The sequence below is a fragment of the Glandiceps talaboti genome, chromosome 3, assembly GCF_964340395.1.
Source record: "Glandiceps talaboti chromosome 3, keGlaTala1.1, whole genome shotgun sequence".
Lineage (NCBI taxonomy): Eukaryota > Metazoa > Hemichordata > Enteropneusta > Spengelidae > Glandiceps > Glandiceps talaboti.
Genome location: NC_135551.1, coordinates 8569071 through 8641159, shown reverse-complemented (window position 1 = coordinate 8641159; position 72089 = coordinate 8569071). Strand labels below are relative to the sequence as shown.

The 72089-nt window shown below is 35.2% G+C and overlaps 2 protein-coding genes across 2 annotated transcripts; both read left to right on the top strand.

Annotated features, from left to right (window-relative positions):
* Positions 1 to 29652: 29652 nt before the first annotated feature.
* Positions 29653 to 43115, top strand: LOC144432997 (oncoprotein-induced transcript 3 protein-like). Its single transcript, XM_078121310.1, has 8 exons — positions 29653 to 29692; positions 30157 to 30285; positions 39462 to 39682; positions 39884 to 40017; positions 40406 to 40660; positions 41646 to 41835; positions 42449 to 42552; positions 43103 to 43115. Exons 1-8 carry the CDS (start codon positions 29653 to 29655, stop codon positions 43113 to 43115), a joined length of 1086 nt encoding a protein of 361 aa, XP_077977436.1.
* Positions 43116 to 50394: 7279 nt separating this feature from the next.
* Positions 50395 to 50742, top strand: LOC144432996 (uncharacterized). Its single transcript, XM_078121309.1, has one exon. The coding sequence runs from the start codon at positions 50395 to 50397 to the stop codon at positions 50740 to 50742; it is 348 nt and encodes a 115-aa protein (XP_077977435.1).
* The last annotated feature ends 21347 nt before the right edge of the window (positions 50743 to 72089 follow it).

Below are 72089 nucleotides of genomic sequence, written 5' to 3'. Positions count from 1 at the left end.
GTTTCTGTTCAGTGTGCATCACTTAAATACTCCCTGCCCCTGTCTGTGACATTTCCTGACTAGAAACAATTCTTTTCTTTCTGTGGCCTAGCGGAAATGTGCCAATAACTTATGAAAACTAACCACTACATCGATAATATTTTCAGGACAGGTGTGCTTTGGTATCACAAATTTATGTACCAAAATATATATTGAATTTGAAGCATGCACTCTTGAGATATAGCGTAATTACTGAAAACCATAAATTATGTACTAAATAAAAAGAACAGTAACTGCTATGAACAGTAGTCTGAGTAACATTTGTTGAGAATGTAAAAAAAAATCGCATCGTCGCACCACTTTAGACAACATTTCCAAACCAGAAACAATGTCTATGTGATCTCTGTGTCTTGAATACTAGATGCCAACCTAATTATGGTGCAATCTAAACGCAAGTTAAAGATACAGATTTTGCTTAGTTTATAAACAGGCCGATTTTGTCACCTTCGTAGATTTTATGACCGGTCAATTGCCGCAAGTGCAAATTTTAGAGAATAGATGGAATAATAGTCCCTTTGTGAGGACAATGATTACAAAATTGATTTACACCGCACAGTTTCTCTCTGAAGACAACATGTTCTGAATAACTCCATTGGATGAGTTTAAGGGCGAAATTGTTTTGATAATGATTCGTTTACGATTAAATATTTGTTTCATCCTGAGTTATGTTGAATTTATTTTATTATGTATAAACTTTTAATGATATGCAATATTTATATTGTGTTGGCTTGTACTACAGGTCGTGCTGGCGCGACTGACTGTTTCCCGACATATTCCCTGAGCTAGCTACCCAAGTAATAGTTACAAGTGAATTCGATGTAAATACTGCTTATTTTGGACAGTATAGTATCTTATTTATGACGTCATAATTTATCAGATTTGTATTCGGTTTGGTCCAAGTAAATGCTCACAATTTGCTCATATTAGAAGAATAAAGTTTCGCGGAGTGTTCACTCCAAATCACAAAAGCCATGACGTTCCAAACTGACGACATCAGTGGTTACATTGCTACTTTTCGTAGTGACAATAACGGTCTCCATGGTGACAATGACGATAACTCGATACCCTAGCCCCCTTCTAATTTGTCTATGGTTTATTAGAATATATGTACTTAACATGATGATTAGGAATGATGACCATTTGGACTACGACTACTGTATATGCATGTAGTTATGGAGAGATTTAGTTAATAGCTTATACTTAGTTTTGACAATTGGTTCCACACATGCATTTTTCACTTTTGAATATATACTCAATATTTAATCGATACTTACTCGATATATCCAATTATATGGCCTCAGAAAATATTTATTTAATCTTTTTTATTGTTTTTATTTTTGAAAAAAATATTGTTTCGACCAAAACCAAACAAGACGTTGTTAATAAAATATAAGAATTTCTTATATTTCTCTTTTAAATGTTTAAAAAAATGTTTAATGTCGACGGCTTAAACTAGGGTATGTCGAGTTATCGGAAACACAAATGTTTTTATTTAGTCTTATCTGAAAATGGTTTGCGTTGAAATTTGTGATAAGACCAGTTTGTCTGCATAATGTAGTAATTTATGTGACTGTGTTAAAATCTGTTAGTTTCTCTGTTTACAGTACTGTGTCTGAGTCTTTGCATACGCTATGATACAGTATAGTTTTGGTACCCGATAGACAGGATTGCAATCGACTATTCGCATAGACACATTCGGCGTGATTATTTCTGTTGGAAAACTGGACTAGATTTAAACTGAAAGTTTTGAGATTCACGTTCCTACAGACAATTGTTGGAATACAACAGAACATATGCAATAAGTTATTTTTTGTCATTGATTGTTGTTTGCCCCTTGCTGTAGCAATCTCCTGGCCAACCGGAACATGCAATGTGAAGCTTTATAGAACAATGTAGCGTAGCACTCACCGTAGAAATAGTTTCAAAGGCCAAAAAAGAGAGAATTGTTTCTGGTCAGTGTGCATCACTTAAATACTCCCTGCCCCTGTCTGTAACATTTCCTGACTAGAAACAATTCTTTTCTTTTTGTGGCCTAGCGGAAATGTGCCAATAACTTATGAAAACTAACCACTACATCGATAATATTTTCAGGACAGGTGTGCTTTGGTATCACAAATGTATGTACCAAAATATATATTGAATTTGAAGCATGCACTCTTGAGATATAGCGTAATTACTGAAAACCATAAATTATGTACTAAATAAAAAGAACAGTAACTGCTATGAACAGTAGTCTGAGTAACATTTGTTGAGAATGTAAAAAAAAAATCGCATCGTCGCACCACTTTAGACAACATTTCCAAACCAGAAACAATGTCTATGTGATCTCTGTGTCTTGAATACTAGATGCCAACCTAATTATGGTGCAATCTAAACGCAAGTTAAAGATACAGATTTTGCTTAGTTTATAAACAGGCCGATTTTGTCACCTTCGTAGATTTTATGACCGGTCAATTGCCGCAAGTGCAAATTTTAAAGAATAGATGGAATAATAGTCCCTTTGTGAGGACAATGATTACAAAATTGATTTACACCGCACAGTTTCTCTCTGAAGACAACATGTTCTGAATAACTCCATTGGATGAGTTTAAGGGCGAAATTGTTTTGATAATGATTCGTTTACGATTAAATATTTGTTTCATCCTGAGTTATGTTGAATTTATTTTATCATGTATAAACTTTTAATGATATGCAATATTTATATCGTGTTGGCTTGTACTACAGGTCGTGCTGGCGCGACTGACTGTTTCCCGACATATTCCCTGAGCTAGCTACCCAAGTAATAGTTACAAGTGAATTCGATGTAAATACTGCTTATTTTGGACAGTATAGTATCTTATTTATGACGTCATAATTTATCAGATTTGTATTCGGTTTGGTCCAAGTAAATGCTCACAATTTCCTCATATTAGAAGAATAAAGTTTCGCGAAGTGTTCACTCCAAATCACAAAAGCCATGACGTTCCAAACTGACGACATCAGTGGTTACATTGCTACTTTTCGTAGTGACAATAACGGTCTCCATGGTGACAATGACGATAACTCGATACCCTAGCCCCCTTCTAATTTGTCTATGGTTTATTAGAATATATGTACTAAACATGACGATTAGGAATGATGACCATTTGGACTACGACTACTGTATATGCATGTAGTTATGGAGAGATTTAGTTAATAGCTTATACTTAGTTTTGATAATTGGTTCCACACATGAATTTTTCACTTTTGAATATATACTCAATATTTAATCGATACTTACTCGATATATCCAATTATATGGCCTCAGAAAATATTTATTTAATCTTTATTATTGTTTTTATTTTTGAAAAAAATATTGTTTCGACCAAAACCAAACAAGACGTTGTTAATAAAATATAAGAATTTCCTATATTTCTCTTTTAAATGTTTAAAAAAATGTTTAATGTCGACGGCTTAAACTAGGGTATGTCGAGTTATCGGAAACACAAATGTTTTTATTTAGTCTTATCTGAAAATGGTTTGCGTTGAAATTTGTGATAAGACCAGTTTGTCTGCATAATGTAGTAATTTATGTGACTGTGTTAAAATCTGTTAGTTTCTCTGTTTACAGTACTGTGTCTGAGTCTTTGTATACGCTGTGATACAGTATAGTTTAGGTACCCGATAGACAGGATTGCAATCGACTATTCGCATAGACACATTCGGCGTGATTATTTCTGTTGGAAAACTGGACTAGATTTAAACTGAAAGTTTTGAGATTCACGTTCCTACAGACAATTGTTGGAATACAACAGAACATATGCAATAAGTTATTTTTTGTCATTGATTGCTGTTTGCCCCTTGCTGTAGCAATCTCCTGGCCAACCGGAACATGCAATGTGAAGCTTTATAGAACAATGTAGCGTAGCACTCACCGTAGAAATAGTTTCAAAGGCCAAAAAAGAGAGAATTGTTTCTGTTCAGTGTGCATCACTTAAATACTCCCTGCCCCTGTCTGTGACATTTCCTGACTAGAAACAATTCCTTTCTTTCTGTGGCCTAGCGGAAATGTGCCAATAACTTATGAAAACTAACCACTACATCGATAATATTTTCAGGACAGGTGTGCTTTGGTATCACAAATTTATGTACCAAAATATATATTGAATTTGAAGCATGCACTCTTGAGATATAGCGTAATTACTGAAAACCATAAATTATGTACTAAATAAAAAGAACAGTAACTGCTATGAACAGTAGTCTGAGTAACATTTGTTGAGAATGTAAAAAAAAAATCGCATCGTCGCACCACTTTAGACAACATTTCCAAACCAGAAACAATGTCTATGTGATCTCTGTGTCTTGAATACTAGATGCCAACCTAATTATGGTGCAATCTAAACGCAAGTTAAAGATACAGATTTTGCTTAGTTTATAAACAGGCCGATTTTGTCACCTTCGTAGATTTTATGACCGGTCAATTGCCGCAAGTGCAAATTTTAGAGAATAGATGGAATAATAGTCCCTTTGTGAGGACAATGATTACAAAATTGATTTACACCGCACAGTTTCTCTCTGAAGACAACATGTTCTGAATAACTCCATTGGATGAGTTTAAGGGCGAAATTGTTTTGATAATGATTCGTTTACGATTAAATATTTGTTTCATCCTGAGTTATGTTGAATTTATTTTATTATGTATAAACTTTTAATGATATGCAATATTTATATCGTGTTGGCTTGTACTACAGGTCGTGCTGGCGCGACTGACTGTTTCCCGACATATTCCCTGAGCTAGCTACCCAAGTAATAGTTACAAGTGAATTCGATGTAAATACTGCTTATTTTGGACAGTATAGTATCTTATTTATGACGTCATAATTTATCAGATTTGTATTCGGTTTGGTCCAAGTAAATGCTCACAATTTGCTCATATTAGAAGAATAAAGTTTCGCGGAGTGTTCACTCCAAATCACAAAAGCCATGACGTTCCAAACTGACGACATCAGTGGTTACATTGCTACTTTTCGTAGTGACAATAACGGTCTCCATGGTGACAATGACGATAACTCGATACCCTAGCCCCCTTCTAATTTGTCTATGGTTTATTAGAATATATGTACTTAACATGATGATTAGGAATGATGACCATTTGGACTACGACTACTGTATATGCATGTAGTTATGGAGAGATTTAGTTAATAGCTTATACTTAGTTTTGACAATTGGTTCCACACATGCATTTTTCACTTTTGAATATATACTCAATATTTAATCGATACTTACTCGATATATCCAATTATATGGCCTCAGAAAATATTTATTTTATCTTTTTTATTGTTTTTATTTTTGAAAAAAATATTGTTTCGACCAAAACCAAACAAGACGTTGTTAATAAAATATAAGAATTTCCTATATTTCTCTTTTAAATGTTTAAAAAAATGTTTAATGTCGACGGCTTAAACTAGGGTATGTCGAGTTATCGGAAACACAAATGTTTTTATTTAGTCTTATCTGAAAATGGTTTGCGTTGAAATTTGTGATAAGACCAGTTTGTCTGCATAATGTAGTAATTTATGTGACTGTGTTAAAATCTGTTAGTTTCTCTGTTTACAGTACTGTGTCTGAGTCTTTGCATACGCTATGATACAGTATAGTTTTGGTACCCGATAGACAGGATTGCAATCGACTATTCGCATAGACACATTCGGCGTGATTATTTCTGTTGGAAAACTGGACTAGATTTAAACTGAAAGTTTTGAGATTCACGTTCCTACAGACAATTGTTGGAATACAACAGAACATATGCAATAAGTTATTTTTTGTCATTGATTGCTGTTTGCCCCTTGCTGTAGCAATCTCCTGGCCAACCGGAACATGCAATGTGAAGCTTTATAGAACAATGTAGCGTAGCACTCACCGTAGAAATAGTTTCAAAGGCCAAAAAAGAGAGAATTGTTTCTGGTCAGTGTGCATCACTTAAATACTCCCTGCCCCTGTCTGTGACATTTCCTGACTAGAAACAATTCTTTTCTTTTTGTGGCCTAGCGGAAATGTGCCAATAACTTATGAAAACTAACCACTACATCGATACTATTTTCAGGACAGGTGTGCTTTGGTATCACAAATTTATGTACCAAAAGATATATTGAATTTGAAGCATGCACTCTTGAGATATAGCGTAATTACTGAAAACCATAAATTATGTACTAAATAAAAAGAACAGTAACTGCTATGAACAGTAGTCTGAGTAACATTTGTTGAGAATGTAAAAAAAAAATCGCATCGTCGCACCACTTTAGACAACATTTCCAAACCAGAAACAATGTCTATGTGATCTCTGTGTCTTGAATACTAGATGCCAACCTAATTATGGTGCAATCTAAACGCAAGTTAAAGATACAGATTTTGCTTAGTTTATAAACAGGCCGATTTTGTCACCTTCGTAGATTTTATGACCGGTCAATTGCCGCAAGTGCAAATTTTAGCGAATAGATGGAATAATAGTCCCTTTGTGAGGACAATGATTACAAAATTGATTTACACCGCACAGTTTCTCTCTGAAGACAACATGTTCTGAATAACTCCATTGGATGAGTTTAAGGGCGAAATTGTTTTGATAATGATTCGTTTACGATTAAATATTTGTTTCATCCTGAGTTATGTTGAATTTATTTTATCATGTATAAACTTTTAATGATATGCAATATTTCTATCGTGTTGGCTTGTACTACAGGTCGTGCTGGCGCGACTGACTGTTTCCCGACATATTCCCTGAGCTAGCTACCCAAGTAATAGTTACAAGTGAATTCGATGTAAATACTGCTTATTTTGGACAGTATAGTATCTTATTTATGACGTCATAATTTATCAGATTTGTATTCGGTTTGGTCCAAGTAAATGCTCACAATTTCCTCATATTAGAAGAATAAAGTTTCGCGAAGTGTTCACTCCAAATCACAAAAGCCATGACGTTCCAAACTGACGACATCAGTGGTTACATTGCTACTTTTCGTAGTGACAATAACGGTCTCCATGGTGACAATGACGATAACTCGATACCCTAGCCCCCTTCTAATTTGTCTATGGTTTATTAGAATATATGTACTTAACATGATGATTAGGAATGATGACCATTTGGACTACGACTACTGTATATGCATGTAGTTATGGAGAGATTTAGTTAATAGCTTATACTTAGTTTTGACAATTGGTTCCACACATGCATTTTTCACTTTTGAATATATACTCAATATTTAATCGATACTTACTCGATATATCCAATTATATGGCCTCAGAAAATATTTATTTTATCTTTTTTATTGTTTTTATTTTTGAAAAAAATATTGTTTCGACCAAAACCAAACAAGACGTTGTTAATAAAATATAAGAATTTCCTATATTTCTCTTTTAAATGTTTAAAAAAATGTTTAATGTCGACGGCTTAAACTAGGGTATGTCGAGTTATCGGAAACACAAATGTTTTTATTTAGTCTTATCTGAAAATGGTTTGCGTTGAAATTTGTGATAAGACCAGTTTGTCTGCATAATGTAGTAATTTATGTGACTGTGTTAAAATCTGTTAGTTTCTCTGTTTACAGTACTGTGTCTGAGTCTTTGCATACGCTATGATACAGTATAGTTTTGGTACCCGATAGACAGGATTGCAATCGACTATTCGCATAGACACATTCGGCGTGATTATTTCTGTTGGAAAACTGGACTAGATTTAAACTGAAAGTTTTGAGATTCACGTTCCTACAGACAATTGTTGGAATACAACAGAACATATGCAATAAGTTATTTTTTGTCATTGATTGCTGTTTGCCCCTTGCTGTAGCAATCTCCTGGCCAACCGGAACATGCAATGTGAAGCTTTATAGAACAATGTAGCGTAGCACTCACCGTAGAAATAGTTTCAAAGGCCAAAAAAGAGAGAATTGTTTCTGGTCAGTGTGCATCACTTAAATACTCCCTGCCCCTGTCTGTGACATTTCCTGACTAGAAACAATTCTTTTCTTTTTGTGGCCTAGCGGAAATGTGCCAATAACTTATGAAAACTAACCACTACATCGATACTATTTTCAGGACAGGTGTGCTTTGGTATCACAAATTTATGTACCAAAAGATATATTGAATTTGAAGCATGCACTCTTGAGATATAGCGTAATTACTGAAAACCATAAATTATGTACTAAATAAAAAGAACAGTAACTGCTATGAACAGTAGTCTGAGTAACATTTGTTGAGAATGTAAAAAAAAAATCGCATCGTCGCACCACTTTAGACAACATTTCCAAACCAGAAACAATGTCTATGTGATCTCTGTGTCTTGAATACTAGATGCCAACCTAATTATGGTGCAATCTAAACGCAAGTTAAAGATACAGATTTTGCTTAGTTTATAAACAGGCCGATTTTGTCACCTTCGTAGATTTTATGACCGGTCAATTGCCGCAAGTGCAAATTTTAGAGAATAGATGGAATAATAGTCCCTTTGTGAGGACAATGATTACAAAATTGATTTACACCGCACAGTTTCTCTCTGAAGACAACATGTTCTGAATAACTCCATTGGATGAGTTTAAGGGCGAAATTGTTTTGATAATGATTCGTTTACGATTAAATATTTGTTTCATCCTGAGTTATGTTGAATTTATTTTATCATGTATAAACTTTTAATGATATGCAATATTTCTATCGTGTTGGCTTGTACTACAGGTCGTGCTGGCGCGACTGACTGTTTCCCGACATATTCCCTGAGCTAGCTACCCAAGTAATAGTTACAAGTGAATTCGATGTAAATACTGCTTATTTTGGACAGTATAGTATCTTATTTATGACGTCATAATTTATCAGATTTGTATTCGGTTTGGTCCAAGTAAATGCTCACAATTTCCTCATATTAGAAGAATAAAGTTTCGCGAAGTGTTCACTCCAAATCACAAAAGCCATGACGTTCCAAACTGACGACATCAGTGGTTACATTGCTACTTTTCGTAGTGACAATAACGGTCTCCATGGTGACAATGACGATAACTCGATACCCTAGCCCCCTTCTAATTTGTCTATGGTTTATTAGAATATATGTACTAAACATGACGATTAGGAATGATGACCATTTGGACTACGACTACTGTATATGCATGTAGTTATGGAGAGATTTAGTTAATAGCTTATACTTAGTTTTGACAATTGGTTCCACACATGAATTTTTCACTTTTGAATATATACTCAATATTTAATCGATACTTACTCGATATATCCAATTATATGGCCTCAGAAAATATTTATTTAATCTTTTTTATTGTTTTTATTTTTGAAAAAAATAGTGTTTCGACCAAAACCAAACAAGACGTTGTTAATAAAATATAAGAATTTCTTATATTTCTCTTTTAAATGTTTAAAAAAATGTTTAATGTCGACGGCTTAAACTAGGGTATGTCGAGTTATCGGAAACACAAATGTTTTTATTTAGTCTTATCTGAAAATGGTTTGCGTTGAAATTTGTGATAAGACCAGTTTGTCTGCATAATGTAGTAATTTATGTGACTGTGTTAAAATCTGTTAGTTTCTCTGTTTACAGTACTGTGTCTGAGTCTTTGCATACGCTATGATACAGTATAGTTTTGGTACCCGATAGACAGGATTGCAATCGACTATTCGCATAGACACATTCGGCGTGATTATTTCTGTTGGAAAACTGGACTAGATTTAAACTGAAAGTTTTGAGATTCACGTTCCTACAGACAATTGTTGGAATACAACAGAACATATGCAATAAGTTATTTTTTGTCATTGATTGCTGTTTGCCCCTTGCTGTAGCAATCTCCTGGCCAACCGGAACATGCAATGTGAAGCTTTATAGAACAATGTAGCGTAGCACTCACCGTAGAAATAGTTTCAAAGGCCAAAAAAGAGAGAATTGTTTCTGGTCAGTGTGCATCACTTAAATACTCCCTGCCCCTGTCTGTGACATTTCCTGACTAGAAACAATTCTTTTCTTTTTGTGGCCTAGCGGAAATGTGCCAATAACTTATGAAAACTAACCACTACATCGATACTATTTTCAGGACAGGTGTGCTTTGGTATCACAAATTTATGTACCAAAAGATATATTGAATTTGAAGCATGCACTCTTGAGATATAGCGTAATTACTGAAAACCATAAATTATGTACTAAATAAAAAGAACAGTAACTGCTATGAACAGTAGTCTGAGTAACATTTGTTGAGAATGTAAAAAAAAAATCGCATCGTCGCACCACTTTAGACAACATTTCCAAACCAGAAACAATGTCTATGTGATCTCTGTGTCTTGAATACTAGATGCCAACCTAATTATGGTGCAATCTAAACGCAAGTTAAAGATACAGATTTTGCTTAGTTTATAAACAGGCCGATTTTGTCACCTTCGTAGATTTTATGACCGGTCAATTGCCGCAAGTGCAAATTTTAGAGAATAGATGGAATAATAGTCCCTTTGTGAGGACAATGATTACAAAATTGATTTACACCGCACAGTTTCTCTCTGAAGACAACATGTTCTGAATAACTCCATTGGATGAGTTTAAGGGCGAAATTGTTTTGATAATGATTCGTTTACGATTAAATATTTGTTTCATCCTGAGTTATGTTGAATTTATTTTATCATGTATAAACTTTTAATGATATGCAATATTTCTATCGTGTTGGCTTGTACTACAGGTCGTGCTGGCGCGACTGACTGTTTCCCGACATATTCCCTGAGCTAGCTACCCAAGTAATAGTTACAAGTGAATTCGATGTAAATACTGCTTATTTTGGACAGTATAGTATCTTATTTATGACGTCATAATTTATCAGATTTGTATTCGGTTTGGTCCAAGTAAATGCTCACAATTTCCTCATATTAGAAGAATAAAGTTTCGCGAAGTGTTCACTCCAAATCACAAAAGCCATGACGTTCCAAACTGACGACATCAGTGGTTACATTGCTACTTTTCGTAGTGACAATAACGGTCTCCATGGTGACAATGACGATAACTCGATACCCTAGCCCCCTTCTAATTTGTCTATGGTTTATTAGAATATATGTACTAAACATGACGATTAGGAATGATGACCATTTGGACTACGACTACTGTATATGCATGTAGTTATGGAGAGATTTAGTTAATAGCTTATACTTAGTTTTGACAATTGGTTCCACACATGAATTTTTCACTTTTGAATATATACTCAATATTTAATCGATACTTACTCGATATATCCAATTATATGGCCTCAGAAAATATTTATTTAATCTTTTTTATTGTTTTTATTTTTGAAAAAAATATTGTTTCGACCAAAACCAAACAAGACGTTGTTAATAAAATATAAGAATTTCTTATATTTCTCTTTTAAATGTTTAAAAAAATGTTTAATGTCGACGGCTTAAACTAGGGTATGTCGAGTTATCGGAAACACAAATGTTTTTATTTAGTCTTATCTGAAAATGGTTTGCGTTGAAATTTGTGATAAGACCAGTTTGTCTGCATAATGTAGTAATTTATGTGACTGTGTTAAAATCTGTTAGTTTCTCTGTTTACAGTACTGTGTCTGAGTCTTTGCATACGCTATGATACAGTATAGTTTTGGTACCCGATAGACAGGATTGCAATCGACTATTCGCATAGACACATTCGGCGTGATTATTTCTGTTGGAAAACTGGACTAGATTTAAACTGAAAGTTTTGAGATTCACGTTCCTACAGACAATTGTTGGAATACAACAGAACATATGCAATAAGTTATTTTTTGTCATTGATTGTTGTTTGCCCCTTGCTGTAGCAATCTCCTGGCCAACCGGAACATGCAATGTGAAGCTTTATAGAACAATGTAGCGTAGCACTCACCGTAGAAATAGTTTCAAAGGCCAAAAAAGAGAGAATTGTTTCTGGTCAGTGTGCATCACTTAAATACTCCCTGCCCCTGTCTGTAACATTTCCTGACTAGAAACAATTCTTTTCTTTTTGTGGCCTAGCGGAAATGTGCCAATAACTTATGAAAACTAACCACTACATCGATAATATTTTCAGGACAGGTGTGCTTTGGTATCACAAATTTATGTACCAAAATATATATTGAATTTGAAGCATGCACTCTTGAGATATAGCGTAATTACTGAAAACCATAAATTATGTACTAAATAAAAAGAACAGTAACTGCTATGAACAGTAGTCTGAGTAACATTTGTTGAGAATGTAAAAAAAAAATCGCATCGTCGCACCACTTTAGACAACATTTCCAAACCAGAAACAATGTCTATGTGATCTCTGTGTCTTGAATACTAGATGCCAACCTAATTATGGTGCAATCTAAACGCAAGTTAAAGATACAGATTTTGCTTAGTTTATAAACAGGCCGATTTTGTCACCTTCGTAGATTTTATGACCGGTCAATTGCCGCAAGTGCAAATTTTAGAGAATAGATGGAATAATAGTCCCTTTGTGAGGACAATGATTACAAAATTGATTTACACCGCACAGTTTCTCTCTGAAGACAACATGTTCTGAATAACTCCATTGGATGAGTTTAAGGGCGAAATTGTTTTGATAATGATTCGTTTACGATTAAATATTTGTTTCATCCTGAGTTATGTTGAATTTATTTTATCATGTATAAACTTTTAATGATATGCAATATTTCTATCGTGTTGGCTTGTACTACAGGTCGTGCTGGCGCGACTGACTGTTTCCCGACATATTCCCTGAGCTAGCTACCCAAGTAATAGTTACAAGTGAATTCGATGTAAATACTGCTTATTTTGGACAGTATAGTATCTTATTTATGACGTCATAATTTATCAGATTTGTATTCGGTTTGGTCCAAGTAAATGCTCACAATTTCCTCATATTAGAAGAATAAAGTTTCGCGAAGTGTTCACTCCAAATCACAAAAGCCATGACGTTCCAAACTGACGACATCAGTGGTTACATTGCTACTTTTCGTAGTGACAATAACGGTCTCCATGGTGACAATGACGATAACTCGATACCCTAGCCCCCTTCTAATTTGTATATGGTTTATTAGAATATATGTACTAAACATGACGATTAGGAATGATGACCATTTGGACTACGACTACTGTATATGCATGTAGTTATGGAGAGATTTAGTTAATAGCTTATACTTAGTTTTGACAATTGGTTCCACACATGAATTTTTCACTTTTGAATATATACTCAATATTTAATCGATACTTACTCGATATATCCAATTATATGGCCTCAAAAAATATTTATTTAATCTTTATTATTGTTTTTATTTTTGAAAAAAATATTGTTTCGACCAAAACCAAACAAGACGTTGTTAATAAAATATAAGAATTTCCTATATTTCTCTTTTAAATGTTTAAAAAAATGTTTAATGTCGACGGCTTAAACTAGGGTATGTCGAGTTATCGGAAACACAAATGTTTTTATTTAGTCTTATCTGAAAATGGTTTGCGTTGAAATTTGTGATAAGACCAGTTTGTCTGCATAATGTAGTAATTTATGTGACTGTGTTAAAATCTGTTAGTTTCTCTGTTTACAGTACTGTGTCTGAGTCTTTGCATACGCTGTGATACAGTATAGTTTTGGTACCCGATAGACAGGATTGCAATCGACTATTCGCATAGACACATTCGGCGTGATTATTTCTGTTGGAAAACTGGACTAGATTTAAACTGAAAGTTTTGAGATTCACGTTCCTACAGACAATTGTTGGAATACAACAGAACATATGCAATAAGTTATTTTTTGTCATTGATTGCTGTTTGCCCCTTGCTGTAGCAATCTCCTGGCCAACCGGAACATGCAATGTGAAGCTTTATAGAACAATGTAGCGTAGCACTCACCGTAGAAATAGTTTCAAAGGCCAAAAAAGAGAGAATTGTTTCTGTTCAGTGTGCATCACTTAAATACTCCCTGCCCCTGACTGTGACATTTCCTGACTAGAAACAATTCTTTTCTTTTTGTGGCCTAGCGGAAATGTGCCAATAACTTATGAAAACTAACCACTACATCGATACTATTTTCAGGACAGGTGTGCTTTGGTATCACAAATTTATGTACCAAAATATATATTGAATTTGAAGCATGCACTCTTGAGATATAGCGTAATTACTGAAAACCATAAATTATGTACTAAATAAAAAGAACAGTAACTGCTATGAACAGTAGTCTGAGTAACATTTGTTGAGAATGTAAAAAAAAAAATCGCATCGTCGCACCACTTTAGACAACATTTCCAAACCAGAAACAATATTTTCCTTTTTGTGGTATACAGAAAATATGCCAATAACTTATTAAAATTAAATGCTACATCAATAATATTTTCAGACAAAGTGCACTTTGGTATCACAAATGTATGAATTCTAAAAGGGCACTTCAAAAACAGTAACTTTGAGTATCTTGTAAAATGGAAAGACTATTCCTCAATCCTCATCCCATTTTTAAATCAGTAGCGATTTTTAAATCGGTGACAATTTTTAAATCAGTAGAGCGATAATACAAACAGAAGAGTGATTTGTCGTTTTCGGCTACGGTATCTTCGGCCACGGTAATTTACAGTTGGATTCCAGCTTCAAATATTAATAGAGCTGCCCAAATCGGTTTACAATGTCACCCTGTTACAATTGTGGGTTCGTCAAGACACTAGCGTTTGCGTTCATAAACTATGCATGTCTCATTATCACCACATTCCTTTTCTTTGAGGTGGTCATATCAACTTTCTTATACTGTTAACAGGTATTGGTTGCGTTGTCAATCTTTTCGGTTAATTTCCTAGGGGAACTGTGTGCGATAAACAGGAACAAACTAGGGACCACATGTCTTCGTTATTGACTTATTAGATTTTACGTCTGTCTATGTGATCTCTGTGTCTTGAATACTAGATGCCAACCTAATTATGGTGCAATCTAAACGCAAGTTAAAGATACAGATTTTGCTTAGTTTATAAACAGGCCGATTTTGTCACCTTCGTAGATTTTATGACCGGTCAATTGCCGCAAGTGCAAATTTTAGAGAATAGATGGAATAATAGTCCCTTTGTGAGGACAATGATTTCAAAATTGATTTACACCGCACAGTTTCTCTCTGAAGACAACATGTTCTGAATAACTCCATTGGATGAGTTTAAGGGCGAAATTGTTTTGATAATGATTCGTTTACGATTAAATATTTGTTTCATCCTGAGTTATGTTGAATTTATTTTATTATGTATAAACTTTTAATGATATGCAATATTTATATCGTGTTGGCTTGTACTACAGGTCGTGCTGGCGCGACTGACTGTTTCCCGACATATTCCCTGAGCTAGCTACCCAAGTAATAGTTACAAGTGAATTCGATGTAAATACTGCTTATTTTGGACAGTATAGTATCTTATTTATGACGTCATAATTTATCAGATTTGTATTCGGTTTGGTCCAAGTAAATGCTCACAATTTGCTCATATTAGAAGAATAAAGTTTCGCGGAGTGTTCACGCCAAATCACAAAAGCCATGACGTTCCAAACTGACGACATCAGTGGTTACATTGCTACTTTTCGTAGTGACAATAACGGTCTCCATGGTGACAATGACGATAACTCGATACCCTAGCCCCCTTCTAATTTGTCTATGGTTTATTAGAATATATGTACTTAACATGATGATTAGGAATGATGACCATTTGGACTACGACTACTGTATATGCATGTAGTTATGGAGAGATTTAGTTAATAGCTTATACTTAGTTTTGACAATTGGTTCCACACATGCATTTTTCACTTTTGAATATATACTCAATATTTAATCGATACTTACTCGATATATCCAATTATATGGCCTCAGAAAATATTTATTTTAACTTTTTTATTGTTTTTATTTTTGAAAAAAATATTGTTTCGACCAAAACCAAACAAGACGTTGTTAATAAAATATAAGAATTTCCTATATTTCTCTTTTAAATGTTTAAAAAAATGTTTAATGTCGACGGCTTAAACTAGGGTATGTCGAGTTATCTGAAACACAAATGTTTTTATTTAGTCTTATCTGAAAATGGTTTGCGTTGAAATTTGTGATAAGACCAGTTTGTCTGCATAATGTAGTAATTTATGTGACTGTGTTAAAATCTGTTAGTTTCTCTGTTTACAGCACTGTGTCTGAGTCTTTGCATACGCTATGATACAGTATAGTTTAGGTACCCGATAGACAGGATTGCAATCGACTATTCGCATAGACACATTCGGCGTGATTATTTCTGTTGGAAAACTGGACTAGATTTAAACTGAAAGTTTTGAGATTCACGTTCCTACAGACAATTGTTGGAATACAACAGAACATATGCAATAAGTTATTTTTTGTCATTGATTGTTGTTTGCCCCTTGCTGTAGCAATCTCCTGGCCAACCGGAACATGCAATGTGAAGCTTTATAGAACAATGTAGCGTAGCACTCACCGTAGAAATAGTTTCAAAGGCCAAAAAAGAGAGAATTGTTTCTGGTCAGTGTGCATCACTTAAATACTCCCTGCCCCTGTCTGTGACATTTCCTGACTAGAAACAATTCTTTTCTTTTTGTGGCCTAGCAGAAATGTGCCAATAACTTATTAAAACTAACCACTACATCGATAATATTTTCAGGACAGGTGTGCTTTGGTATCACAAATGTATGTACCAAAATATATATTGAATTTGAAGCATGCACCCTTGAGATATAGCGTAATTACTGAAAACCATAAATTATGTACTAAATAAAAAGAACAGTAACTGCTATGAACAGTAGTCTGAGTAACATTTGTTGAGAATGTAAAAAAAAATCGTATCGTCGCACCACTTTAGACAACATTTCCAAACCAGAAACAATATTTTCCTTTTTGTGGTATACAGAAAATATGCCAATAACTTATTAAAATTTAATGCTACATAAATAATATTTTCAGAAAAAGTGCACTTTGGTATCACAAATGTATGAATTCTAAAAGGGCACTTCAAAAACAGTAACTTTGAGTATCTTGTAAAATGGAAAGACTATTCCTCAATCCTCATACCATTTTTAAATCAGTAGCGATTTTTAAATCGGTGGCAATTTTTAAATCAGTAGAGCGATAATACAAACAGAAGAGTGATTTGTCGTTTTCGGCTACAGTATCTTCGGCCACGGTAATTTACAGTTGGATTCCAGCTTCAAATATTAATAGAGCTGCCCAAATCGGTTTACAATGTCACCCTGTTACAATTGTGGGTTCGTCAAGACACTAGCGTTTGCGTTCGTAAACTATGTATGTCTCATTATCACCACATTCCTTTTCTTTGAGGTGGTCATATCAACTTTCTTATACTGTTAACAGGTATTGGATGCGTTGTCAATCTTTTCGTTTAATTTCCTAGGGAACTGTGTGCGATAAACAGGAACAAACTAGGGACCACATGTCTTCGTTATTCACTTATTAGATTTTACGTCTGTCTATGTGATCTCTGTGTCTTGAATACTAGATGCCAACCTAATTATGGTGCAATCTAAACGCAAGTTAAAGATACAGATTTTGCTTAGTTTATAAACAAGTCGATTTTGTCACCTTCGTAGATTTTATGACCGGTCAATTGCCGCAAGTGCAAATTTTAGAGAATAGATGGAATAATAGTCCCTTTAAGTGAGGACAATGATTTCAAAATTGATTTACACCGCACAGTTTCTCTCAGAAGACAACATGTTCTGAATAACTCCATTGGATGAGTTTAAGGGCGAAATTGTTTTGATAATGATTCGTTTACGATTAAATATTTGTTTCATCCTGAGTTATGTTGAATTTATTTTATCATGTATAAACTTTTAATGATATGCAATATTTTTATCGTGTTGGCTTGTACTACAGGTCGTGCTGGCGCGACTGAATGTTTCCCGACATATTCCCTGAGCTAGCTACCCAAGTAATAGTTACAAGTGAATTCGATGTAAATACTGCTTATTTTGGACAGTATAGTATCTTATGTATGACGTCATAATTTATCAGATTTGTATTCGGTTGGTCCAAGTAAATGCTCACAATTTGCTCATATTAGAAGAATAAAGTTTCGCGGAGTGTTCACTCCAAATCACAAAAGCCATGACGTTCCAAACTGACGACATCAGTGGTTACATTAGTACTTTTCGTAGTGACAATAACGGTCTCCATGGTGACAATGACGATAACTCGATACCCTAGCCCCCTTCTAATTTGTCTATGGTTTATTAGAATATATGTACTTAACATGATGATTAGGAATGATGACCATTTGGACTACGACTACTGTGTATGCATGTAGTTATGGAGAGATTTAGTTAATAGCTTATACTTAGTTTTGACAATTGGTTCCACACATGCATTTTTCACTTTTGAATATATACTCAATATTTAATCGATACTTACTCGATACAATCATTTATTCAGAATATATTTTAGATTGTAGTTCGTTAAAAACTTCGTTTACACTATTATTGGAAGGCGTAATAAAAAAATTGCGTGATTCCGATTACGCTCAATATTAGAAGTGGGGTAGATAGATTTTTTATTTTATTTTATTATATTTTTTTTCGTGTGTGAGTGTCTAGTTCAGGTTTTGCTTCGTTTTTCAAATGGTCTCTGTGTTATTTATTTCTTCCTATCAGATGTACAGCCATTACAGATTGGAAGAATAGTTTTATACTGTCTTTTTAAGTTGATGTCAGTTTCCGCATCCAATATTTCTCGCCAGACTTCAAAATTCGAATACGTAAAAAAAACGTTTAGGTTTGGCAGTGAAAAACTAGGTGTGGTCGGTTAACCGGAATCAAACAATTATTTTTTTAGGCCTAATCTTTTTAGTTACAGTTACTTTGAATCATTTGACATTATGCTCAGTTACACATCGGAATGTTCTACATATATTATGATAACCGGTATATAATCATAATTTCCCATTTATTCTCTTGTTTCCATAATGTATGTTAACTTTGCATTTTAAACAACAAAGACAATTATTTACTTTTTTTTCACTTTTGATTTCAAGAGCCATTTATTTATGACAATTTTATTGTACGTTTTTTCCTTATTACCAGTTACGTCATTTTGTTGCGAGTTTATTGACTGAAAGTTACAAGTTTTTTAATGAAATGTTTTATATGATGCTATATTGATGCCTCTACTGACTTAGGTGGAGGAAAGAAACACGAATGAATACAAGAATCCCGCCCTCTATCGCACCCACTGCTATTTTCTTTGTTTTTGAATTGTATACCAATCCATTGCAGTGTCTCCTGGTCGCTGTTACCCTCTATGGTACACATGTAAACAGTTTTCAAGTACAAAGTACTATAATTTCGCTTGTAATTTCTGTTTTGATTAGAATCAAAAAGGAAAAACGTATTTTTAACTAGAACTATTGATTTAATGGATTAAGAGATTTTCGACAGTTTCACTATTTTACTCTATACTCTTTATGTTTAATCAACATTTTCAATATATTACTAATTTGCTTGTAATCCTTATTGATATCTTCCCATATTTCATACATTTCTTCTATCTTATTTTTAGTTTAGTTGACTACTGGCGGAAAGAAAATTTGGTTTCGTCATACTCATTATGTCATCGCCTTCGATTTTCTTTTCTTTTCCTTTCCAAATTAACGTGATTTAACGTGATTGTCATGGTTGTAAATTAACCATGGCAAGACAGGGAAGAAAGCCTCAAAGGCTCATATAATCCCTTGTAGTGTTCATGTACTGGTCCAGTCTAATTTTAAAGTCCACAATATTTTAGCTTGGATGATGTGTTCTGGTAAATTGTTCCATTGAGAAGAAATATTTCCTAGTATCCAGCCTAACTGTAGATATAACAAGTTTTAGTGAGTGTTCTCTTGTCCTGCTGGTTTGGTGAAGCTTAAATAGTAGCTCATAGTCACTTTTATCAAATCCCTTGATTAAACGAAACACTTGAATCAAGTCGCCTCTCCGCATTCGTTCTTCCAAAGTGGTCATATTTAGTGTCCTTAGTCTATCTGCATAACTTAAATATCTCAGTTCAGGTATCAGCTTTGTAGCTCGCCTTTGTATTTTTTTTTTCGAGAAGGTCAATGTCTTTTTTTGTAGTGTGGGTTCCAAAACTGAACGGCATATTCGATGTGTGGTCTGACTAAGGAGTTGAACAACTTCATGATGACGAATTTTGATTTGTGTGAAATGTTCCGTTTTATGATACCAAGTGTCCTGTTTGCCCTTTTAGCTGCAGCTGCACAATGATGACTGGTTTTCAATGAGTTGTGAATCAATACACCCAAATCCTTTTCTTCAGTTACTGAATTCAATGGTTTATAATTCATGGTGTACTTGTGTGACTGGTTTGATGAACCAATGTGCATAATCTTACATTTGTCTACGTTAAAAGACATTTGCCAGTCTTCAGCCCATGTAGACAATCTGTTCAAATCATCTTGAAAATTGTCACAATCTGCCTGTGAATTAACAGTTTAACACAGCTTGGTATCATCTGCAAATTTAAGTATGAAAGATTGTACTACATCATCAATATCGTTAATGTAAATTAAAAATAAAATGGGTCCTAGCACAGATCCTTGGGGTACACCACTGGTGACGGCTGACCACTTAGATGCATTTCCATTTAATACTGTACGTTGTGATCTGTCGGTTAACCAGTTCTGAATCCAAACACTGATCTTCCTGGTTACTCCATGTGCTTGTAGCTTTGAAACTAGTCTTGCATGAGGAACCTTATCAAAGGCCTTACTAAAGTCAAGGTATGCTATGTCTATTGGGTTTCCTTCATCCACTGATTTTGTTACAATTTCAAAGAACACCAGCAAGTTTGACACATGATTTGCCTTTGGTGAAACCATACTGACTATCTCTGATGAGTGAGTGCTCCTCCAATTAGTTGCCGGAGGCAACTTCTTGAATGTCACAGACCAATATTTGAATATTTACTATTTCGGCAATTTCGTCCTCTTGTCTAAAAAATACATTAAATTAACTTCTCAAATTGAGCTCCCAGACAAATAGTGTTAACCCGGCACTTAAAGACCAGAGCGGATTTAGAGGGAAAAAATGCAACCATCTCGTTCGGAAGTAACAGGCGAACCATAAATCTATGTCTGTTGAGCTGTTCGACTTACTGTGTATGTGCTCGTGTGATCCCATACGAGTGGAACTTGATGTAGCGTGTAGCTAACTGAATATTTCCTACAACGTTTCATGTGAACTTCACAGATCGTGACAGAGGTATACTGAAAATGACTCATCAACACTAATTACATTGTATGTTTATGGACATAAGTTGTGTTGTACAAACTCAAATTGGAATTTTACAAACACAACCCGAAATTTTACAAACACAATTACTGAAATTTTACGCCCACAAATTGAAGTTTATCGACCATATATATACATTGTACTTGAATGGCAACACGCATTTGTACCCTATGCTGTGATGAATTAGATTAGTTACCCATATTACAAAGTATTTCAAAGTTTTTAAAACTTGAATGACTCCATGGGGTGACATCAATGGGGTAGATCTTGACAAACATAACAAATAATAGCAGATAGTATATATCACAGAGGTGTACTTACTTGTCAGTGTATATATTAACTCTAGGGCAGATTTACATAATTTGATATGCGAATCCAATCATAATACTTAGAGATTAATCATGTGATGCCGCGATCCAATAAGTACCATTTCAATTATCTAGGGATGTGTTAGAGATTCTTAATATGTGTAAATACGTGACACTGTGTATTCATGTGAAATGTTAGATTTGGATTTTAAGTTCATATGGAATATTAAATCAAGTCTCCTTCCAGTGAAGAGCAGGTGTGCTAGAATCTTTGCTGTATGCTGTGAGATCTTTCGCCCCTCCCTGTGTAACTGACTGTTCGTTAACTCTTGATAGTTTAGGATCCAGAGTAAAACAACTAACTACTTCAAACTTTATCACACATAGGATCTAACATATGGACATAGGGTACGGCAAGCAATTATATAACATTTGATAGAATATCTGTAATAGGACTTTTGTTTCTTTGTGTGTTTGTCCTAATACATCATTTGCCACTTTCCATATAATCACAATGTATTCTCTCTCTGCTTTTTTACATTAGAACTCACTAACTGAACTATGGACTAATACTGGTATGTTATACAATATAAATTTGATAATGATAAACACAGTCATCCATATATCATTCCAAATTTACCAAGGATCTTGTCATGAATTGTTTGTCACCAGATGTCTTTAGAGATATCCTGATCAAACATCAGTGCAACCGGCAGTTCATGTTCCAAATAATGTTTTGTGTTATTAAAAAAAGGTTAGGTTGTTGGTTCTTTGGTCAGTAATAGTCAAGGCACATATTGCTCTGCGTTTCATTCTATCAAATGGAGAGAGAACAAACTGCTACTATTAAGAATTGTACATATGTTCTGCTGTTCAAGACCATCGTACCACGGCCAGCGGCTGGTAGAACTCTCATTGGTCTTTCAGGATTAACGACATCACATAATTCACATGCATAATCCATTCATTATGATAATATATCGAAATCATTCCAGAAGAATATGCATGTACATTAGTATTTCTGAATCATTTAAAACTGAAACATACAACTAACATTATTTAATAATTTTGGACTAAGATTGTGTTTCTCTTTATCTTTGGACAGCATGCCCGCACTATTTATGTAGTAATTACAAATGTATTAGTTATAAACGACTTTGTAATACTAACGTTGACTGTGATGATGGAAGTGATGAAGACATTTGCGAAGGTACAATATTTAGATTTATTTATTTATTTATGTATCTGTCATGTGTCGTCTCTAATAATCGTTACAATGTAAAAGTTAAAGGTTAATGAGTATATATATCGCATAATATCATGTCTTGCCACTCCTTGTATTATATTCCTGTGATGTCACCACTAGAAGGTTTCCCATAGATCATTGCAGAAAACCCTCTCAATGACTAAACACATATCAAGTGCAGTAGGTGTATTTTTTTTTTAAGATTTCGAGGTTGAATAACTTACCGGGGTACTATTTTATCACCCAAAATCGTAGTAGTTGAAGTAATTATGCAATGTACACTAAAACCGCAAATAAATGTCTACCCGCGGACTTTTACTTTGAGAAGTAACAGCGTGACAATTGACCCTTTTTTGTTTGCTTCTAGATTGCACACATAAAGATCTATTCAAATGTAGCGACGGACAGTGTATTCCTGCTATCTATCGATGTGATATATATCCACACTGCAACGATGGAAGTGATGAACAGGATTGCACTTGTAAGTTTTCAATGTCCAAAGATAAAAAGATATTTACATTCAAGACATATTAACCCACTGAATATAGCGGATCTCCGGGTTCGATACGTTGTTCTGTGACAAAGCGCACTGAGTCAACGGACGGCATCGAATTCGATTGAAGTGTGGTGTTGTTTCTTCATCATTCAACTCCTATTGAAACAAAGATAAGAGGCACATCTTTTCATTCTGTAATATAGGTCTATACAATTTTCTAGCTTCATTAGAAATATAATATATCAGTTTTTCGTCATTGTTTGCTAAGTCCATGTGTCTAAAAGTGTCTTTAAATGTGAATAATGAGACAATGGAAATTTCACATACCATCATTTTACCTACGTATTTTTCATTGTCACTCTAGAAGCAAAATGAAAGGTTTAGAATTGTAATAAAAATAAGATAATCCCTGAACCTTACTATTTTCTGCTTGGACGAACTTTTTTGTGTACTATTTTTATCACAGTGACTATTATCATATTTTATAATTCTTTTGAATAAATAAAACCAAATCTAATAGTGAATATCAAAAGAAGGATGTCATATTGAACACATTGGCAATTGAATTTAAAATGTAGTTATGTGAAATGTTGAAATATCCCTATTCCTTCCTACCCTGCAAACACTTTTTAAATAAAATTTCAGTAATTTTCACTTCTGTAAATTAAATTAAATTAAATTAAATTAAATTAAATTAAATTAAATTAAATTAAATGCTATATTTGATCACACTTGCGAAAACTCATATCATACTTTTCAAGTCATTTACCAGTTTGTTGTCAACAAATAAAGCATAAATATATTTAACAGGCTTTCTATTAAGGCCATTTGTAGAAAATTTAAACATCAAGTCAAACCTATACAAGAACACATGGTACACCATTCCTGTAGTAGCAAGACAGAATTCCACCCCACACTTCAATACTGTTTTTAACTGAGGACGCTCCATCGCATAGCTACTATTTGAACTCGGAAACTGGCTATTGCACATTGAAACTGTGCTACCTGTTAACTGACTGGCTAAGTAGTGATAATCTTACTGTTTATCGATATACATCAACAAGGTTTTCGAATCAATTATTCATGATCAACTTATCCCTTTCCTGTAGGTTATAAGTACCCAATATGGTTCTTCAAAAGCACATAGCACCAAACTTGCTTTAGCTGATTTAGTTTCTGATTTTACAGACAAAACGGCTTCATTGACCTTAATAAGTCTTATCCACATTCTTATCGAAACTGTCCAATGGAATAGAGGTCTACTGTTCCGTTGGTTCCAATGCTATCTGGAAAATCACCAACAGGTTGTAAAACGCCCCCAAAATTCATTTGTATTGGCAACACGTACACACCCGTAGAGGGTGTGTTGTCTGCCATTTACCTAGACGTATCAATAGACTTTTCCCTGACCTGGAAGTCGATTCGAGGACAACTGCCCCCCGGACAATTGCCCCGAAGGACACCTGCCCCCCGGACAATTGCCCCCGAAGGACAACTGCCCCCGAACAAAAAAACAAGGTAGTATTACAGATGAACGGGTTTGTCATTCATTAAAATGTCACCGTCGGCAACTTACCGCCGCAATTTGCGTACATTATACTCACTACATTCACATGTTTTACTCTATTGTTATCTATGATAATTGTTACCTCATTCATAAAAGTCGGCATGATGATTTGCAGTTGTCCTTCGGGGGCAGTTGTCCGGGGGGCAATTGTCCAGGGGGCAGTTGTCCGGGGGGCAATTGTCCAGGGGCAGTTGTCCGCCGGGGACAATTGTCCAGGGGGCAGTTGTCCGCCGGGGGGGGGGGGGCTGTTGTCCGGTGGGGGGGGGGGGGCAATTGTCCGGGGGGGGGGGCAGTTGTTACCCTGGAAGTCCCATATTGAAAGTAAGAAATACTATTAGTCTAAAGGTTTGCATTATTTCACGCATTCGTCACTACATTCCAAAATCTGTCCTTACCCTTCTCTACAATTATCGAACTGCTCCTGATCCACTTTTCCATCTACAAAAGAAATGGCTCGACTTATAACTTTCTCTAACTGTCAAGTCCATTCCACCCCTCTCTTCAATCAATTCAATATCCTTGACATACATAAACTTTGTAAACTTAAAACTTGCATTTCCATCTTTGACATAAAACGTAAACGCTCGACAATTACATTTATACTAAAAAGTTGTCCCATAGCTATCGGACCAGACCTAAAATCAATGATAACCTTCCGATTCCAAAAGTAAACTCGTCAATTAGCCAACACAATTCCAAACGTGCAACCAGATTTAAACTGAATGCCTTCCGTAAGGGTAATATTGAGCTTTTTGTTCCCACACATAATAATTGCTGGAATGCAACAATCTTTGTTATAGTAGGCTATTAGTATATGATATACCCCTGAATTGGCAAAAAGGTGTGCCAAACTATAGAAATCTGAAAGTACATTGTGATATCAATCTATGTAAGTACATGTAGTGGAACAGATGTAATGGCTTTTAAAATTAAATTATTCAAATTTACAGGGATACACATACATCCGACATGCATACAGACATACGTACATTTACCCATGCATACAAAACAAATATATGGATTGCTTATTGGTTTGAACGTAATGGATTTTAGCTCTATATCTGTGATTTTTGAAGTCCCAGTGAAAGTTGGTTGTCGAAAAAGTTATTCAAATATCTGCTATCTATTCTCGATCTCAATACAGGAAAGCTTGACTCGACTTTGAACACTCCGACATTCGCGATCCCCTACATAATATACCCGGTTATGATGTACACTCGTTTCTACGGCAAATAATAAACACAATTCAAACCGTCCTAACATCGCTTGTATGCATCAGAAAGTTTACATACTTTATGGTAAGCACGATATTGCTCTATACTTTGATTCTCGTTTACGGCAATATACCAGGCTTTATGTAACACTCAGTTCAAGAATTTCGCAATGCACGCCACAATGAGGTGAATTTCCATTGCTCTCAAGTTCGTTTGGTTTCTCAAAATATCAAATTCAGATCTGGACAGAAACTTGTCGATATATATTTTGATATACGTACCTTTCAATACAAGCAACCCGAATACTTTGAATGGTCTAGAACAAAGCCAATCAATATCGGAAAATTGGGGGAAAATTGACCCAAATAATTAAACCACTTTGTACACATCCCAACATTGCAACACAGTAACAACATTTACTTTTCTCATTTGCATTGTTGTGATAATGTTATTTTTTTGGAATAAATGCACGCGTTCTGGCAGCAAGCTCACTTAGTATCGAAAGGTTTATATTAAAACAAAGAGAAAAGATTTTCAATTTTGATCGAAGAAAAGATCGTATGGATTTATCTTGGCGAATTCTCCAGCAAGAATTTTCGGTAGAAAGCTGGTGATTTCACCCGGATGTTGAAGCTGACCTGGTTTGACCGACGATCTCCCCATACATGATTTCAGACACAGAAACACGCGGGAGTGTCGAACGCAGAAAAACAAGATTTTTACCTCCCGTAAGGGTACGGGAGGTATTAAAAGGGGAATGTCTGTCTGTCTGTCTGTCCGTCCGTCTGTCTGTCTGTCTGTCTGTCTGTCCATGTGTGTGTCTGTGTCATCATTTTCTAAAAATCGGCTAGCTCAATTATAATGAAATTTGGAATATATAAATTTGAGTGAGATCTGTCAATGTTTAATTAGAGAAATTTGCATATTAATGAAATCAACTAATTACGCAATATCTTAAGACTGCATACTTTAATTGCAATATTTGTTAAACATAACAACATACATTTGTCCCATAAAATTCGTTGATGTACCTTACAGCGTTAATGAATAATTTGCATTATTAATTATTTTTGATAATTAGGCTATATCTCAAGTATAAAGACTTCAATTTCAATATAATTCACTACACACGTTTTCACAGTGATCTTCATAAGTTATTTCATGTCTTTATTTAGCATAAACAAGCAAAATGACGATTATTTGAGTGAAAAGGAACAAATCAATTATACAAATGCTTCTAGGTTGTCTCTGATAACTTGAGTTTCTTTTTTTCGAACAGCATGCCCATCAGGTTTTCTATGTGACAATAGACATTGTTTGGAAAGTTATTATCTTTGCAATGGTAACGACGACTGTGTTGATGGAAGTGATGAAAGCTATTGTCAAGGTATGAAATACCTGTTTTCATTCACCTATGCACCGCCCATGTCTTTTCTCTGTAAAAGAACAGATTCCTAGGTATACATAGCACAGCATAAAGACTATACCCACTCATTTTAAAGTGGCACAAGCTGAGTAGGAGTTTTATAAGCTTTTTACTCAGGTAAAAATACTAACGCGATTAAACTATTCCAGTGAAATGTTAATGTCAATGAATGTCTTCTATGACATTTCAGTTGTCTTCTGGCATTGTTAGAAAATGTGTTTGTATAGTAGAGATCTCACAAAATATACTCACCACTTCATTGCTAAATATACCAATTTATAGGACAAAACAAAACCAATGCAAAATTTGAAATAGTCGCTCTTCCTTGAGATATAATAGCTTAAAAGTCCGTGTTTTGTGTTTGGTCCTAGATTGCACAGATGAACGTTTGTTTAGTTGTGGGGACAGATGTATTATTTCCACTTTTCGATGTGATAGCTTTCAATATTGCGATGATGGAAGTGATGAACTGGACTGCAGTTGTGAGTTTTAGACTATCTTAACTCTCGATTTACAAGTAGCCTGTCTAGCTGTGACCGGATCCGTGACTTTGCTAGCTCTCATCTACTATACACTTGGAGTAGTATCAACGTAAACTCGTTAATGTAGCCACACCCTCATGGCTGTTTTTAGAATAACTGTTTGTACATATTTACATACTATTTGGCTATATGTAGATTACGTCAATTTTATACTCTTGTGTTCATGTAAGTAAAGAGTGTACATTTACATAATAACTTCGTTGTGATAATCATTTAGTCTGGGTTTATGCCGACACTAGAACAAGCAGATAGTAGACGAAAACTACTGTTATTGCAGCAACTATATAACTATATGAACAACTTCACCACAAACGTATGTATGAAAATTAAGAAGAAAGCTGTACTAGACAACACTTTGGTATAGCTCATAATAATCACTCGCCATCTCAGATATATTTCTATGAGAATAAAAGGAAAAAAATTAAAGTTGGACAAGCTGAATATATTAACTTTTAGTCGGGTGAAAATACTTAAATAAAACACCGATCTCTGTTAGTACAATGCTAATGGCAATGCAAGCCTGTGGCATTGTATTTTGTTTAGTTTGCTTAGTAAGAATTTCCAAATTTTTCGCACAACTGAACTGAGATGAGATTCATTAGTGCTATAGGCATGTTGAAGTGTGTGTGTGTGTGTGTGTGTGTGTGTGTGTGTGTGTACATGTGTGTGTCAGTCTGTGTGTCTGTCAATCTGTCTGTCTGTCTGTCTGTCTGTCTGTCTGTAAACGACCTAAAGTAAAAACAATGCCAGACTGATTGGCTTGGTATTTGGTGGGGACATTACTTCGGGCGTGTAGATGGTAAATTGTTCAGGTGAAAATGAATGATCGCATCATAGATTGGGTTAAACAAAACGTGATTTTCGGTCAAAAATTTAAACTCCCAACCTACTGGACAGATTGGCCTGAAATTTAGTGGAAATATTTTTTGGGGTGTTTAGTTTAAGAATTGTTCATGACACGATGATCCCATCAGTGATGTGCAAATTAAGGCTAAAAATGTGGTTTGTTGGGGTCAAGAGTCTCTAATTCCAAAAGTACTCTGTTGATGTGGCTGACATTTCACAGGGATGTCTCTGGTGGTGTACATATCATGTGATATTAATTAAATGATGACCCCAATATCGATATACAAATTAGGGCTAAACACCATATTGTTTGGTGAAATGTCCGTCAGTGAGGCCATAGGAGTGTACATAAATTATTGTTTTATTGATCTCATAAAACCATTAACATTTTATAGGCACTTAACATTATGTAACAAGTGTGTGAGGTGGCTTGGAGACATTGTCTACCTAACGGTAACACTGGTTCAATGTGTAATGTATGTATGTATGTATGTATGTATGTATGTATGTATGTATGTATGTATGTATTTATGTATGTATGTATGTATGTATGTATGTATACATGCGTGTAGTATTAATCAGTCAAGTCGTTCACTAGTTTTGTCCAGAAAACTCTCTTGTAGATCTTGCAAGTGATTTTGGACCTTTACTGTGATCTACACGGTAGACCATCAAATTTAAGCTATTACTTACATACTGCAGACACTTTATAGCAATTATGCGTGGCTAATATCTTTTATATCATGGATAGAGATAATACAGAACCAAATCAACATACACATGGTGCTCATATAACTTTTTACGTAATGACAGTCATATTTGTAGTGAACACTTATGATTTACCACATACCTCAAAAACGTTAATACATAGAGACGACATTGAAGTGTCTACCCCCTATTGCCAGGTTTGAACTCTCTTTACAGACATTGACGTTTGGCCTTGACTCTGATGTACAGGCACACCTATCGACATTCAGCAATTTCATGCATTATCAGACACTTTGTACTATTTATTTGTTGCTACAATTTCGTTTAAATCATGTATTTCATGGGCTGCGTCTTTGTTCATTCTATTACAGATGGCGCCATTTATGATTACATCACAATATGTTCTATTCACTAGTTCCAGTACATAGATTCAGTCATGTATAAGTAATAACGATAACGAGCAGAAACCATTCCATAACCATAATTATTCCTGACTAATATCCTTTTAATTTTGATTTTTGTCTAATTATTTTGAACAGCTTGTGATGGATTTTTGTGTGACAGTGGAAAATGTATTAGAATTTTCAAGGTTTGTGATGGTGGTACTGATGACTGTGGTTATCATGATACAGGTGATATTGATACGAGTGACGAAGATTCTTGTCAAGGTAACATATATATTTGTTTTTATTACATATATACCTGTCATGTATCCTCCCTATGTATTATAAATAATCAAATGTTTACTGTTGTATTTAACCCTCTAACATTATAATTACAACATCTATATTATCCCATGGAAACTATATATCTACTTAATATTAAGTTACTATATCACTAAATGATTTATTCAGATATTAGTCCCCTGTAGGGGGTTTGTTTTTCATCATTCAATCTAGGAAAATACTAGTGCCTATGGGGCCTCGGCATTTCGAATCAATACAAAGGTAATGACAGTAACGTCATGCACTAGCACTAGACGATGGACACTGAAGATATTACCAAATGATCGATACAATGAAGATCGAAATAAAAAGTTAGTACTCCCACTGCTGCTGACATTCCCTCGTAGTTGAACAACTCGATCGCTGTGCAGGCATAGTGTGTCCCTGAACAGTCGGCAGTTATGTCCCAGGGGTGCCGAAATATTTTGCCCATGATTTGAACCAAATTAAACCTCAGGAGCCGTCGTTTACAGAGTACATGAAAAAAATTCTCATGGCTTCGCTGCAATTACTTCTAAGACATATATTCAGTGGTGAGATAGATGAAAGCCATGCGAATACATTTGTGTAAGTGTATTTTTTCCTCTGTCTGTCTGTCTGTCTGTCTGTCTGTCTGTCTGTCTGTCTGTATGTATGTATGTATGTATGTATGTATGTATGTATGTATGTATGTATGTCCCATTCTCTCTCTCGTCTCCGTCTCTCTACGTCCCTGTGATTTCATTCTAAATAGTATATGGTCAATGAACTTTAGTTCGCGTTGAACTAGCGACCTACTTAAGACAATAGATAGCCAGGTGCAGGTGGTACATATCAACAAGCCAGTGTGCGTTCTTGATGTTCGCGAGCGGCATGCATGTCTTGCATATGTGAGACAACACCCACTGAAATTTATAATGGTGATTAATATAGGGGTGTCATAACAAGAAGTAACAGCCACGAATGGAAGCATAGACTTTTCATGGGGTGTCATTCTGATAGGAAGGTGTCTTTTTCGTAGAAAGACGTCTTTTACACAGGAACGTAGTCTTGCTGCCAGACTTCGTGACTATCGTCCCTCAGTCTTAATTCTGTAAGGTGCTGAGCATGTGCAGCGGCAAAGCCACAAGAAGCGAGTGACAAGAAAGTGACAAGAAGTGAGTCACTTAAGTCACTCACTTCTTGCGGCTTCACCGCTGCGCATGCTCAAATTTAGACTATGGGACGATGGTCACAAAGTCTGGCAGCGAGACTAATAGGAACGCATCTTTCACTGGAATGCATTTCAAAACAGATAGCTTACTGGTTCCAAAAGAAGGCCTCTAATGTATTCTTCTAGATTTCAACGGCAGATGCCTGTTTCGTAGGACGTAAATAATTATAGTAGTTGGCCACTATATCATGTACTAAGTCGATTAATTGGAATTCGCATGAGCATTTGTCTCTGACGCCACGTTGTAATCATTTCAGGCATGTTTCACCAAACTGCTGCATACAATATGTTCCATTATCTTAGAAACAGCACATGTGGGGCTAATGGGTCTGTAATTAGCACAAAGATATCTCTAGTCTTTTTTGTAGACATATGCTATGTTGGCATATCTTCAGTCCATGGGAACTCTCAAAGAGAGACTTATTGAATATGTGAGTGAAAGGACCTGCAATAACATAATCTGGTATTGAAACCATATTGTAATTGGTGGCATAGATGGAAACTTTGGTTCTTGGTATCTGGTATTGAAATCAGATTGTAATTAGTGATATAGATAGAAACTTTGGTCCTTGGTATCTGGCATTGCAATCAGATTGTAATTGTGGTATAGGTTGAAAATGTGGTCCTTTGTATCTGGTATTGAAATCAGATTGTAATCGGTGGTATACATGGAAACCTTCATCCTTGGTATCTGGTATTGAAATCATATTGTAATTGGTGGCATAGATGGAAACTTTGGTCCTTGTTATCTGGTATTGAAATCAGATTGTAATTGGGGGTACAGATGGAAACGTTGGTCCTTGGTATCTGGTATTGAAATCAGATCGTAATTGGAGGTATACATCTCAGCTTCACGCTTGCTCATCATGATTTAGACATCTTAATATTATGTGGATTCAGTGTACTTTAATAGGCAATCATTTATCAAAGGTGATAACCAGTGCTTATTTTTCAAATACTCCTCAAATTGATGTCATAAAAATCTCAGACCTGTCAGTAACAGGCGCCAAACACCAGACACTCCGAAACAACACTGCATATTACACATTCGTCTATGAAATGTTGGGAAAAAATATTTGCAATACCCCTTGCTGTTTTTAAGTCATCGATTATTTAAGCAACTTCGTGTAAATTAATGATGATTATTCCTCGTCGTTGGCAAAGTTATGTAAACAATAAGCTAGTGAGTTGGTTTCTATCATTGTCTATCTCACTTGTATGTGATGTTTGTACCGCATGCATACATACGAAAATGCAACGCACTGCATGATTCATGAAAAAAGCTACATTGTATTACATTCTAGTGATGTCATTCGCCTCGCGCGCACACAGTGTAGCAGTCGCCATATTTCTCGCACTGGACACCTCGCAAATCTCATGATGACAATATCTGGATAATTTATCAATATTCCTGTAACAATGGATGCTGCGGTGAGTGCCACATGTCCCAAATGACATGAATGATATCCAGTGTCTATTATCGCCTGAATTCGGGACCCAGAAATAAGTTGTGTAGATCGAATTCTCAAAGACTGCTGGTATTTTAGGTATTTTCAATTTATTCTGGTGATTTTAGAGTTTTATGTTGCATAACTTTGATACAGATAATTTCAAAAATCATGAAACATTGTTACAACAGATATCACCAACCCATACATTCCAACAGCAATAATGTTTTTCCTAAATTTTATTTTTTAAAAGTGTTGTATGTCGAATTTTTCAAAAATCCACATAATATGGTTATTTTGGTTACCATGGCAACTGTTGTTCATTAAATGACCACTTATTTTGAACTCAGCACTACAAACTACCCTTTCTAGTGTGGTCAATGTGCAAATAAAAAAATATTTATCAGATTTGTAATGTTATTTGTGACATGTATGTGTATATAACGAAAACACAATTTTCACGTCTCCCATACATTTCCATGGAAACGGCTGTCCAATTGTATACAATTTATGTTACACCAGGTAGCACTAACTCATAAATGCCAAAAAGAAAGAAATTTTCTCGCTAAATTTGATTTTTTAAAAATGTTTTATGTCAAATTTTAGAAAAATGATTAACATATAATGGTGATTTTGGTTACCATGGCAACATAAATTCATAAAAAGACCCCCTTTAATGAACTCAGCATAACAAACTACCCAGGGTAGGGTGGTTAAATTTCAAATAAACATGATTATTATTAAAATCATTAATACGATCTCCGTACGATTTGAGTCTCGTTCTGGGAACCTTGAGTGTTGTATGACTTGAGCGCAAAGATCTTGTAGGGTTGTTAACTACAATAGGTTAAGCAAAATATTGAGAGGCGAGACCATTTAATGATTTATAGGTGAGAAATATAATTTTATAGTGAATTCTGAAGGTTACCAGAAGCCAGGATTGGTGTGATGTGATCACGTTTCCTTAAATATGCGATAAGTCGGGTGGCTCAGTTCTGTGTTCTTTGCAAAAGACTGATGTGCACATGTGGTAGTCCGAACAAGAGGGCATTGGCATAGTCTAGTTGTGAGGAGATGATAGAGTATACAAGTGTTTTGCAGGTATCTTGAGAGGGGTATTTCCGAATGAAACCAATACGACGTACATGCAGATAAATATTCCTGCAGGTTCGAATAATGTGTTGCTTCAAATCATATGTGGTATCGAATGTACAGCCCTTCGTTAAGCATGGAAACCTGAGGATCAAAGGAAGCCATCGAATCTGTACTCCAGATACTGGACTCAATAAGTGTTTTAAACCTGCTATTGGTACCAATGCCATGGGGATCAAACAAAACTGGACTGTACTTTGGTCCATACAACGTTGGTATTACCTAGTTTTTCGAATGTTGAGTTACAGTTATGGATGTTTGGGCAATGAATATGGGTATCATGAATCGCACTGTTCACAGATAACACCAAGGCGTTTGTCACCCCAGTTCATAAAAGCCTTACAAGAAATACATATATGCATGGACGAATCAGAGTTGTTGAAACAGATATGCATTTTGCATTTTGAATGTCTTCGTCTTAACTGATGAGGATTGCATACACAGCACTATAGGTTCTGCAGTTTTGCAAAAAGGAAGATCATTTGCAATATCAACCATAGAATGTGATGTACATATATCAGCAAACAGGTGGCGATGTGACAGTGATTACTGCAGGGCGAAAATTCATTGAAGATGTTCTTTTTGACATTCTGAAGCAGACTTACGGGTTTTATCTCTTCAGGATGCTCAGAGATGTTCCTGGAGGAATAAGTGTCAATTCAGATTGTTCATCCCGAACATGAGAGGACTTTCATGGCTACAAAATGACATTTGTTGACAAGCTGCTTGTTTAGAGTGACGCACATGCCAGTTGTGTGCGTGATGTGTGTGACAGGCAGGAATTGGCTTGATTTTGACAATTGACCTTGGAGGTCATGGTCAATGTCAATGGTCAAGGGCGCCAAAGATAGATTGTGTATGATAATATGGGAGTAGACAACAGTGAATGGAGTGTCTGTGACTGTGTATTACAGTTTTTGAGTTGTGCCATAAATATTGATTTTTAACAACAAATATGGACGCGATTCGGTCATATTTGCAAATATCAAAAGACAAATTGTCGTGCATATGTCCAACAAGATATGTCACCTTTGCGTCATGTTTAAAATAAAGCGCATATTGCAGGTCTGAGAAACGTATTACGGACTGGCGGGTGCATGCATGCACGCACACAGGCCGACGGACGGATGGAGCCCACTTTGATACCCCCCTTCGGAGGGAGGGGGGCTAAAAAAAATATATGCAAATATAAATGGGGACTAGCTTTTACTTTAGTACATAATACCTTACTAAGCATTCTTTATTTTCTGTTTCCATCTTAGGTTGCACACTTGAATCTCTATTCAAATGTGACGACGGTAAATGCATATCTAGTTCTGGTACCATATGTAGTACGCTATATAGACCAACCTGCTCTGATGGAAGTGAGGATATGAATTGCAGTTGTAAGTTTTTACCTAGCACAAGCAAAGGTTGTGTTTTGGCAATTAGGCACTATCTTAAGAGTATGAGCTTTGAATTTCATACATTGACATGCAAAACAAATTTGTTGGTGTAGCTTTTGATTTTAATGATTTTAATTTACATAATGGTTCTCTGAAATGTATAGGTATTGTAGTAAGAATGCAAACAACAAACTTCATATAATTTTGTACAGAGTGTAAATAAACAAATACCAACAACTGCAAGCCAATGAACATGTAAATAAAGACGGTTTTCGCCGTTGTACTTATCTGTATACAACTGAAATGAATTAGGACAAAACACACCGTAAACGTCCAACCATGTTTTGAATAAAGTATGCTTCATCAGGGTCTTCAAGTGAATCATAGGTGTCCGTCAACTTTTTTTTATTTTCATCATCTTCTCCGAAAGTGACAGTCAGAATACTTTGATATTTGGTGTGCATGTTCCCTGGGGGAGGCTATCAGATTTGTTCATGCCCAGTTGATCCGTGCCATTTTCAATTTTTTACGATTTTTTTTCATCATCTCCTCACATACTACTTGTTAGATTGCTTTGATATCTGGTGTGTTGATGCGCAGAGGGTAGCTTACTCAGATTTGTTCATTTCAAGTCAGCACATCTTCTTTTGTATTGTTGATGATTTTTTTGTAATTTAACAGAAAAAAAAATAATGAGCATTGTGACCGACGCCATGTTGGAAATCAGTCCACGAGACTTTAAGTAAACTGCCACTTTTCAAAAGACACTATTGACGTCAAACAAGCAATGTAACATGAGCTATAGTCATAATTCTATGCATTGTGGGCCCAAATGACAGGTGTTTGTTCGAAACAGGGTTGTAAACTTCAAATCCAAATTCTGCACCCCTTCTACATAATCATCCAGTCCGCAATACCCTCATTTGCATACAATCTATCCTCCATCCAGATCGCGACCATTACACTGTGAATGGCTGCTCACAGGCCTTATTTTTGGGTATTTTCAACTCGAAAATAACTTTCACTAGAGTCCACCATTTTAGATACTGTAAACGTCTAAACCTCAACTGACATCTCTTCTTTCGTGCCAGCAAAATAAATTTTGGAATTACATTTAGGAATACCGATTTTCGTATTCGAATGAGGGACGCATACTTGAGGCCCTGAAATTTCGACCCGGTTTTTTGCTCATAGTTTCCTTAATACGTACCCGGAAAGTTTACAAATTTCACAAAAAGGTGGCTTTTTATGTGTTTTAAATAACCATGGCAAGTAAATTTAGTAGGATCGTTGTGTAATGGTCCGTTCAAAAATTTTCAGTAGAAAACGACTGATTTGACCCGGAATTTGAAGCTCACCTCCTTTGACCGGGCGATTTTCCACAGCAAGCAGCAACGCGCAGGAGTTCTTGGTACTCACTAAAATCACACTTCAGACCCACTATAAAAGTTTTATGTTTTCAGGTAACATGTAACTTGTGATTAATTCTATATTGTCGTGCAATTTAGAGTGACAGTGAACCAGAATAAAGACAACTCGCGGGCCTAGGCATGCGGTTGAAGTGTAAGAGCAGTAAGCTTACGTACTGTGAATCGCCCAAACTTTGTTTATTGGACGACAGTTTACATGTAAACATGTCTTGCCATTTCCAAAATGCAAATATTTGGCAGGTAAAAATAATTAAAATAAATACAACTTTAATTTGGCTTCAGACTTTGCATTATGTTTTGCGTATCTTTCCTCGTTTTACATGTAAATCCGAAAAAGGTTTTCTCTGGTCATGTCAGTGATCATACGAGGTGAGGCATGTTGAGGTATTTTGTTGAGAATTAAAAATATTGCAACATATCAAGTACAGGGTTTAAATACAATGAAATGATGAAAAAAAAAATTCTGAGTCTGCTGACAGGTGCCAGTCACAAGACACTCCTTAAATTAATATCAGACGATGTTATATGTCTACTACAAGTTGAATGTTGTTGACAATTATGTACAGGGTTTTTGGTAAATTTGTTAGAAAATTGAATTTCGAATTGCCTCAAAATTAGTTTACATCCCTAGTTTATTTCATTCATCATCATAAGACACTGGAATTATTTATAGCCAACCTCAAAAACCCGTTGTGTGTGTGTGTGTGTGTGTGTGTGTGTGTGTGTGTGTGTGTGTGTGTGTGTGTGTGTGTGTGTGTGTGTGTGTGTGTGCATTTCCCAGTCACTATTTTTCTGAGATTTTGTGTAATTTTCATAACAGTAGATATTTTTATAAAATGGTGACTATGGTATAAAAGTACAATATTTTACCAACTTTCTGTGTAAAATGTGTTTTATAGTGAGACATCATATGGAACAACTAACCACTTTAATACATCACTAAAACAAAACTGCATAGTGAAGAGCTGAACAACTGAACCACTTCTACATGTTACCAAAATTGAAAATAAAAAGAACAGCGGAGCTATTCTGACCGATAGGTCGCTTGTTGATCTTTATAAATTCAATAAAATAAACAATATAACATATTATATTGGCTAATTCTGAGAGGTACCTAGGAATTCAGATAACCCGAGCTGTTCATTTTCACTTCATTCAGCAGACGATGTGACCCATTTTAGTGACTCCCCAAATTGGCTCTAACATCTCCCTGCATATGCAGCGTTGGAGACCGTTTTGTCTTAGCTGAAACATGTTTGTAAAACTTAATATGAATAAATCGCAAATCACTGGTTTTAGACTGTCTAAACTATTTTTTGTTTTCGGTTTAACACTGGACAGCGTGTAATGTTGGACGTGGTATAGAGTCCCATTTATGTGAATCTGGACACTGCGTTACGTCTTGGGGTTTATGTTATAATGGAGATAAGTGTGCCGATGGGAATAATAATTATTGCCAAAGTACGTATGCAATATTTTTTTTTATTTGCTGATGTATCTGGCATGTATCATATAGCTAACACGATTCGAAGGTTTGTAAGTGTACATACCAACTAATTCCACCTAAACTCAATACAGTGGTGACGAATGTAGATGAAGACATCTCCCCACATCCATGTTTCCATTAACACGTACCGGTACTACACTATTCATTCTAAAGACATCCTACTAACATGCAGACCAATTTAGGAGAGAAAACACGACATATTCAAAATCTAATAAAATAGTACATTTTCTTCTAGCTTATGAAATAATGCATTAAATATTTACATTGTGGGTTACTTTTCCCTTAGATTGCACACACGAATCTGTTTTCCGATGTCAAGATGGGAGCGATTGCATTAGTTACAGCCTTCGGTGTAACGCTGCATATGATTGCCTTGATCAGAGTGATGAAATGAATTGTACCAGTCGTAAGTTTTAGGCTTTATTTTCTACTTAGATAACAATAGATAAATATATATTTAATTCCCCTTAGAAGTAACTCACTGCAACATTGAACACTGAAATTACCCTTCCTGTTTAAGTGGTTAATGGGAATTGTTATCTGTCGTAGCATGGATTCTCCAAAAACCCGGAATTTTACAACTTTAATCCGGAATCCGGAATTGTAATAGGGTGCATTATATTTATACTCACACAACGCCCACAACAGTATCATGTAATATTTGCTAAAATATAAAGCTTGTCATCATCAGTAACTCGAAAATAGCATGTCACCACTCTGGGTAATCATGAACAATAACTAGGTCACATCATGCTTTGTATAAAGTTTGAGGCAATGTTATACTTGAATAGCACTAATATTTTGAGATAGTGAGTACATGTGTTATTTAGTATGTGAGATACTCTTTCTCTGTAAATAAATTAACACTACAAAAAAAGGACGAGAAAAAAAATGTTTATCTTCTTTAGTGTAAACTTTAGTATTGAGACTTTTGGAACTTTAGATAGTAAACACCACATGCCTCATACTGACCAATTGTTTTTATTTTTACTTTTTATCGTAAAGCTGATATCATTCCAACTACAAAGGAACCCGCTGAGATTATCCAATGTGATACCAATCAAATGTCTGTAGTTATTACAAAGAATAAGTTGATGGATGCTTTAGATCTCACAGATGTAGATCCAACTGACTTTCATTTAGAAGAGGAAAGTTGCATTGGTAGTATGTCAGGTGACATGCTTGTATTTGCGACAATGCTTTACAGCTGTGGCACTACATCATTGGTAATATTTTAAAGTTTATCTTATAATTTTAATCATTCTAATTGCGTCAGAGTAACAAATCAGGAAATATAACACTGTATTCCACTCATCGAATAATAGTCAGAGCTATAAACCGAACCGATTGTTTACTATCGAGAAATATTGTTGCATACACTCTATCTGATCACATTATTGATATAATGTCTCTATTTTCTTCAATAGGTATTAACGAACAGCAACAACATCAGTTACACGAACATGGTTTACTCTAAGAGAGGCACAGAAGTAATTGAAATGACTTGTGTTTATCCACTGCAGTACGATCTTGAAGCCATTCACATCATCACCAACCCATGGTAAGTTACATTGAATCCATTCACGCCATCCCCAATCCATGGTGAGTGCAATATTGAAGCCACTTTTGTCTAGTAATACAGTCATGCAGATTACTCTTTAGTATGCAGCCTGACTAGGTTTCTTTCTGCCAAGAACATGTTATGAGGTCAACATACGTTTGTGTTCTTGATGTTGTTGTTGTTGTTGTTGTTGTTGTTGTCGTCGTCGATTTTAAATTAGGCGCCTTTAATTAAATACTTTATTTGCCGTACGTTGTTTGCAGATGTTTGTTGTATTGTTTGATTTGGTTTGTTTGTTTGTTTGTTTTTAGGTTAGTAAATTAGACTACTAAGTTGCGTTAATATGTGACGTGTTACAGATTTCCATATTTGTTTTATCCTCTTACAGTGATATCCTTATTCATTACATGGGATTTGGTACCTACAATACGTCAGCAACTCTCTACACCGATGCGACTTTTACTGCCACCCTTGAGCCAGCTACTGACTTCCCTGTTGAAATCTGCGATGGAACCTTGATATATTTTGGTATCACTGTTGACAACGACGAAGCCTTTCTGGAAATGCTTGTGAAAAACTGCTTCATCTCAATGAGTAACGATCCTGGGAATCCTTTACCTAAATATGATTACATCACTGATGGGTATGTATACTTCTTAAGTTACGTTGCGTTTTGGAAGTAGACTACATTTGAATATATATATATATATATATATATATATATATATATATATATATATATATATATATATGTATATGTGTGTGTGTGAAAGCATACAAAATGGTGATGATACTGAATGATACTTAACTATAGCAGAACATCATCTTCAAATATCAATTCAAATTATATTAGCTTAAAGCAAAATCGAATAGTTAACTTGAAAGTCAATTTTTGCAAAATAATGATCCTATATTAGTTACTTGAATTACCTAACATGACTGCATTCGCCTCATAGAATAAACTACATATGTCACAACCATCCAGACTAATCTATTAGGTATTGTCTCCCTTTGTGTAAGTTAAATTTACATCCACAATATTTACATCGTTCGAAATAACACACAAGTCTTGTATTTATACGTTGATATAGATTAAAACGTGACCAGCACTGGCTGCAACTTAGACTTTTGTTCATAAAGCAACCAAATCTTTATTCTCTAAAATTGTCGTGCCTTATAAAGAAAAAACTTGTACCCAAGGCTGTTAATTATACGTGATTTTATCCGTAGGTAGCGAAGTGACAGGTTTAATTTTTGTGGGAAAACTTGGTTTCGAATACGTTTACATGTTAGTTTGACTTGCCTCGATACAGTATTCAATATTTTTCGAGAGACAAGCTCGGTTTAATACACTTTCAGTCTCAGCAATCGTCAAGTATTCTGTAATGGTGTGTCTCGTTACCGATTACATTGTGTGTGCACGTTTTTTTTTATTTATTTGTTGAGAAAAATTGAGAAGTCAATATATTATTTAAAACTGTTTTTAAAAATAACAAGAGACCAATGTAGAATAGGAGAACGTTACTTATAAAAGTACTGATAATTTTATTTGATTGAGGGGTGATGTAACAGATTACAGACACAATTGTAACATAATGAATAATCCCAAGTCTGTAATTATCTTTCAGTTGCCTTGTACCTGACTATGTGTTTGAATACGACGTTTCACCCACTAATGAATTGGAGAAACATTATGGTATTGACGTCTACGATCTTGCTAATGGGGACAACATAACGGTTGACCAAGATATTGATCTGTACCTCCATTGTTCTGTTGTGTTGTGCAGGATAAATGATGTTGGAACACCATGTGATCTGGTATGTAGTCAGCTTACTGACAATCTCTCCAGCCACTCATATGCTAATTTGTGTATTAGTGAATTATGACTATCTTTTTGCCTCATTAATGGTATAACAACTTAAAACGTGATGTACAAAAAACGATATGTATGGATGTCTAGTTGGCCGCTTGCCAAGTTAAATGTGCCTTAGGATCAGACACATGGAAGTTATATTAAACAATAAATAATTTTCGGCAAGATATTCAACTGTCAGAAAAAGTATTACAGTAATATATATATATATATATATATATATATATATATATATATATATATATATATATATATATATATATATATATATATATATATATATACCAAAATAGTGACTAGAAGAGATGAAACAATTCAAAAGTCGGCCTTACTTCCAATCCCAAGATGTGAAGCGATGAGCAACGTTTCAATGTGACTTGCACACCTTCATAAGGCTCAGTTGTTACTATAACTATATAACCTAGAGTAACTGCGCATGTATGTTGTAAACAAAATATATATACACGTACTTTCTTGGCAATGCAATGTACATTTAAACAACATAATCATTCGAATTGAAATGTTTATACTGATATTGCATCAATTACTATCCACAGGGTTGTACCAACAGTCCACAACGAAAAGCATTGCTAGATAAAGTTGATGGATCTACTCAGACTCTCGTAACCCACGGGCCATTCACTTCTACTCCAGGAAAGGGGTAAGTTTTTATGTCAACTTTTACTTTCAACAATGATACTACCAGACCAGAGAGACTATATAGTTTTAGTGAGGCGACTTGCTGTTGTTTACATCTCACACACAGTTTCTTTGTTGCGAATTATGTAAACAAAATCCAGGCACTGATAGCGCGCACACACGCACATGCGAAATGTTACGTTTTATCGCACCGTGTTTTATCACACTGTGAACTCTATAGTCACTTTGGTTTTGTAGTATGTAGATGCCTGACGTTCACAATCTACATATATCATTCATGATACTTCAATCTTTATCATATCGTCGCTACTTGTTTTTGTCAATGCAAAAAATATCTTTTCAAAGATCCCAGTATAATACTATTATATAACTGAATCTGCATAAAGTCAAACGTAAATGGAATTCATTGATGAAATGATAATGACACTAAATATTTTTTGCATTAAATGATTCTACAACTCTCCATTCATGCATTTAAAATTTTACCGGAAATGTTATGTAAGTAATTAAAATCAAGAATTTCTCTTAACTTCATTTTAATTTCTTTACAGCTGCGACAACTGAACAAACCAATCATCTTAACACTGGCAACGTATACAAGACACCGTTAAACGACACAATTCAAGGAAAATCTTCGCGATACACAATATCACACTTCAACTCACAATGATAATACTCCATTTCATTGATTCAGTTATACATTCATAATATCGACCATTTGCCAAGTTAAAAACAGACTCTTTAGATTTTGGAACGAAATCATGTGAACCGTGGAGAATTTTTTTTTTCTCAATTAATAACATCAAATCTTTTCGTTTAAAGACAAGTTATTACTTTATCCTCAATCATGGCATTCAAATGTTATCATTTACTTTTGAAATAAGTTGTACAACTCATAGGACGTCTACGATGGATGTTGGCATAAAACAAATTCAGATGTTCCACTTAAAATCTGGCTGTGAGCATCATACATGGAGCCGACAGACCGTTGAAAATAGCAGCAGCAAAATGGCTTAGATTATTGTAAAGAGAAAGGTTCAATACACATGAATCAACTTAATTTTTACAGTCGAAATTAAAATAAACAGGTTTGATATTCATAACATTGTATTAAAGGACACATCCAGCGAGTATCATCAACAGAAATGAGTGGTTGGTATCCTTCCCTTCAACTATTCTAACTAATAAGCCACTATGTGTTTGGGACAATCAGATAAATGTAATCAACACTGAGTTTAAAATTCAACTAACCCAACATATGGATTATGTCAACTTCATTCATACACAAATGTGACACATTTTCAATGTCTCAGACTAGTTTTGTGTAGTTCATATTATGCTAACAAATGTTTGAAGGAAGGTTATCATTGTAACGAGTATTAATATATAAATTGGCTTACTGTGGCTTTTAATACATCATGCTTAACCATAAATAGCAAGACTTCATTTTACTTGTTTCAGATATTTAAAAACATTGTATTGGTGATGGTTTTATTTCATGTGTTCTTCATTTTGGTGTTGGTATCAATAAAAGCATTATAAATTCAACTATAGAACCACGTGGTTGTCTGTTTAGTTGATATGATTGTGTAATATGTTTATCATTACACAGTTTATTTTCATATTTACAAATCTCTCTTTTAATAAACTTGAAAACAAACGCCATACTTATCAAACAGAAATACAACTTTTGTTTACTGTAATTGCCATTAATTGGTGAAGCAATTTTCAATTGTTCTACATACTGGGAAATGTGCCTGTTCCAAGGTTTATTGAGTATGATAACAGAAGTTCTAATAAGCACTGTCTCCCTTTCTGCCTTGAAACTGCACCCTACGTGTTTATCAGTTCGGTGTATGCTTACAGCCAGCTATCTTTCATCCACATCATCAAGGCAGGCGAATTTCAAACTGATGTTCAATAGCAGATGGTCAACCTTACCTTACGTAACCTTACGTGGGGTATATTTGCTTTATAATAATATATAATGTCTTGTTCTTTCCAATGTCTATCTAGACGTGTTGAGAGTGGGTGCATTTATAATGGTTGCTGGTAAATTGTTCCAGATACTTAAAACTCTAGTTGGGAATGTTTGTTTCTTAAGTTCAACTTGCTGTGTTCTTGGTATAACTATTTGTTGTGGCCCCTGAGCCTGGTTCTCGTTGTGTAGTCTGCCTTGAGTTTTAGAACGTTTTCATATACTCCATGTAATATTTAAATAATTCAATCATATCACCGCGTATTCTCCTATATGTGAGAGTTGGTAAATTAAGTTTCTTCTTTAGTGGCTCTCCTTTGCACATTTTCAATAATTTCAATATATTTTTGTTTATAAGTGTTCCATACAGGACATGCGTAGGCAAAGTGATTTCTCACCATGGGTTTGTAGAGTGGTAAAAACGTCTCCTGGTCCAGATACATGTACGCTCGTCTAATTAGTGCGAAGATGCTAGTTGCTTTGTTTATTTTTTAATTTATGTGCTTGAATGTCGGATCAAACAGTACTCCAATGTCCTGTTCTGCATTGAAAGGTCTTTTCTTGCTCCATCAATTTCCAATGTGTAATTAACGCTTTCCTCTGTTGAGTATCCTATTCTCATGGACTTACATTTCTCTGGGTGAAAACGAAGAAGCCATTTATTTGACCATTTGATTAACCTGTCGAGGTCCTGTTGTGGTTAATTTCTGTCCTGAGGATTACTAATAGTTTGTGATGTTTTAGTGTCACCAGCAAATAAGTAGATGTCTGACAGCACAGAGTCTGGTAGATCATTGATATAGAGTACAAACAAAACAGGTCCAAGCAAACTTCCTTGTGAAATTCCACTTGTTACATGCATCCCATACTGGTGGATCGCCTTGTATAACTAATTGCTGTACTCTTCCACTAAGGAACTATCTTATCCATCCTAGTAAAGGAGTGGTATACTGTATGATGTTAATTTGCTATTGAGTCTTCTATGGGGCACATTGTCAAATGCTTTCATTAAGATTCCATACAGTGTTTCACATTCTATTTTGGGTGACAATAAAGCCTCGGTGGATCCCAGGTCAGAACTTCAACCTACTCAACGTCTGGTCTGTGTTGGCGTAACCCCAAGCTGGTACTAGGGATCGCAAGTTACGATGCAACTAACGAAATTTCAAAACCTCTGTGCTACATTTGATGAAAAGATTATAACTAATCACATGGATTTCTGACCAGGATGTGTGACCCTGATGTCAATATATTTGTACCAATCAACAGGTGGTTCTTTAATATCCATCAAATAAATACCAGGGTATATGATTACCCCTAAGGTAAAAATTTTGGTACCCATTACCAGGTATATACTAAGGTCAATATGTCGGTGCAAACCAATAGGTGGCTCTTTAAGAGTCGGGTTGATTTCGTCCTAACTGCTTTTAGTTAATGTCCAAATATTCCATCACCTCTACACTACATATCACATTTTTTCTAAAAAGGAAGTCTGGCTATACAAACAACGACGGTGCTCCATCAGTCATTCCCACTACACGACGTGCGGAAGTTTGAGGAACTTTCTGCATGGAGTAACATTTTCAGTAATATTGGGGCAATTAGTCGGATTTATCGAGTTTAGAAGAATCACACGTAGTATCGTCCATATCAGGGGGTTGTTTATAAATACGTGGTTAATCTTACTGCCGTTTTGAACTTCGATGATGAGCGTATTTTGTTAAAAGTAGGAGTACTTCATTGGTGAAGGTCATGGGTGATAACGACGTAGTATATGGTGGAACACACTCACTTTCGACCACAGCACTCACACACAACACACGGTGAATTAGGTAAGTCCGCGCAAAGTAACAACTTTGTTGACGTCAACACGCACCTTTTTTTGGCTGAAAAATGAAGAAAACAGACAAGTATGCAAACGGAGTCAAAACCTGACCAGTTGCCATTCTTTGATAAGTTTGTAAAATGCAGAGATATATTATTTTTTCCATAACTGTCGTAGCTTTCCTCCGCCGGACATTGTCCGTCACTAAACGTCATAACTAACTGTACAGTACACTCTTTCCATCAACTTCCGTAGCTTTCCGCCACTCGTCATGTCATTGTGGGTTACTAGCCATCATTGCCGTAAATACACTATTTCTAATTACGTCTATGGTTTGTAGGAGGCCAGTTATGTATATAGAGGCAAGTCAACTTGTGCCTCACCATATTCATGGTAAGCTTTGTTTAATGTGACCATATATGGATGAGGATTGGTATTTATTTTGGATTTTTAATATATAAAGCAATTTTATCATGGCTTCCTACTTGACGTGAAACAAGATATGCCATGTCCTTGTTTGTAATTCTATAAATTACAATAGATTAATATGTGTGTAAAATGTTTTGTTATTGTACGTACAATAACCTTAACATTTTACACATCTTTTAGCATTTTGTAATGTCATGAGTTACGAACACGGACTTTGTCAATGTTAGATTGATGTTTCAAGAAGGAAGCCTTGATAAAATTGTTTTATAAATTAAAAATCCCAAATAAATACCAAATCCTAATCCATATTGTCACTTTAATAGTTTTACTAGTATTTCGGGTGGGTGTCTTTGGATAACATGATGGTGAAATAAAGAAGTAAGCAGTGCAGTGAGAGAAATACTAGCGTATCGACTCTCAGAAGAGGAGAGTTTTGATGGATTGGTATGCATTTGAAGTCGATCAGCAAGACAATATTACGTATTTGCGTATCTCTAAAGGGGGGGGGGGGGGCTCGTATACACCAGTAATAAATGAATGGACTGCAATAGAATCGGTCCAATTCAAAAATACAGAAAGGTTGTTTGAAATGTTCGTATTTCATTAAAGTATTGGCTACTTTAAAAACAAAGACATCAAGTCCAGAAGTTTTCCACGTAATAAAATCAAAGCCATAACTTTCCGATACGTCAGTATGTACATGTACCTTGAATTGTGCTCAGTTAAAAGATTAACATGTAAACCTTTAAATTCGACCGCTTTATTCAGACAAGTTAAGCAAACGTATGCTCTCTAAAACCATACTCTTTAACTTCAAGTCAGTATTTATATTATGCTAATTTAGATCATCGTTTTGAGGCTGTCTTCCAAAGTACATTTGTCAATATCATTGTGTGTGTGTGTGTGTGTGTGTGTGTGTGTGTGTGTAACATTAACTATGCAGTGTGCTGTATTATGCTTTGAGAATAGAGTGTCTTTTACAAGTTTGAACAAAAAGTGTTTCTTGTCAACAGATGGGGGGAGGTCATTGTGTTTTTTTATTTGTCAGAGGGTGGAGTTGGATTGGCCCACCCCCGGCCGAAGAAACTGATGGCTCCCTTAACAGTGCATGAGGCGTGAATTGAAAGCAAATAGATTGTGTGGTATGATCATTATATTGACGTAATTATAAATGTGTTTGTGTATTAGTGAAAGATATCCAATTTAATGTTTTTTCTCTCATTTTTTCCACTCTATCATTTGTCGTAGGTGTATTCATTCTTTTAAAGAAACCACACAATACATTAGGAGAATAAACAGCTACAGTTGGTGATTGGAGATGGTCTATATATAATGTAGTGATACACTTGTGCCCAACACACACAAATTGTTCACAGAGTGAGTGCTTCAAGCTTAATCTGAGTTGTAACTCTCACATTTCAGTGCACTACTATTCTGCCAAACATCCATTAACAGAAGTATGTTATGATTGAGGTGATGGGGATATTGTAGAAGTCACGGAAGAAGTCTATCCTAAATACCAACTGTAAAGTCAATTGTGAAGGACATGATGTGAACGAACGTCACGATGTGAGGAAGAAGGAAAACAATGAAATTACTGACTGTAAGACAATTTCAGTGTGTCTGCATATTAAACCCCCGATTATAATCAAATACCATGTGACACATGACACACAAAAGCACTGCCAAAATCATTAACAATTTACTGAAGGAGCCCATTACTCGACCAGCCGTCCCACATGCAAGTTCTTGCAGGCCCGTGTTTAAGGTCTCACCGTTTGCAAGAGTTACTTGATAGTCCTGGTGATGTCTATGGAATTTAGAAGTGGCATCTTTGTGTAGCCAGTTAACGTTATTCTGTAACATTGAAATAGTAACATGCATCAAAGCGATATGTTTGGCTTCAGTTAGCAGGCGACGTTTTGGAGCATTTCTGGGAAGCCTTCCAATATTGCTGTTTGCCAACTTTTTCAGCCAAGTGGTTTTATACCATTAGCAGCGTTCATTGTCACATTCATCGCCAGCAAGTCCATAATAACTTCACGAACCTCATCTTTGTACTTCCCATCACAAGATCTCTCTATTTCATCTCCATCCAAGACATCACATAGTTGTCCATGTTCATAATTTGATCAACTATTCTAAGATGTAGTTGTTGTATTTTTATCAATTGCTAGACTCATCATTGTGCACGTGTCTTTGTATAGTAGTGTAGTCTACCTTTGTCTAACTTGAGTGAAAGGATTTTGATTCTGTATCTTTTAATTTACGGGTTGTTTGTGCGAGTTCGGTAGATGCATCCAATTCTTTTTCTGTACAAGATGTTTCTCAATGTTTTTGGTTTTTTTACTTTTTCATTAACTGTTTTACTCTTCTCTTTTAACTATTTGATTTTTGTATCTCCCTCTGAATCTTTCTGTGTGCCTGCGTGACAATTTCCCTTTCCTTTTTTTCTTGTAATTGCCGAGTTTTTTGAAGTTTCAGTGAGTACCCTTGATTTCTCTTCAAACCCCTCAACTGTACCGGAATTTTCGGAATACTGTGATAAACATATCGCATTGAGTATGTGCAGACTCTAGTAAAAAAGGCATTACACACATTGATTATCAAGAAATTCCTGTGTAAAGAACGCTATATCCAAAATCTTTCCGGAAAGTAGCAAAAGCTGTGACAGGGACGTTCCACTCGAACTCTATCGCCAAACTTCAGCGTGCGTTGCATGCAATGAAGTACCCGGAGATTTGAGCACTGAAAAATTGTCCTCGAGAATAGGGGACGTCCTGATCTGTTTTCTATTTTATTATATTCATTTAATTATGAAAATAAGACAATTAAATGATCATAAAATCAATTTATGGGCCAAAAAGATGTATCAAAATGTGTCTTGTTGCAGTATTTCGAGCACATTCAACCATTTTGTTTCTAGATTTTTTATTTCCTGCCCGATTTCGACGTTTGAAGGGTCTACTTGTAGAAAAGAATCATATCAAGATATAACCTCCTCTGAAATATTAGAATGGTTCAAAGAAAATACCCGGAGGACCAATCAAATCACTCTATAGCTATGACGACGCGGAATCGGTGTCTTGACACACAGTGAGAGACTGAAATCTGCCTCTGTTGACCTACTTTCAACGAAGCTCTTGTCGTAGTTTTCAGCCATATCATAACAAAAAAATCATAATGGTAAAGGAGAAATACCGTTATATACAGTTATAACATCAAACACGTTTTTTTGATGGTGATAAGAAGAAGACTTTTTTGGCACCTTCAAATCCAGTTCTCATTGCCCACACTGATAAAACGACGTTCTGATCACAGGCGTTTCTATAGAATGATGACCAGAAACTTGCATTCAATATGGTATTAAAGACATTATCTGACTACATACACAAACCAGATACATTTGCAAAATTAAGACTTAATGTTGCAGGAATAGCGGGCTCAGGATAGTCACACCTTATTAAATGTTTAATTACAACAATCAGATTAATTTTTAAATAAAATAAATCAGTTCAAGTGCTTTGTCCAACTTGTACAGTGCAAACATAATTTATGGTGTAACTTTACATAGTTTTCTAAAAATTCCCACAATCTTCAAAGGTAAGGATATGAAACCACCATATGGTTTGATGGGTGAGGGGTTGCTAAAGAACTGCCAGGGTGTAAAAGTTCTTCACTTTGATGACAGGTCACGTATAGGGGCTACAACCTTAGGATGGGCAGACTATTTATGTCGTTGTGGATTTAATAAGGATGAGTCGTGGGGAGGCCTACCAGTGGTAGTGTCCTTTGGTGATGACATTCAGTTACCCCCAGTTTTAGATTCACCAGTGTACATAAGTAAAGGTAAAACACCAGCTGCTATGAGAGGAGTGTTAGTGTGGAAAGAATTTAAAGATGCTGTTACCCTAAATACTATTGTCAGACAGAGTGCAAGTGAAGAGCACTTCAAATAATTATTCAGTTCTTTGCGGACATATACAACAACACCTGCACAAGCCCAGTGGTTACAGAAGTTCCAATAGAACGACCTTAAAATATCATATGGTAATGAATTGCTGGAACGAATGAATAAAGATGGTCTCTTTATTTTCCCAACTCATGCAGCAGAGTATGAGCATAATATACACAGGTTGCTTGAATTAAATCAGCAGGTACCAATTACTAAGATAAATGCAGTCTGTAAAGGTTCACATGTTGGCACTATTCCCTGTGCTAGGGGTTCAGGTCTACACAAGGTTATGTTTCTTTGCAAAGGTGCTAAAGTTTCACTGAGTGCAAATTTGTCTGTTAAGTATGGCTTATTCAATAGAGCAGTTGGGAAGGTAATTGACATCATATATGTTAATGGCAGAAAACCACCAGTTGATCAGCCAGAGTTTCCAACGTACTCAGGTCCACCCTTTCTTGAAGAGAATACAAAAGTGGTTCCAATTGTACCAATTGAAAGAAGGGTTGAGTGTTATTGTAGATGTTGTAAAAGGAAACAGATACCATTGCGGTTAGGTTGGGCTACAACTATACATAGTTGTCAGGGTTTTACTGTTGGAGAAAACCAACCAAATAGATACATTGTTATAAATCCTGGTACAAAACAATTTGAGTTAAGAAATCCTGGTGCAATGTTTGTATCTTTATCACGTGCAAAGCCTGCTGGCTCCCCTTACAATGATCCTGATTTTGCCTGGAATCCTTCAGTTTTGGTAAATGAAGACAGACTATGCTTTGCACCAAAAACATAAACAATCTTTGCAAGATCTAAGGAAGTAGAAAGACTTGCTCAACTTTCAGAAAAAACAAACAAACAGAAATACCAATATCTTCATTCAATTTCATTACTTAGTGACTTAAGTGGTGATACATTGCACCTAAATACATTTGCAAGGAATTAGAAAAATTAACATTTGTCATAGTACACTTACCTGGCCTAGATGATATTTTCTATACATTCAATATATGCCTTGCGGCATATATTCATATTCATTTTTATTGACGAATTCTTTTTAAAAAGAACATTGCCAAAACAAGGACTTTTACATACAATTACAAAGAAACATCGTTAAACTTTACATGTTACAAAAAAACAACAGAAAGACACATTAATACATATGGCTGAAAGTAAAAAATAAATAAATACCAAAAAAGTTTTTTTTTCTTCAAAAAAATCAAATGTCAATATTCAGTACCTTTATGTAGTTGAGGGGGTGTAATATTTTGCTAGCTGTAGTGTAGCGTTACTGTTATTCATAAGAAAATTAAATTTTCTGATTTCGGCCATACTTGTAAAGTTTGGGTTTAATATAGTTAGTGTGTTATATAAATTGTTTCTATTGTGTTGGTAGTATGGGCAAATCATAACATAATGCATTTCATCTTCTATTACTCATTTGACATTTTCTATATATTCTATCTTCAAGTTTCATCTTTAAATGTCTTCCTTTCTCAATCATGAGATTATGATTACTTATACTTAATTTACATATACATTTTCTATATTCATGATTTTTGATATCCTGCAAATACCTTTCCATTTTAAATTCAGTTTTAAATTTACAATATGTGTGCAGTTTATTGTTCCCTCTGTTAGAGGGCCTATCTGCTCTCACTTCTTGTTTCCACTTCCATATATGTTCTGAATCACATTTATCTATTAATTTATGTTAAGTTTGTGGAGAATTATTATTCCAAAAAGTCTTGAGGTTTTCAATCCCACTTATTTTCTGAATATTGGTTGCCCAAGTTGTTTTATTATCTGTGTTATACATTACAGCCTCATGTACAAGACTGTTTTCTTTTTTAGTGCAGACTCTTTTCCAGTACTTTATAACCATCTTATTAATAAAACTTGACAGCGGATGTCTGCCAAGTTCCCCTCTTACAGCCAAGTTACTTGCTGATTGATTAACATGGAGTAGCATCTTACATAATTTAATGTTTTAATTTTTCAATTGGAGTCCTATCACTGTACTTTTCTACTCCCCAAATTTCACATCCATATATATTCTGAATCACATTTATCTATTAATTTATGTAAAGTTTGTGGAGAGTTATTCGAAAAATGTTATGAATAGCACTATGCATAAATGTATGCTAGATTGGTGTATATTACTTCATATTTAGTGTTTCATATGTATCAAATTTTCTGTGTTATCAGTTTTATTTTGATGGAATTCTTCAATGATAACCAGTGTCAATAGTAATTACATTTTAATAGTGCTATTTAAACATTCAAATGATATTCACTTTCATGCAGCTGTTGATTTCTCTTATACAAACCTCAAGTACAATTTGGCCATTTCTTGAACTGTTTATTTTTGTGTTGTAATGAATTATGTACTTCAATGTGTAATATATGACAATTGTAAGATTATTTAAAAAAAATAATATTAATATATTGTATTACTGTATATAAATAATAGTTTGAACTTCATATTTATCAAATTTTATATGTTCTTATCAGTGTAATTATATAATAACGTGAGATACCAGCAGTACATAGTCATTGCATGCTGTAAGAATTAGAAACTGAATACATTTGTAAGTTTAAATTATGCTTCTAAGTTCTATACTGTATTATAACCCTTAAGGGTACTAGATAAGAGTTTTTTGACACGGTGTTTATTTTCCTTTAATGTGCAAGTGACAAACAGTTTGTCACATTTTGAGAAATTTGACCAGAGACACGATATTTCTAATTTATACTGTAAATATTAAATATATTCAGGGGATAACAATCAGATGCTGCCCTGTAATTTGTTGTTATAATTATAAAGTCACTTTGCAATTACACACTGCACTGTCAATTCTAATATATGATATGAAAAAAAATCATTGAAATTTATTTTATTTTATTCAGTTGTGTTTTTTATTTCATAGATGGAGACTACTATGTTTGTTGAAGTGAGAAAATAAGTTGCAAGTAATGATTTAAAATGAAATTAAACAAAATTATTAACATGAATTAAAATATACTCTCTGCATTTTAGTCCTTGTTTTAGCCGAGAACTCAAATGAAGTTATATGACATGAACTTTTGAACAATTACACATAAAATGTGATATTTGTGTTTAAACACTCCTTCATCATATATGAATACAAATAAGATGATGGTTTAGAATGGATAGAGTTTTGAATTAATTAAGAATCAAACAACATTATCATCATGAGAGTCCAATCTGGAAGGCAGTATAGTATGTAAAGTCTGGGTCTGTTATAGAGAAGGGCACGCCTGTGAAGTGCAATGCATGGTAAAATGCCAAATATCATAGTAACATATTCTCCTTAACCCAAATTTTCTGGTGAAATATGTCATCATCTTAAAGTTATGAAAATTGTTGCAAGATGTCAAATAAAATCACGAAATGAATATACCTTGCGCGAGCTTATAGGCTTGGCTAGTTATGATATTATACAATTATGACAAAGTAGCTAAATTGGTGAAAGCTGTGTGTACATGTACAGTTCACAGCAGCATCAATTTAGTGATGTAGGTTGTATGGTTATCAACATTCATGGGCCAAATACTGAGGTTATTGGCGATGTTCTCGTCAAAGGAGAGTCGTTGATAATGTAGTTATGCCAAATAACAATCAAGATATTGATACCTGTGTTCTCTGATCTGTTGTTCGTTTCAGTGACTCTTGAAAGACCGAAATTTACTTTAATATACGTGGTACAGAAAGTCCCAAATTCGTGTAAATAACAAATATCAGTCACCATCACCTCAAAATTCATTGCTCATTTCTATCTACTTTTTAAACTCAACTTCCAAACTGATGTGATGCCACACTGTATTCATCAGTGCAGTGGAATGTTCTCCTGAATAAGACATGTTATGACTCTTTCTATGCCATCAATACTCACCTTTATACAAAATTTTGACGGAATATGTTCAGTTTGTCGGTGTGCAATATTCCTGCTAAGAATGGGACTAAGGAATGACTCATTCAATAAAATGAGACTTGACTGATAATTAATAATGGTACTCATTCAATAAAATGGGACGAGCAAATGACTCGTTTAACAAAAAGGTACACCAGCAAGCTTTAACAGACTCCTGCGTTGGCTCACCATGAATACATTTTTCAAACAACTTGTATATGAATTATGAAAGTAGCATTCGCAAGATATTTTTAGATGTCATTCCCTAATTTTTTCTTTGTTCAGGCAAAGAAAATAGAAAGTTCTAGTGACTTAAGGGGTCTTTGTCGCTACGGGGCGATAGACGAGCAGTAAAAACCCTTATGTCATGAGCATTTTCCGGGTGGATGAAGAAAAATATTTTAATAATTATACCAGCGCCTGTAACATCAATGAAAAATTATGGAAGGTTATGGCAATTTTGGACGTTTTGACTCATATTTCGAACACAGCAGAACCAGTGATGTAGACATGCGTTGTTGTGAAGTAGAACGACCAGAGTATATATTCAATATGTGTACCAAACTACAGGAAATATATGAAGCTTACATTCTTGCGACATAGCTTCATTACCGACATAATATTAATAATGCTAATTACACGTTCGATTTAGAAGCTATAACAGAGCTTTACAGGGTAATTTTGCATTTTCGTCACAATATCCGTTTTCGAAATGGAAATATCAGTATACATAATGAAACATATTGTAATCATCACTACTAAATGCGAGAATATTTAGCAAAGCGGTTTGGCAAAATAATGACACAAGTATAGCTACACAAAACATTACGATTCGACATGGGCTATGGTTTTTATAACTTCAAAAATGCAAGACTGCACTCTGGTTACCGTGCGCAAGGTTTTTAGGAATAACCAGTTACCCTAAGGTTGCTTTTTACTATAAAATGTACAGAAAACAAGTTTGTATCATTAAATGCAATTTATGTCTTGTCTACTCTGTCTTTTGTTGTATTTCATACATTGTCTCAATTCTTTCAGCCAAAATGGAGCTAAGAGAGAAAAATACATGTAGGCCTAAGCCATAGGAATTTGTCAACAAAGATGACCCACACGGTTTCAGTGTTGAGATGTTTCCAGTCAAGGGTAAATACACTCTTTTTTCTATTTATGTACAATGTTAAAATATGTATTTTGAGGTATATATATGTATTTCATTGTCTGACGTACGGTCGAAGATTTTCGATATTTATTGAGTAAGAGCGGGAAATTTTACGTCAGCAAAGCTAAGGGAAGGGTCAAGTGATAGTTTCAATTAATCAATCATAAAATTTATTATTATTATTGGATAAAATTACATAGCAACGAATGAGAGCTTCGCGACATGAATGCCTAGTGATTCGTTGATATTGGATACTACGGTGACCTAGATCAAGGGCGGGTCAATGATATTTACACGTCATTTTACGTCACAATCTGTTTACATTCTGCGCATGTCAGAAACTAAGTTAATCGATTGTTCGCTGTCGGAAACGTCGTCTTCATTGTGGCAATCATGGCGGAGTCTACTAGACGATGGACACGGTGCTTGTTCAAATTTCCAAGTATTTCGTACGGGGAACTGTTTGTCGAAACTTCATCAAAAACACCAGTGAAGACTCTAGAGAGGGCACACATTTTTTTATCGAAGAATACATACACAAATTCGAAGGTATGTTTTGGTATTAACCGTTACGGCTGTGTTTGACGCCGGGACAATATCATTTTCTCGTGCTATTACTTGTGTTTATATATTTCTAAAATTCTCAGTTAATTAATATATATAATTTACCATGAATATATAACAGGTATAATTTCTATTTTTTTCTCTGAACAGTACAAGTAAATGATGATGGCAACATAAACATAGAGGCCAAATGTTACCATTCATATAAGAAGAGTGACCCTCCTCATAATTTAATGGTGAGTATTGTTCTGCTTTGTTCATGTTAACAAATCTCCGAAGATGCTTTGTAAATTACACTTTGACCAAAAGGAAAAATAACACCATTTTTTTTCTCAGTGAAGCAAAGTTTTCCACTTAAGCTTAGCTAACTTTATTGTAAATGTTAGCAATATATATGTGAACCATTTTAACCATAAAATGTGATGCCTATATAATATAAATACTGTAGAAAAATGCATGTACATGTACAGCAACTGTTATACTTTGTCAATCTTTTGTAGGTTTCATTGTCTATCCTTAACGGGGAGATAAAGAAGTGGAAATGTTCCTGAAAGGCCAGAAAAGGGATTTTTGCATCCGAGATCACTACAAAAATCAATCATCAGATCTATAGTAGAGCTCTAAATTTGTAACCTGATAAGTTGAAGTAAGTCCAATAGTGTGTCCTTACAACATCTGCTGGTGTCGAACGGTATGTGCGTGGAATGAAGATTTGAATCCACCGCAATTATGTATACGCCAGTATGTTTACAACGGTTTGTCTTGGTACATACCATAAACACAAAATAATACCGAACTGGGGACATTATTTTTTTAATGTACCACACATCCGGCTTCTTTCACCAGCCTTTCAGTCCACTCCAGTAAGTAGAATAATATACTAAAAGCGTGAATTAATTAAGAAATTTTTAAAAATGACAAATTTTCAACTTTATACCAATTTTTTCCTATTTCTTCCTGAAAATCTTACTCTTTCCTTGTTCCCTACTTTCTCTTACTCGTTTTACTTAATTTAAATCAAAACAAAATAAATGTGGAAGGATATCGGTTATTATGCAGGAGTAGCGAGTATTCATTGCAGATTCTCACAGAGTGTGCCTATATATACATTAGTTTTTAGTCAGTGTGATTGTTGATGTATGAAATTAAAATACATATTAATGTGAATGTTTGAAATTATGTTGAGAAAAGTGATCTGGATAAATAAGCTTTTAATTTTATTGAGAATTGAATCAAGATTATTAATTTCACTAATGCTAACTCCACAATACTCCCATGCGTTTGGGCTACTACAGTTACATCACTGCCTGCTTGTAATGCAAATTAGGCAGACTCTTGGTAAATATAGGTCTTTGACATGTTATACATCTTACTTTCATTCTTGTATTATATCCTACTGTTGTCCTTTTTCTAAAACATTTTAGTCCTTCTTTTATATACTCTTTCACCTTGGTCTGCTTGAAAGCCTCTGCCCATAATTTGTTGAATACCAGTTGATGATTGATAGGTAATTCATTTTAGATGTTCTGTCACTGTGTAAGTTACATAAAAATAGTTGTGATATGAATGGCATGTAAAATCTGAAAATTTAGTTCAATTCCATTATGTATAAACCCTTTCTATTGTAATTTAATTGTCAATATTTTTATAACATATAATTGCAATACCTATAAGTATGTACCTAAACAATGTCACATTAGTATTGATGTGGCTGCCAAGGAAATACTCTCCTGCGCAACATCTAGACTGGGTGTGTCCATGGAGCACATGTAAATGACTTTAAGTTAAGTTCTGTTTGTTCAATATTTTCTTAGCCTCTGGTAGTGGCATATCTAGTTTGTGCGTCATTCACATGAAAGGTATTGGACCAAATGTGTAATTTGGGTCAGGAAATAATATGTATTATACTTGGTCAAAACCATGGTGTGATAAATTCGTTAATGTGACTAACTTTAATAAGATGGCACTCTGTTGGACTGAATTATACTATTTCTTAGGTAACTCTACACATATTTAATGTTTGTCCAGTTACCCCTACAACCATATTATCAGGTATGCACATGTCCAGTGGGATTATACATTTGTGCAGGTAAACATTCACTGATAAAAACGTAATTATGAAATAATTAAGATAAAGAAAGTAGCAAAATAAAAGAAAGGAATGAAATACTCATTTATAATATTTTAATTCTCATGGAGAGAGAGCTTGGGAAAATGGGATAGGTGTGTACATGCTAATATGCTTCCCTTCCCCTACGGAAAGAACATAGTCATATAATCAACTAGGTTTCAAAATGAGAGGGCAATATGTTTAGTGTTAATGGTATACTGACTCCGTACAAGTTGAAATGGCCAATATTGAAGAAATGTATGCACTACAAGTGTATATACTGGTAAGACTTCAAAATGTAACATTTAAAACCTAATGAGAATGGTTTTGAACTTTAATGGGAAATTCACTCGTAATGAATGGCTTGCTTCAGAACTAATGGGGCTTCAATCGCTTGATATTAATTATTTTTTCTTGGTAGCCCAATTGAGTTATGATAATCAAAATTTGGAAGCCCAAGTGCAATGATAGGTAGCCCTCATGCAGTCATTACAACATCTGTACTTCCAGTGTACTTGATATTGACAGACATAGAGACAACATCAGACTTTGGGCACGATTTACCAACAACCTCTACCAAGCTGATGAATGAGATAAGAAAAGGAAAAACAATGCCGAAAAAAGACTAAAAGCAGTGGGACTAACATTGTCTGACCATGGACATAAGAAGACGGAATTTTCTCAAATTTTAATTAAGGAAAATAGCGCCAATGGTGTCGTAGCACAACTGTATTGTTTTTTAAAACATCTACTCATACATGAGCCATGTTAGGTGTACGTTTTCATTTGCTGAATAACTGGCTTACTTTTTAAGGCTAAACACACGCACAATTGTTTCTGGTCACCCTGCGTATCACTTAAATACCCTCACGTTGGTCAATGTTTGTGTTTTGTCCAGCCCATACAGTCTGCAGATTCAAGGGGAAACACAAATGACCCTCCTTACGTCAGTGAAGTCAACTTCAGAGCCAATCATGAACAAGCACACACACACACACACTTGCTCTAAAGTACTAAATAAAAACAACACTGTCATAAATACATGTAGTAGATTGAGTGAAAAAATAGAGAACAATCACATTGCACCACTTTAGACAAAATCGACAAACTGTCCTGATCAAAAACATTTTTTTTTTGAGGGGGGGGGGGTGGCGCTTACTCAAATGTAACTTGTAAGCATAGTGTAGGATTCATTCCTGTTTGTATGTATGTGGTAGTAGTACATGTATCTCTATTTCAATATGTGGATAGGTTCAAGTGCTTTGATGAAAAATTTAAAAGATATTTTTATAGTGTCTTCCCCTTTTATTTGAAAAAAAAAACTCACTTCAAACATAATTGTGTAGGAAAGGTAGCACTCCGTGCAAAAGAATGCGAAGGCAGAAAACACAAACTTGTTAGCTGGATAAAAGAAACGTTCTGTCAATGGCGACAAGAAGAAAGGAGGGAAGGTATGTGCACTATTAAATTTTTAATTTATGATACACCACATAACCAAATATTATACACTTCCATAGTACCAAAATCTAATTATAATTTGATCTACTGTTTTACTAGGTCATGGGTACATAGTGTGCCATGCAGAAGTATGCAAGGTACAGTTCAGATGATCTATTATTGGCAATGACGAGAAACAAGAAAATGAAGCCAGACATGATTACACTATCTGAAGTAGTGATAGTAGTTACCCAAATACCAGTCTTTAAAATGGTCATGTATTTTCAAGTGAAAATCCTCTACGTACATTTGAACTGTGTCACAAAGAAGCTGAACATTTCCAGACGTCTGGAACAGATTTGAAAGACACCAGTTTACAGCCTTTCTGTTCATTTTGCTGTCAATTTCGCCTGGTAAAAATGTGAGTTCTAAGCATATTTGTTCTAGCGAGGTGGATTTGTGACTGATCTGAAGTCAATTTATGGCATTTTTTTCAGGATATGAAAATTATAATAGCTTTTGGGTATGGCTGTTGATCAGTCAACCCTTGTGGGTTATTTCCATATGTGACCATTTCGGGGGGGGGGGGGCAGGGTTTGTTTGTTCGTTGGTTTATTGTCGTTTACTCATGTATGTATCTACTCATTTGTCGGTTTATTTTGTTTGTTTACTTGTTTATTTGTTTATTTGTTTTGTTTAGATTTGTAAACAGAACTAAATGAGCCTGAGCTCCTTGTGATACGACATAGCAGGTAACTGAATGTTTATCAAGTCGTCCGCTGTTTGTTTTGATTCGACACCTGCTATTTCTGACTGAAGCTGCGTGGAATTTTAAAAATGGCGGCATTGAGTAATCAGGTTGGAAAACGTATTGCTGATATTTTTTGTGAATGTAGCAACAAATCATTTTATGGTTTTACCGAGTCTGACATCGACGATGACCTACCCCTGGCTAGACTAGTAAGAAACCGTCATGATTCATCTGGTTTAAGTTGGTTCGGATTTCGAGGTTTCTGACAGCCAGGTATCTGACACTGGTGGAGATAACATCGATTCAGGCCCTCCGTCACCCGCACCTGCAAGTAGCAGTAACAGTAGTACCAATGGGGATACGAATGAGTGAACTCGTGACATTGAGACCCGGGATGACATTAATTTTGACGATGAAAATGTTGGTATTTCTCATGAATGTCACAACATGAGTGTCTTGGAACTGAGTTGTCTTTACCGGTGCTGTGATGAACTTTATCGTTACTGAAACTAACCGATATGCAAATCAACAACGCAGGGCAGAACCATTGATATTCAATACATGTACGCAGTGATATACAATGCGTACATGTATGCCCATGACGAGTAAGACGCAACCTGATTGGCTGTGTGTCTCACCGAGCAGAAATTCGTTTGCATGTGCGCCAGCTCAGATGTAGAGGAGGCGATCAGGCTAAAAAATGTAAACATGTACCAAGAAGGTCAATTCTGGCAAATAACGAAGGTAAAATAGCAATGAAAGATTAGCCGACATCTACATCGGCTTTTAATCAGATTGGTCAAACCGATGCAAACATTCCTTTATTCCAACAGCAGTGCGGCTTTTAAATGATGTGTACCTTTTAAGATAGTGTTTGTGATGTGTGATGTTTTATAGATTTTATGATTTTACTTACTGTCTTTATATTAGCTATGTCTGTTTTCACAGCCGCCAATGTTAATTGCCCATTGTGGGTTAAATAAAGTTATATTGAACTTGAATTGAATTGTATCAACACCATATATCAGCCCGGAAACAGATGCATAGCCGGGAAACAAAATCACTATATCAACTTTGTCAGTTCAACACGAGGTGAAGATAAAGTGACATGAGTTATTTCAATTCGGAATTGTACTATATGCATGGAGCATTTATATATTTTCAAGTATGTGTATTCTGTGACAAATTTGTTAATGATTGGCATTTACGCGTGTCTAAAATAGGGGTGTATGGGGTGGGGTGGAGTGAAGTCATCTAACACTGATCTAATATTGTTACAAATCCATCCTAAATACAAACGCAATGCTATAAAATTACACCTTGGCCTACAATGTGGGTGTATGTTCTTAATTCATGTTGGACTAAAATTTGGTCGGGATTTTAGCAGTTTTTAGCACACCCTTTCTAAACCAGTGGATACTTGAAGTGTCGTGCCCTTATGTACATCTACCTGCCACATAGTTCATTTTGATTCGAAAATTATTCTTGTATACTAATCCCATTTTGGGATAAATAAAATTATATTGAACTTGAATTGAATTGAATTGTATCAATACCATATATCAGCCCGGAAACAGATGCATAGCCGGGAAACAAAATACGCGCTATCAACTTTGTCAGTTCATCACGAGGTGAGAGATAAAGTGCACATGACATAAGTTATTTCAAATCGGAATTGTACTATATGCATGGAGCATTTATATATATATCAACATCTCCTGACGAGTGATTTACTCACGAAACAGGCTTGTAGAGACGAAAAACCCGACTTGATTTTCTTCTACCCTCAACATACATATATATATATATATATATATATATATATATATATATATATATATATATATATATATATATATATATATATGTTCAAGTATGTGTATTCTGTGACAAATTTGCTAATGAATTGAATAATCTTCTTGGCATTTACGCGTGTCAAAAATAGGGGTGTATGGGGTGGGGTTGAGATAATATAAAACACTGATCCAATATTGGTACAAATCCATCCTAAAATACAAACGTGATGTTATAAAATTACATCTTGGCCTACAATGTGGGTGTGTTTTTTATTCATGTTGGACTAAAATTTGGTCGGGACTTTAGCACTATTTAGAACACCCTGAAGTGTCGTCCCCCTAATCTAGACCTGCCACGCATAAAGTTCATTTTGATTCGAAGATGATAAATATCGGCGGCACATTAGGTAGGATGCTCATGTTTTTGTAATGATCGGAGAATTTAAACCAATCGGAACATATCGATTGTTCACCCTTAGAGACAACACTAGATAAGAATAACTTGCGTTCAAACCAGCTCGCAACAGCCGTAGACTTCATAATGATCGGGTCACTGCGGGTACTGCGTACCGCAACCCTGGGCCGCAACCGGAGAAATGCCCGGGAGAAATGCCAACGAGTCGACTCCCGCATTCGACTACAAGTCGTCAGAGCTGTTATGCTGCTTTATCCCCGTTGACCTCGAAAATGGATTCAAAGTTGACATTTTATAAACATGTACATGTTACTAGTAAATAATTGTAAACATTCATGCATTGGGTTATACGGTCATGATGTTTGAAAATGAACCATCGCGTCGTGTGCCTCTCGAGCTCTGGCAACAACAAAAAAATGTTCGGTCATACTGTGTGTATAAATATTGCAACAAATTAACTAATGTTTACAAATTTAGCTTGTCTAGTATTACAACTTTACAAGTAGTCACTTTGGTATATAGGTCAATGAAGCCTTGATCTCAATATTTGATGTCTGGAATCAGTTGTTATGAATGTGACTTACACAAAGCATACACACACACACAGAGCAAAGACCGCCTTGGTCTAGTTAATTCAATCAGTAATAACCGGGTTTTAAATTGTTTTCCTACCATAAAAAGGGACATGAGAAAAGAATCCTACACACCAATGGGCAGAGATGGAATATCTCACATTTGTTGGGGAATTGTTGTCTCACTGCGGCTCGTGTCAGACAAAAATTTCCCAACTCGTGTGCAATATTCCATCTCAGCCCTTAGGGGTGTGGGATTCTATTAGCCACGTACATCCCCTGTTATTTATGTCCAGTCCCTACCAGAAGTCTCCGCTGCTCCTCACAAGGAGGGTTTGACATGCATAGGAAAATTACATTGTATTTCAAATCCTATGCCTCAACTACGATGTTCTTAAATATCATCGTCTGCAATCAGTTTGTGATGACGATGATGCGATTGAGTATTTACATGTGTACGAATTGCTGGAGAGAGTATATACTGATGATTGTATGTTTAAAAGTGTTGGCTATGAACATCTGAAAGGAAAAATACGTATGAAAAAAATAACATACACTTGTACCTTTGTTTGTTTGGTTGGTTGGTTGTTTGTTTGTGTGTTTATATATTCATTTACTTGTTTGTTTACAATTTGATTATTATTATTGTTATTATTATTATTATTATTATTATTATTATTATTATTATTATCATTTCATTTCAGATTGAGAAATGACAATAAGATAAATGTATTGTGCCAAAGTATCATTCTGATGGTGACGATGCTGACAACAATGACAAAAGTTGTCATACCAGCGTAATTGATGAAGGGAGCTACTCTCTATATAGTGCAGATTTGGTAAGTATTTATCTTAAGTTAAAATAGATACATACATACCTACCCACTACATAAATACATACATACATACATACATACATACATACATAGTTACTTGATTCAGTTTTGTCAACATACTCTCCCTACAGACACCCCATCAAAGAAGATCGTTTACCACATGAGGTAAACATCATAAAGAAAACATTTGCTTCACCAATATAGAAAGGCCACATCATCATTAAGAGTAGAGCTAGAATTAGCTGATGACGAATTCAACACGCTAATGGAGGAGAAATCAAATAAACAAATAATCGATCGAATACGTACTTGCATAAAAGCACAGCAGAAAAAAAAACAAATAAGGTTGAAACAACTAAATGTTAATGAAATGTGTTTTCTTTTAATTCTATTTTTTATTTACAAATATGTTATTATGTAAGTTATGAATGCATTATAAAATGTGCGTCGGTACCGTGTATACTTGGCATGCAAAACGATAACGACGCTGCGGGGAAATCCATGAGTACCATGAGCAATGCCTGGTAGGGGTCATGTAACCAGCAAATACATGGCTCAAATGTCATAACCTCACATGCAAATTACGGCATGAACGCAGAATTTAGGGGGGTTCCCTTCTAAATATTCATAAAATTCACAAATTAAGTAATGTATACTACAGCGTGATTGGCTCAAACGGATCTTTTGAAACCTTTTATCGAAAAGTGAATTTTTTGGCTACAAATGTTGCAAGTGTCCCAGTTCGTTTTTGCGCATTTTTATTCTCGATATTTCCCCTTTCCGGCTCCGTCAACATCTGTAACACATCACGACAAACGCATTTATTTTTTTGGAAACAGGGATTCAGACGAAGCTTCACGCGATCTTAAAATCGATTGGGACGATGTAACATTATCGCAACTAGATTCACTACGAAAAGAATCACTGTGCAATCATTCATCAGTCACATCAAACGACAGATTTTCAACACCATTGTCCAATTCGCAGTTTGTAAAGAAGAGCCTGGACAAGAAAGTACGACAGCGAACACACAAAGCCACAAACTGGACCGCATCACACATCGAGTGAAAGTCATGGCAGATTGACACGTTGACGGACACACATATTACCCAGTTAGAGTCAGCGGCAGCTGTATGTGTGGAACGTTCCAGTAAAAAAATGACGATTTCATTCGATTTTTAATTGTTGAAAATTTGTACCCATAAATATATATTTGCAATGTTTGGGCGGGATAAACTGTGTTGTTAAAATGTTTCAAAATGTTGTGTAATTTGTTGCATGCAAATTGAGTGCTGAGAGAAATTTGTTTCATGCATATTTATAATTCTTTTGATCTAGGTCACACCCCTAAGAAAGAGCGGGTCATGGCTTCATATAACCAACCGAAATCAAGGCCCCTGATTTGCAAAATCGGTCAAGCCGTACTATAAACTATCTTTATTGAAGTTTAAAAAAAATCTCACCAGTGCTTTTTTAAAGTTTGTATAAGTTACATGATATAACAATGGCGGGCTATCGTGCACACGACTACTCAAAGGAATGCGGCGGGAAATGAAAAAAAAATGGTTATGCACGTACGTGTTCATACTCAGTGACAGAGCTACTAGCTGTACATGTTACAGTGTTACACCAAATTTGTCATCCCATCATTCAAAAGATCGTAGTAAAGAAGATGTGTCCGGGAGATGTATGCAGTTGGCATGTACCGTTACACTACTAGAGGTACGTTATTAACGTCGAAGACTTACTATATTTTTCGCGAAGAAACCAATAATCATGACTGTAATGTCCGACAGGCGACACGGCAAGTTCTCGGTCACTTGCAATTGAAGAGGGACTTTGCTCGTTTGCTTTCAAGAGTAATCGATGCACGTCTTTCTTCAAACAGTCGATACTACATCAAGTCAAAGGCCGTTCCTGCTTTCATTGTCGACGGCTTGGCGTCGTGCAAGAATGCAATATTGTTTTTTTCGTGAAACCAGCAAACTTCGACAGAGCTAAGGAGATGGTGATGAACCAAGGTTTTACGGTTATTACTGCTGAGTAGACATTACACAAACCAAACCAAACGGCCCCTTTCAGGGCCACACATCCTCCAAAAGAGAATAACGTAACCATACACATGTTACACTGATCTTCACTCCCCTCCCACCACTTCAAACAAATGTACAGTTTGTTATTTATTTATTTATTTATTTAAATATTGACCCCGACAGGACTAGACTGAGTACCACTTTCGGTGACCTGGCTTGTCGTCTAGACACTGCACCATAAGCCCCTTTCCTTGACTGGTAAAATTTGTTCAAGTTATATGATTACTTATTTTTCGAAGACAATGTGTGGAGCCGATAATACATTGACCTTTAAACACATACCGATCACCCCTTTCATGTCATGGACAGATCATGCCTATGTCTTAAAGAATCTGCAGAACATGTCATTATTATGTATTATGGATTTTTTATTCATTGCAGATACCATGAGTGAACCAGTGTTTCGGCAACACTTCAACAATGGTCAGTATCAATGTTACAGTGTGTACACGTACATGTGCTGTGTGCATGTAGTGATATGTATTAATGATAAAAACTTAAAAATACTATTTTAATCAATGAATCAATAAGTGATTGTATATATACACTGTTTCTTATCAAGTAATCTACCCAGTTAATTAAAGCACGGTAGTTCAGAAGTCTATATGAAATAGTTAGTTTAATAGTTACTTAATTACTTCAAAAATTAACCAGAAGATATGTCACTGTAACTCTTCATTTTATTACATCTTTCATAGACAATGATGCAATCCAAGCATTCTGGCAAGCTGGATATTCAGCATACCATATAATTGCATTTCTTGATATGTTCCATGGCATCTATCTAAGGTGGGAATACCCAATTTATGTAATGAAATGAAAAACAATTTTAACACCTGTCAGGAACAAAGAATATTAGTTATTTGGTATTGTGATATCTGTATATTTCAGTGACAAACTTGTCATTTATTAAGTTCTATCAATGGTATGATTTATATTCTTTGTGTATAATTCTTATTTATTACCAAATTATACCGAGATTGTACATTGTACAAAATAAGATGTTCCAACACAGACAAGTATCCCAGGTATAATTCATATTAAGATCAATCAGTTATCATTCTTTTTAATGCTTTTGGTGACATATACTAAGTAGACATTAATGTTCAAATTGATACTTAACAATTAACAAAAAAAAATGATTTAATTTAGCCCAAGACAACTTAGATACCGCAAAAAAACTGAAGTTGGCCAGAACAACACGATCCAGTGATGACGACATAAATAATGCCATATTGGTGAGTTTTTACCCATTGTTCCTTTCAACACATTTTAAATACTTGTACACACATATTCATTGAGTTTAAATTTCTCACTTGTACCCTTTTTTCAAAACTAACAATATTTTTTATTAGGATACATGAATTCATCATATATAGATATTTATCCTTTTATACTTCACCTTTCAGCATGAATTGAATGGTTCAGGGTCAAGATGTGGGTACAGAGCCATGTGGTGTCGCCTTAAAAAGAAATACAACTTAAATGTTTCCATGCAATTAAGTTTGATAGCTCATTATCCTGATGTAGTTAATGTACTTACCATTCCATTCAACTTTTCAACCTACCACTATGGCTGATTATCACAAATACAGAGTTTTGATCATTGCTAACATGTTTATGCAAGTTAAGGTAGGCCATGGGGTAGTAGATGTACGTTTATTTATGTCTCTGTTGATGGATCTTAGTTAAAAAGTTAAATAAAACAATTAATTGCATGTACATCTTTATCATTTTTCATATCGTAGAGATTCTGTAGCTGCTAGATTAAGGGTGCTTGACCCAGATGGTGTTGAAGCAAGAGGGAGAAAGCGTTTCAAACGTGGATTGTACAGGAGCATCGTAAGTTTGTTTGTGACGCCATTGTTCTTGTAGTGTAAGGTCATCTATATGTGTACAGCCTGACAAAACAGACATCTAAAGGACTGAGAATTTTTTTCATTTTGCCAAGGTGTATGTTATTATATATGGAGTTTACACAGGGTTCAGTGTATTGGATGGCCTTAAAAGTTACACGTTATTAATATAGAGACGGTTTAAGTTTGATTTCAAAACCAAGTACAATTATTCCAATGATTCAGATATAAAGGGATTCCTCATAACTTTTCATCGTGTGATATCTAATTTCAATTTACCTTTAAATTTAAATTTAGCAATTTACCTTTATTGATGGTGAGTCCAAACCATGTTACATAGTTCCTAATGGGTTAAGGATAGTGCATGTTAACAGGTAATTACCTAGCGCCGAATATGATCGATGGTAATGTGGAACTGCTCCATTCCGCTAGTGAAAACAAGTGGGGGAAAAGAAAGGAGCGCAAAATCAACATTTTTAGTGAGATACACCGATGGAATGCAGTCAAAGAACATTGCAAGATTGCTGTTAAATAAGTCTAAAATCGGTAAATGATGATAACATGTCAAGTACGGTAATACTGAGTACTTATAGTACTAGTAGTATTTTTATGCAGTGACTTTGTGTGATCACAGAACTAAAGTTTGTTTCACTCTTCAATATGCATTTGCCTAAACACGTTTATATTATCGACATTTTACTGTATTCTGATAAAAAAAAATACTCACAGCATATCTCGAGAACCTTGTCCCTGTGAACACCGGCCCCACCACATCACGACTAACGCTACCCAGCGGTGAATTGTAATAATAATTAGACTATGTAGTTATAAATAAATGCAAGTGTCACAATCGCCCGGGGAATAGACGGGCGATTGTGACACTTGCATCAACTATAGACAAGAGCTGTGAAAATTTACCTTGGTTTCCCGCTGCTGAGTTATATTGGAGCGCGTCCTCGCCATGGGGGTTAACGTCCCACAGGATGCGAATAAAACAATAACTAATTGCCTACAATGGACGCTTTCATGGTTATTGCCGCCATCTTGGAGAGGGGGCAAATGGCGCCGGTTTCGCCGTCAGTGGCGCGCTTTTTTTGTTATTATCCAGACGACACTCGGACAAACCAGGAAGTACACGGAGTCACCGCTCGCTCATTTCTCTCCCAATTTCGTAAGTTGTTCACCGTATTTCATGCTGGAAATAGAGTAACTTGTTTTATTGCGTTATATAAGGGATTGTACACGATTTTCATATCAAAATTTCGTACGTTTTAAGCTTATTTCAGCTGTAGCACGTATTTTTATTTTTATTTTAGTAATGACACATTGCACACCCTTCGTCACTGCTGGCTACATGTTACTGTCATATACTGGCGATCTGAATTTTTCGCAAACTTTGACAAAAAAATGAATTTGAAAAGTCAACCATCAAAAATTCAAAATTGAAAATTAATGTGGAGAAACCTCAAAAGATAGTATTAGTAGCCAGAATGTACAGCTGTAACACACTGCACGGATTAACATCACCATTGAAGCATGTAATATTGCTACTGTGAACAACAACATCAAATATTGTTTAATTTCTTATAAATGCAGTAGGAGTAGTTAGTACCTAAACCAGTTCGTTGGAAATGCCTGGTGGAGATAGATGTTCTGTCGAGGGCTGCGGTAATGACAGAAGATACCCAGAAAACCAAGTCAAGATCGAGAAGCCATATTGGTGTACTACGATTTCACAAGTTACCGTCCACTGATGATGTCAAGGTGCAATGGATTGACAGAATACGTCATGGTAGACCTGATTTTATTCCTGGTCCAGGAATTAGAGTCTGTTCAAATCATTTTGTTGATGGTGTACCAACTAAGCAGAATCCTATACCAACCCTATTCATGTCCTCAAAATCAGCTAAATTTCATCCCCAAGAAAGCGTAGACCATTGAAGAAACGATTGTTCCAGGTGTCAAGTTCAGAAGATGAAGGAGTGCTACAATCTGACCCGGGAACTCATACTTGTATGCCACAGACTGTAGACATATGTACTGCTTCTGAACAACTCTCCAAAGATAGTGATGTTAATTTGTATACAGGTCTTAAGAATACTTTAGCTTTTGAAAAACTTTTTACTTTTTTAGTTGTGAAAGCAAAACATATGCAGTACTGGAAAGGGGAGAAACAAACCTTAAATGAAACACCATCCAGGTACACTATAAATCAAGATGAACAATACCATAGGCCAGGACCATCCAGAAAATTAAGTCTACCCCAAGAGCTTCTCCTTGTTATGATGCGTTTACGTTTGGCATTGTTGGTTCCAGATCTTTCTTTTCGTTTCAAGATTTCAGAAGGTTTAGTTAGTTCTATTTTCATTACTTGGATTAAACTTATGAGTAGAGAGCTGAGTTGATTAATTATCTGGCCAACAAAGAGAGTAGTAAGAGATCACCTACCTGATTGCTTCAGACGTTTCTATCCCAAAGTCCGTTCCATTATTGATTGCACAGAAATTTTTGTTGAAACTCCTTCTTGTCTAGATTTACAAGCTTTATTTTGGTCTGAATATAAACATCACTGCACTGTAAAATTCTTAGTAAGTATTACCCCAAATGGTTTAATTTCATATGTTTCAGAGTGTTACGGAGGAAGGGCTTCTGATAAAATCATAGTTAGAACTAGTAAATTTTAAGATTTTATACAACCTTTCGATCAAATACTTGCTGAGAGGATTTCAGATACAAGACGATCTCATGATACACCAAGTGCGTCTGGCTGTACCACCAAGTACTACAGGAGGTTTACCAATGACTGCCAGTGATGTGTCTGAAACATCAAGAATTGCAAATGTGCGAATCTATGTTGAACAGGCAATTGGAAGAATGAAAACATTCCATATATTGACATCTGAACTGCCTGTAAGTCTCCTTCCAATGATCAATGACATTGTAAAAAACATGTTGTTCCCTTTGCAATCTATTGTGCGAGTGAATTCTTTGAAAGAGTGTTCTGCAGTCTCTTCTCAGGTTCGGGTGAACCTAGCACCAAGAAGTGTGTGCTTCTGATATCAAACACACAAACCAAACGGCCCTTTTCAGGGCCACCACATCCTCCAAAAAGAGATACCGTAAACCATACCACATACCATAACCTTACCAGCTGCATTCATTGCAGTGTTTTGGTCTCTTTTTTGACTACACACAGGTACTCTCTATTCAATTTATATCATCCTATTATAGTGGTAATAGTCTAGACTTTAAAGGGCCACACATGTATGGATGACAAATAGGTAATTCATTTTGGACTAATCATAAAACAATGCTTTCATACTTGAAAAAAACAGCATGAACCAACACATACAAAAATGTACTAAATCCTTGTTTATAACTCAATCAATAAAACATTTTTAAAATGTTTATAATATTTTTACTCTATGTACAATAACAAACTTTTTTGCACACTTTTTATGTTTTTTTAATTTATTTAGTTACACACACCGACTAGGTCAATGTTATTTCACACTGTGTTTTCAAGTAGGGAAAAACTGTGGAGTTGTTTCAAGAATTCAAAATTCAAAATAAATATCCATTTGTCATTCATATAACCACTTTAATACTAAATACCTTCACTGTCATTCATGTATGTACTTATTATGATCCAGTCAATCGTGGAGAGCAACTTTTGATTTTTTGTTTCTTTGTAAAATATAGGTCTCACACTCAAAGCTGTGACACTGTGTATAAGGTTTGTCATTGGTTTCCCCACAATTGGTGTCGTCAGATTATTCCATGTATTGTCTAGGCTGCTCTCAAGAGTCTTGATGTTAATAGTTCAACTGCTT

Coding starts and splice junctions, on each gene's coding strand:
- LOC144432996 (XM_078121309.1), top strand. CDS start 50,395: ATGAAACCACCATATGGTTTGATGGGTGAGGGGTTGCTAAAGAACTGC.
- LOC144432997 (XM_078121310.1), top strand. CDS start 29,653: ATGGATAGAGATAATACAGAACCAAATCAACATACACATG. Junction 40,018..40,405: donor CACATCATCACCAACCCATG/GTAAGTTACATT, acceptor ATCCTCTTACAG/TGATATCCTTATTCATTACA. Junction 40,661..41,645: donor TATGATTACATCACTGATGG/GTATGTATACTT, acceptor ATTATCTTTCAG/TTGCCTTGTACCTGACTATG.